Below are 72,089 nucleotides of genomic sequence, written 5' to 3' on the forward strand. Positions count from 1 at the left end.
TTTTACTGTTTTGCCTTAGGAGGAGGGGAGACTTTTTTACTCTTTTTTTTTTCTTTTTTTTAGATATTTTCAGAATACATCTACTCCTTCAGTAAGCTGGGTTTGATTTTATAGTAGTAGATTGGATATAGAGGAAGGGAGGCAGCAGTGAAATAAATCTAACTCAATGAGGCCACAAAGTGATTTCATAGCTAAACTCAAAAGCATTATGAATGCTTTTGGCTCAAGTCATGATATATCTTCAATGTATATAAAATAGTTTCCTACCCATATCAAAGCACATCCAGAAACACCTGGATTTCAGTGCCATTCAGATGGAGAATGCTGAGCTTCTATATCTAGATCTCCTTGTGTAGTAAATTACCCTGGCTTTTGTCAGCCTAACTAAAGTTTCAGTAAAGCAAAACATCAGCTGAAGATTTGATGTGTATTCCTTACCCTCCTTTTTGTTGTTTTCTTAATAGACTCTTGCTTAAAAATAGAATGAATTACAACAGGGATAAACAATATAGAAGCACTTTTAAATAGAGTTAGTTACATGTTTAAGATCACTTAGAGTGGGAGCAAAGTTGAGTGAAAAAATACATACAAATCACCAAAGGGTTTCTAATCTCTTCCAAGTCTCTTTCAGTTTAAAAGCATTTCAGTATTTGCCCTCACACATGCTGCAGGGAATAAATACATATCACAAGCTAGGCTACAGCTAAACTTTGAAGTCATGGTGTTTGATATCTAAAAGCCTGTGAAAAGGTACAGCCAGCCAGATGAGGAAATGCATATATTTATTTGTACATCAGTTTTGACTGAAGAACGCAGAATCACGGAATTGTCCGTGTTGGAAGGAGCCTCAAGGATCATCTAGTTCCAACCCCCCTGCTATGAGCAGGGACAATTTCCACTAGATCAGGTTGCCCAGAGCCACATCTAGCCTGGCCTTCTAAACTTCCATGAATGTACATGAAAGCAGAAGAGATTGTGTATGCTGGGAATGCAGAGACAGGGAGCTGTATGCTTTAAGGTAGCTCTATGTTATGAGGTTTTTAAAAATGAATGAGAAGAAGCCTTTCCACATTTTTCCTTTTTGCCCCCTCCTACAAAATAGAAGAGACCATGTTTGTAAAACTGAAGGTGTTCTTTATTGAAGAAACCAACTGCATCTGTCTTTTTTGTCCTCTGTACATGTTCTTATTCCTTGGCAGTCTCCAGACTCCTTTTCTTTGCAAGGTGTGTTCACATTTCACATTCCATACAGAATGTTACTCCGTTTCCCTTGCTTTATGCCTTTTATCCCACCATCTGTAAGGGACAGAGTTTTCTTCATAGAGTAAGTGAATGAATATAAACCACTTCTGTAGAGCTGGGTGCAGCAAAGCAGAACTTTGTGCAAGTAGAGAAACATATCAAAAGAATCCTTGAGCCGAGGACAGTCAAAGAAAACTACCTTTTCAAAGATTAAAAACTGCAAGCAAGCATGATTTTTGCAGATAATTCTAATGGAAAAGGAAAGACTGATAGTGTCAGACAGTCATTATTGAAGCAAACAGGAAAGTTTTACATAAGAACTAGCCCAGTGGCCTGGTGTGGGAAGGTGAGAAGGTGTTTTGCAGGTAAGTGGAAAAAAACAAGATGAAAGCAAGCAATAGTCAGTAACTATAACAGCCTTGTAAAGGCAAAGAAATTGTAAGTCAACATTAACATGTAGTCTTGAAGTGACAAAAAGCTGGAAAGGAGATGTAGACATAGTTCACTATGAGTTGAAAATCAGAGACAATTCTAATGTGTTGTAGGATATAAGCAAACTATGGATAAACTGGCATTACCTTGAAGTATATTAGCTGTTCAAGATTAAATCTTCATATGAATGTTCTCACAAGGTATTTGTTACCTATCCCATTAGAGGGAGAGCTGTGAAGCTCAGGCCAGTTAAATAAGCCTTTGGGTTAGAAGAACTGGAGCAGTGCAAGTTTCCTGTAGGGCTGTTTGGGGGGAATTTGCACATTCCCTGTCTGCTTCATGCCTTGCTCAACTGGTGTGTCTCTGTCAGTTTGTCTCTCTGTCAGAAGCAATGCCTTCATACAGAGTACAGAACATAGAAGAAAAAAAGCCAGCCCTTACCTGCATTGAAAGCCTGATGCTGTAACGATGCAAGCAATCCCACTGCAGATTGCAATTTAAATTAGTTTCAGAAGTACCCGATTGTTCCGTTCTTTTATACCTTTTTCCTCCACCCCCATCTGCAGGGACACATTCTAACAAAGGCGCAAGAAGAAAGATGAGACTGAACTTAAACTGGACATCTTCTGCACTCAGATATCTGTGTCATTTGTTCATGATTTACTTGCAGCCCTTCCCCAGCACTAATCTGTACTTTTCATTCTCAGCAAATCACCCAGCCAGATGCTCCTTTTGACATGTGGAGACAAGTCACAGATTTGGAGGCTTTCTCAATTTGTGTTAGCTAATGTAACAGTTATTATAGCTACATTCTCAATATTGGAGAAACATGCTTCACTGACTTGCTTTGATGTCTTGTCAAGGTAGCGTACAGAAAAAACACAAGTAGCTATTACTTGTTTTACTCTCCCTTAAGTTTATTTTAAAAGGGCATGAAATTAATTTTTTCACTTTGAGTTATTTCTTTTTTCATTAGTTTTCAGTGTGAAATGCTTGAATTTGAATTATTATTTTTTTCCTCTCTCTCTGAAAATCAGTACGTGATAACAGTGAACATACTGCTGGGATAGAATGTTGATGCATAAACAGTTTTGGAGGTCAGTGGTTATTTTTAGGACCATAGTGCAGGTACACTTTCTGCAGTACGTTGTAGCTGCAGACACAGGGGAGGGCCACAGTGTACTTCGTGTACCGTACAGACAAGAAGCAGGAATAGCCAGTGATGAGATAACCTTTATTAGAATAAACTTTATTAGAATAAACCAAACCAGGTTGGAAGAGACCTTCAAGATCATCGTGTCCAACCCATCAACCAATCCAACCCACCCAAACAGCTAACCCATGGCACCAAGCACCCCATCAAGTCTCCTTCTGAACACCTTCAATGACGGCGACTCCACCACCTCCCCGGGCAACCCATTCCATAGCGCAATCACTCTTTCAGTATAGAACTTCTTCCTAACATCCAACCTGAACCTCCCCTGGCGCAGCCTGAGACTCTGTCCTCTTGTTCTGGTACTGGGTGCCTGGGAGAAGAGACCATCATCAGCCTGTCTACAACCTCCCTTCAGGTAGTTGTAGAGAGTGATAAGGTCACCCCTGAGTCTCCTCTTCTCCAGGCTAAGCAGCCCCAGCTCCCTCAGCCTCTCCTCATAGGGCTTGTGTTCCAAACCCCTCACCAACTTTGTTGCTCTTCTCTGGACTCGTTCCAGCAAGTCAACATCCTTCCTAAACTGAGGGGCCCAGAACTGGACACAGTACCTTCAGTAATAAGAGACTTGTTTAGACTCCATGTTTGGCCAGTGTGCAAGCTCACCTTGACACGCAGAGTCAGCACAAAGCTGTTGAACAAATGCTGTCTGGGTGCTTTCAGTCAAGGTATTCTCCCTGAACATGGCAGTTCGTGAAAATTTAAATGTGTGTGTTTGGATGAACTTTACATGAAACTCCCTGTTATCATGTCAACTTCATCTGAATCTGTGAGATGGTTCTTGTGACACAGAGCTCCGTGCATATTAATTAATTCTAATACTTGACTTGAACATTATACTGTTACTCAGTGCTAGTAAAGAGGTAAGAGAAGAAGAGAAGCTCATATTATATTGGGGCAGGGGAGAATTATCAGTGCTGTAAATATCTATTCACACATAATGTACAGAACTAGTGTTTAGCACCAATATTAACAGTGTCTCTCATTTTTCAGTGAAAAGCGCTCATACATATTGTAATATATATTACAGATTGATCTGTAGCATGTATCTGCATATATTTTATCTGTTTCTATTGTATTTTATCAGCTGGATGTAGATAAATACACATCTGCATTGTGCAGGTTGCTACATAATGCTAAAGGGTGTGAAAATGTGAGCAGACACCGCCAATTGTTTGAAATCCTTGCAGAACAAATAAGGCTTCATTTTTAAAGCTCTCAGTCGAAGGACCAGATATGGTACCTGTATGGCACTTAATTTTTCTTCCCTGGAACAGTGAAGGGCTGAAATGACCTTGTAGTTTCAAGCAGTCTACAGCAGTGATTTCAAACCTGACACTTAGATCAATCACTAAATCATTCCTCTTAGCTGAACTGACTCATTGCCTATTTGCCCACCATGGGAAAAAAAAAAAAAAAAGGCCCTTTAATGCCTCTCTTGTATTTCAAAGGCACTCCTGAGTGAATCCTGTCCTACACTATATGCTATCCAGGCATATACTAGCCAGCCTTTCTAGTAAAGAAGCTGCCTGCAATTTAATATATTATTCCAGAAGCAGCAGGATTAATTAACCTATCTCTCTTCTGCTCAGTAAGCCAGCCCATAATGGTTCTGTCTACAATAACTGTAGGTCTCCCTCATAAACCTAGTACCCCATTTCCTCCCCCTCTCCCCAAGATGCTCATGATTTCCTCCTCATTTCCTTAATCCTTGTCTGTACTCCTCCATCTCATATTCCTAGAGTCACCCCTATTGGAATATCACACGTTTTTCCTTTGCTTCCTGCAGTTCTGTGACCTCTCCCACCCTTTCCCTGCCCTCTCTCTACATTTTGGCTTTCTGCTGTGACAAGTCTGAAGTACATATACCTGTGCTGACTGGCAAGCTGTGCTGATGAGGCAGTACACACACACATGCAACTCACCAGCTAGCAGCTGCCAACTGAATAAAGAAAGGCGCCTTTCTCCATGTCTCTTCCTCAGAGAAAGAATTAATACGGTCATTTTCTCTCTTCTACCAACTCCTAATTTTCATTAAACTCCTTGGAGAGGAAGATTTTTGAGACCTCTATCCTGAAGGCATTGTCAGATGTCGTTAAAATTGTCTGGCAGGTTCAAGATCATTAGGGTCAGGACTGGCAGGCAGGCTGGTAGCACAATTGCATTATTTTTTTCCGTAGCAACCTGACTTTAAAAAGTGGATTTGACAGTGTAATTGATACAGGGGGTTGTGAGCAAAATAAGTGATACTGACAAAGGTAACTTTAATTCAATACTAACTTGTCTGCAGTAAGACTTTTGTCAGTATTTCTTAAATCTCTTGAAGGATCATGCCTTCAATACCAACAAAAATGCACTCCTGGTCTAATCTTGATTAGAGGACAAATATTTTCCCAGTACCAACAGATCACACTGTAGAGAAAAAAATACAATTAATTAAAAATTCTGTAACAGTAAACTTAGTTGTATTATTTCCAGTCCAATCCATAACACAATGCATTCAGTGTTCCTTGAAATTTCCTGTTTCCATAACACTCATCAGGAAATACTAGATATATGGTATATAGACTTCTACGCCAAGCATGCTCAATGACATTCCTCTGCTTATCATGGACAGTGCATTTGCCCAGAGGTGGATGTGGGCAGAAGAGGAGAATAGGAAAGAGTAGTGAAGAATTCAGGTTCATCATGCGGGGGGTAGGGGGAGGAAAGAAAGAGGGGAAAAAAAGGGTTAAAACTTGTAACTGCAGAAATGCAGTGCTGTGTAGACAGACCAAATGACTTCCTGAGTAACTTCAATCCCAGGTCTGGCAACAATTTACAGTTTTCCCTTGGAAGCACTTTTCAACTCAGTATACCTCAGTTATCCTCTCATGTGTTCATAGACTTTACCTGCTTCACCTGGGTGTTGAGAAGTTTTATTAGTTAATACTTGAAGATTATAAACCAAGAAAGTACCATGTAACTGCAACATATACCTTTTATTAATTCCCATAAGCTATTTTGATCAGTCTCTTCAGCTGCAGAGCCATCAGGAGATCTCACAGCTGACAACTATAGTAGTAATATGTGCTTTACTGATTTTAGCCCCTAGGAGTTAATGATTGGCTGCTAATAGGTTTATTCAAATAAATAAGGAGAGAAGGAAGGTCTTGCCTGATGTGCAGCAGTCAAAGAAGGAAAATATCCAAAGCAAAGTGAGCTCCACTAAAAGTAAGTGACCATCTTATGGCATGTTTTGGAACTAGATCCTAGGAATGGGAAAAGATTTACAATATTTCATGCAGTCTGAAAGTTTACAATGAATTTTGGCCTAAGCTTAGTTCACTATTTAAGAAAGAAAACTCTGTAAGAATAAGCAATGAGATCTATCTTATTGCTAGCAGAGAAGTTTTGCAAAGTAAATGTTTATAAACCTTTCATATGAAGTTAATGATGCTTATTAAAATGTTAAAAGCAGTCATTCACAATGACTCTTATTTTTTAGAATGATTTTATTATCGGTCTTCGCTCTCTGAATTGATGAGCGGCTTAGTTACTTACTTGATTTATAATAAGTGCTGGCCAGATTATACAATTTACTTCGTGAAATATTTATGGGGTTTTGAAGTTGTAATCCTTTATAAGGTCTTCAGTGTCTACAATATCTGTGATACTATGACTTTAGCCCTTGAAGTCAATTCCTGACATTGGATCCCTGTCTGTACTCTCAAGATCTCAACTTTCCTTAGAGAATTATATTTGTATTACTTTTTTTTTTCTGAAATACAGCCCCTTCTAGGTTTGTGGAATTTGACATATTGTCATTTTATGGCAACTCACACAGGAGCTCAGGGCTGGAAGCAGGGGCATGCCATTCATAACTTCAGGGGTTATGTGGCCAGACACACTTTATACTTGCACAGACTTGATTTGGACTAGGACAACAAGCTGTTACTTGACTGGAATTACCATCTAAGTAGGTGAGGAATTAGATCTTTACGTTCTGCATATTTATGGCTGTGGAAAATGATGATGGTTAATGTTAATACCAAATGCTAACAGTTTCTGGTTACTCTGAAAAAGCTCCACTAATTAAAAACCTTTAGAAAAATATTGTGTATGTAATATGACTACAATTTCAGAAAAAAGAGCTCATTGATAGCACTAGGCTTTACATATGGGCATGAATTTAAACATATGTTTTTTACTGTATAAGAAGAAATTGTTGAATGCATTGCATTTGTGGTTGTTGGTTGGGGTTTTTTTGTGTTTTGTTTTGTTTCATTTTTTTTGAGAGGAAAAAGAGTACCATTTTCTTTCTTTTCATTCCACACAAGGCAGAGAGCATCAGTCCATCCTCTCGTCATCTCTACCTTTCCTCTTCCTTCTCCTCCACTTTATAGAAATCTCTTTGTACAAGATAGTCCACTCATTATTTACTCAGACTTGTACTCTATTTATTGGGCAGACAAATTCTGAGACTTCAGCTGTTTTTTGAAATAAAAGGACATTGTAATACTTAGAAACACTTTAACATTCAGAGCAGACTCTCAGTTATCAAGTTTATGTGTCCAGGAGAAAAAGCATGAAGAAATGAAAATAATTTTCCTTTAACTGAAAGACCAGAAAGTTTCATGGGAATAGTGCAAGAAATCCTGTTCTTCCAGGTTTTAATGATGTTTCCAGTTTGCTGTTTAAAAAGACTCTCCTTACAATTGTTGCATGACAGACTTTCCACCCTTTTTACCTCTATGTTCAGTCAGTTAGTATACTCTCTGTCATCCAGAGTGGGGAGAGGGAAAGCATAGAGGACAAAAATATTTTAAAATAGAGAATCAACTGGATTTAACTCCATTCACTTCCATGCTCTGAACCTGGCCCTCCAGCCAGTGTTTGGTTCAGCTGAATACCCTCCTGTCCAGGACTAGAGCAGCCAACTCTTTCATGAGGATGCTATGGGGAACATTATCAAAGTCTACTGAAATCTAGGTCAACAACATCCACAGCTTTCCCTCATCCACCAAGTGAGGGTGACCTTGTCATAGAAGGAGATCAGGTTCATTAAGCAGGACCTGCCCTTCATGAGACCGTGCTGACTGGGCCTGGTTACCCAGTGTTATGACACTTAAGATGATTTGTTCCATGACCCTCCCTGGAACTGAGGTCAGTCTGACAGGTGTGTAGTTCCTTGGATCCTTCCTCTGGGCCTTCTTGTAGATGGGCATCACTTTCACCAATCTCCAGCCTTCTGGCACCTCCCCAATTAGCCAGAACTGCTGATAAATAATGAAAAGTGGCTCAGTAAGCACATCCACAAACTTCTTCAGCACTTGCAGTTGTAACCCATATGGCCCTATAAACCAGATGTGTTCTGCATGTCTAGGTGGTTCAGCAGGCCACTCAGCACTTCCTCTTGAACTATGGAGACCTCCATCCTGTCTTCCAGTTTAAGGGGCAGGCTACCCAGCACATGATTAGCCCTGCTATTAAAGACTGACAAAGGCAGCATTAAGTACCTCAGGCTTTTCCTTATCCTTAGTCATTGTTTCACCCCTGCATCCAGTAAAGGATGAAAATTCCCCCTAGTCCTCCTTGTGTTGCTAATGTATTTATAGAAGCATTTTATTGTCTTTTACAGCAATAGCTAGATTGAGTTCTACTACATTCTGAGTAGCGTTTCAAACTTGTGGAAGACTGGTAAAGAATGAAAACAGAACCTCCCTTTCAAAACTAAAAAGGGGGGAAATGAAGGAATGAGTAATAATAGACCCTTCAATCTCCACAAATATTCTAAACAAGGAACTATTTCCTTCATGGCAGACAGTACTACGATTAAAATGTAGGTGGATATGTAAAGTTGTATTAAGACAATCCAATTCTCTTCTTTGTCAGACTGTGGCAAGTGATTCAAAGGAAAGTTGTAGATGGGTGTGGTAGTTTTAGGCAGATGCCTGGAAAAGTTTTCCACAGACTGAGTAGGAAAGTGGTAGAATATAAATAAGCTACACTGGATATAAAAGGGAAAATAATTATAAGGTCTAAATAATCCCATTGATCTGATTGCTAACATAAAGTTAGTTGTATGAATCATAGAATCAACAAGGTTGGAAAAGACCTCAGAGATCATCAAGTCCAACCTCTACCTAATACCCAATACCTCATGACTACCTAAACCATGGTTTCAAGTGCCATGTCCAACCCTTTTTTGAACACCTCTAGGGGATGGTGACTCCACCACCTCCCTGGGCAACACATTCCAATGGCAAATTACTCATCTCTCACTGTGGTGCGTTTCTGGCTTTAAGTTGGCAGTTATTTGATAGCAATAGCATTTAAGATGGAAATGTATATTCATCTTCACAAAAAATGTAACTTGAAACATCCAGATATTCTGATGCAGTGAAATGAATCAGTAACTCTGTGTTACTAAAATGTAAATGCAATATACTCAGCATGGTGAGACGGTTCCTTAAGCAGTCATTCAGTCATTTGAAAATCCTTGCTGGTGGGCCAAGCACTAAAACTCAGGACACATTGCTGAAGATGTCTGTCTCTTTTTTGTTTCTTCACATTAGCAGATACTAGCTGGTGGTTTTGCTTAGTTGTTGCATTTGGCCATGTTTCTTGTTGTGGCTAAGTTCTAGCAAGCTACTCTCTGCTCTTTTCTCTTTGGGTTGAGGGGAAGGAAGCAGAGAGGGGGAGGCTGTTGGTAGGCCCTTGGTTTTGTCCATGGGGGTTCTTGTGTTGTTTATAAGTTGTATGTATATGTGAATATGGTATATTTTGTACATATTCATTGCATTCCATATTTCTGTATTTTAGTGTGCTTGTAAATCTAGCTTCATTTGCTTCATCTGAGCAAGTTTGGCAATTTTATTTTGGGGAGTAATTTCAACCCTCTACAGTGGGATATATCTTTCATAAAGAATCTGTTACTTCCTTGTACTGCTTTTTTGAAGGGTATTGGAAAAGTAGAGTCTTGATATGATGGCTGTAATGAGAATGTGTAGCTCATTAAAAGAGTCTTTCAAATACTAGGGAATTTCTACTGGATCTCTTCAGGGACCTGTTCTGCGCTTAGCTCTTTTGCTGTTTTCACTGTTATCTTGAACAACAAAATATGCAATGTATTTGCAACACTTGTGGGTGACACCAAAACACAAGGGTTTGGCTGCAAGAAATTTGAGAGACTGAACCGCAATTCAAACCCATTTTGATAAATTGGAGAAATGATTTGGTGTCAATGAGTCTAAAATCAGCAGGTGCAGACAAAACCAGAGCAGTTACAACGTTCCAAATACATGATAGGACTTAATGGATCATATTCTAAGTTATAAGCAAGGAATAGAATGTAGTTGTGAAAAAAAAGACAGCTTTTGTTTTGGGCTATACTAGGAGATGTGTCAGATCAGAAATAAGGGGCATCTGTATTGCTCTGATGAGCATGGATGGGCTTTAGCTGCCATATAGTTACGGACACCACACTCTACAAAAGATATATGCATTTATAATATTTTTACAGGAAGCAGCAACAATGATAAGAGGTTTAGGATGTGTAGTGTCTGAAGAAAGCTTGAGTAAATACTGATTAATTATCACACAAACTAGAAGACTTAGAAGAAATGCAGCTCTCTCAAACATTATGCAGATATATTGATGTGGGGCATAATTATGCTCACTGCCGTGCCATGGTGGCAAAAATAAATTTGCGTAACTTCTGAATTCTGACTCTTCAGAAATTGCAGTGTTTTACATAGCAACATTCCGGTGAAGTCCTTAAGCAGCAATTTTAAAAAGAGTTTCATGCAGAGCATTTGACTAAGTGCTCTCTTGAGCTCCCTTCTAGTCCTCTGTTTCTGTGATTTTACTTTACATGGAGTTCTAAAATAATTTGGGTCATCCTATTTTATTATGCAATAAATGAAAGTCTTAGACATGAATAACTGTGTAAAAGAGGATATGAAGTAAAAAGAAACAGTATTTTCAAGATGTATTTTATACTTCAATTGCAAAGAAACAAGGAAGATACCTAAATACTCACTGTTATTTCTTAAAGTCCAGGAGATAAGAATTGTATTTAATTTGGATGCTGGGAAATAATAAGTTATCTCTTCCTTTTTACTTCCTCAGAATGCTGGTAGTTGTCTGTTGTCTCTTTTTGCAAATAATGTTTGCCCAGTAATGATGGTTGAGTTCAAGTTTACTCTAGGTTCTGTAGATCATATTTGCTCTAAATAAGAAGAGTGATCTATCAAGAAAAGACAGCTCTACTTTATCCTTATACATTTTACACTTCAGTGTGAAAGTCTCTTGAGTCCTTAGAGGAAGCTGACTTGACCTGGTTTTTGAGGATTTCCTATAGTCAGAAACACTTACCCTGCTCCTTCTTGTTACCCACACGAGTAGCACTCAGGTCTGCTACTTTCTGGATAATTACTGGCACTGGAGTCATTTCTGTTTGTCCAAAACAGCAGCATTGTAAGGACATTTAATGTGGTCTTTAGAGTGGACACAGATGGAAAAATCTCATACACAGGTTGAAATTATCCAGTTTGGGTGAATGTTCTTGGAAACTGTGCAAATGAATGAGCCTGTCCATTGGCCTTTGTCTTTTTAAAATTATAGGAAAGACTGTACTGTTTAATACTTGCATCCAGTCTTTCTGTTGGTAGAATTCAGCCTGGGTTTCACAGGAGGAAAGACAATTTATATTTAATTGAGTCCAAGATCCTCAGGAAAATGCTGTTTGCTTTTATAGGTGGATAAATCAGAGGAAGAATATCTGAATTTGAATCTTTAAAACCATTCACTGAAACAGTTTAATCTGTATGTGGCCTTTAGATTTCAGTTTAGAAATTACTGCTTAGACTGATTAAAATACACTAAAAAGCAGCCACTACTAGGTTATTTCAAGTCTGTGTGCTTATTAAAACCAGAGAGCATGTGAAACAATGATATAGTCCCTTAACTAACAGTTTATCTTGCATGAAGGAAAATACCATTATATCAGTCCTGATGAAACCTAATTGCTATTTGACTGTGATCACATTAACTGCTTTGTGCTCCTAGAGTTATACTTTAAAGGTGAATTCCTGAGTGCATTGATAAGCTTCATTTATATCAGAGTCTTTTTGAGAAGTATTTTGTGAGTTGTGTTGATCAAATATCATTTTGATCCCTTACACTTGGTATTAGACTTGATTAAATTCTACAGAAGTCATCTTCCTGACAGCAACCTTTTTTCTGCTCACACTCACAAAATCTCTGGATCCCAACTGTGCCTGTAATGAAGGTGAATTGTGTTTAATGACTTAGAGTGCCATTTCGTGCTTAACAGTTTATGTATTGCAAATTACCCTGTAAATACTCTGTTTCTAGATCAAATTAATTGTATAACAAGTTGTGCTGAGAAGCAGTGAATTTACTTTGCTACTTTAGCTCCCAAAGTCTGGCAGCTTTAAATAGTTTTCTTACAATTCTACTCAAAAGCTTTCTGTTACTTCCATGTGAGCACTTGAACAGAGGCATGGAATCAATGATGGATGTTGTCACTCGATAATTAAAACAATAAGCTGTTATGACATTTAGTGGACTTTGACTTGGTTGGTTTTTTAAATAAATCAGTGCGCTGGAAATGGTATGACTTCACATTTTATGCCCAAAACTCATTAAATTAAACATAACTGGCTGAGTTAAGCTCACCTGTAATTACTGTGGGCTTACATGGAGTTATCCCTGATTATACCTTGTCTAAATGCAATTTGCTCTACAAGTGCGGGATTCAAAACGTTTTCAGCTACATCGTAGTCCATCATCAGCTGACTTTCTAATGAACATTCAGACTTAGGGACAAACAAGAGATGTGACAGGAAGCAGCAAAGACAGAGAAGTGATCTGCTCATAGCTGAGAAGTGAGTGACAAGATAGAAGTTTTGCTTCCTGAACCCATAGTCTTTTGCTTCATCTGCTTACCATTCCTTCTGCCTTAGTAGTATGCTTGTGCATTATACTTATTCTCATTTCTCTGTTGCCTCATTGAAAAATAAATAAACAAAATGTATCACGATCAAGATGGTGCCTAGGTAAGCATGCAAACTCAAAAGACAAAGCAACTTTTGGTTCCAAAGTATTGGGTAAGATACTCTATTTATCATTAACAATGAAACTGTACTAACTCTGAGATTCAACAAGGTTAAGTGCCAGGTTCTGCACTTGTGTCACAACAACCCCATGCGACATTACAGGCTTAGGGGAGAGTGGCTGCCCAGGGAAGTGGAGTCATTATTCCTGAGGGTGTTTCAAAGACATAGATGTGGTACTTAGGGACATGGTTTAGAGGCATACCTGGCAGTCTTAGGTTTACACTTGTACTTGAAGATCTTAAAGTCCTTTTCCAGCCTAAATTATTCTGTGATTCTGTCACTAATAACAGAGGATATTTCCACTTTTCCTCAAAGATGTTGCCATCTGTCTGAGAAGAATCAAGGCTGATGGCAAAGATGAAAACAATGTTGTGGTACTTAAGTGATCTTCAAGGAAAAGCTCCAGGTCTCTGATTTTTGGATCAACACAAAATCACGTAAGTCATTTTTTCACTAAAGTCAGTCTCCATGTTTAGCAACAGGGAGGTGAGCCAGGTTCTTAGAGGGCATGAAAATATTTCATTTGGAAAATATCCCCAGAAACCTCTGTGATCTCCTACTTTACCAGCATGTTTTTTGTGTTCAGCTGGTGTTCCGATTTTCACTGTACTGTTTCTGGCAGCCACCCATTTGTCAAAGGCTGTGTCAAATGCAAGTCTTAAACTCTGTGGCTGAACTGACATGTACTAGTCTGCAGGCATGTAATTCAATGCTGACCTTCCCATGAGACTGGAGCATCCAATGACATCTACTTCATATGCACTTTGGAACATCAACACTGTGATTGATATATTTGCAGCAGTTTCATATCAGAAACTGACTTTAAGAAGGGAATAAAGAAACTGCAGGCTCAGGTAGATTTCAGAAAGGGAATCTGGTAACTGATCTAAGTGGAAACTTCTGAAAGTAAACAGTCTTGCAGGGCATGCAGAGAGTCATATCAATCTAGCTCAGTTATGCAACATTTTTTAAAATGGGGTTTGGTTGTGAAAATCCTTACAGCAATTTGAACTTTCCTTACAGTAGTTTGAAATAAATGTTGAGATACGAATGCAAAGAACATTATATTGGCTATATTTACTGAAGGGCACCTTACCGCTGCAGTGATGTCCACAAAGCAATTCGTAGTAGTATATATCAACTGGCATTAAACATGACTGACTTTCTTTGCAAAATGAGAGTAATGCAACCACCACATTTGGCTCATTTGAAACTTCGCTTTCGATATTCACGTGGTTAAAGGGGCTTCTATGTTCACCACCTTCTGGTTTAATCTTTGCAAACAGTCACCAAGAAAATGGAATAAAATCAATAAAATAAAATATACACATCTGGAACCAGAAAGCAAAAAGGATGAGGTATTTTATACTTTATAAATTCTTGTCCCACTTGTCATTCCCATACCAGGAACATGCTATAAAATTTAAATCCTGTTTGCCAGTGGGACACCTGGATGCCAGTGTAATAAGATAGAATAGTCTAGGAGAAAATCAATCGATAATTCTGTCCTTGCAACAGGGCTATTCTATTATGCTGTGTACAAGGGATGGGCCAGATACTGAGTAATATTAAAAAATCAAAAGCCTGAATAGCTTCTTAAGTGAACATTGTCTGTTTTATCCAGTGAAAGCCCAGGAGAAACAATGGTATGTGATCATGTAATGAAAGAATTTATCGTACCATATATCCACAATATGACCCCCCCAAAGCCAAGCAAATTTATTTTGTAACTTTTAAAGTACTCAGCTTTACAACCAAACTTTAGGATGCCTTTCTAATACACAGCTTGATTATGTAATTTTAATTTTTCAGCCTCTCTGCTGATTTCACATGTTTCCATAGCTATCTTCTCAAAATATAGCTGTACTGATTGATTTTAAAAATGTCTGTTTACACCATACCAATAATACCCACACAAAGAATACAAACAAGAATGTGTGAGCTCGGCTACAGCAGCACTGAGGTAAAACAGGTTGGCTTAATTACAAGAGCTTTGCACGATGAGGTTCTGGTGGGAGAATACCTCATTGCTTAGCCAAGTGTTGTGAATTAGCATGTGAAAAAGAGAACGCAGTTCATTTGTTCCTCGGAGCCCTGCAGTGTGAGGTAGGGAGTTTAAATTCTTTAGTTACCACAACCTTAAAGGTAGGAATTAATCTTAAAGAGATTTCTTTGCCTTTTTTTGGTTGGTTAGTTGTGGTGTTTTGCTGTTGTTAGACTTTAACTTAGGTAACTTCAACTGGAAACTACTCTGCTGCAGAAGATGATGAAAGACTGCTGAAACTGTAAGTAATCCAATCTATCTTATCAAAGTCTTTGTATCCGTTGGTTTTTTATTTGGTGTCTTTCCAGAAGGAGCAGTGATATATTTGGCTGTGATACCTATTGTGGAATACCTTGTTATTTTTTTTTTTTTTTCTTTTTTTTCTAAAGAGAAAAGTCAAGCTCCATAAACTCAAAGGTGGGAGGAAATCAAAGACTCTTCAATTCCTGTCTTGAACTATTGCTTATCCATGAACAGTTGCTTGTTGAACACTTGGTGTTTATGCCCTGTGAGGTGGATTCATTTTGTTTGGAATAGTTGTAAACCTTTTCTGCTATAAGCAAAGGCCTGATATATGGACTTCTCTTGTGTACGTTTGTTTTGCCTTCCATTGAGGTTCTTCAACCTTACACTTGCTGTAATTCAGATACATAGCTCTTCTGAGCAAGAACTCATTATTAAATTTATCTTCTGCAGTGCTCATGAAGCAGTTCTCCTGTGCCTAAGCACATTGGGGTGTGGATGTTAATGCAGACTCTGCCCACCAGTTCAAATAGCTATGCTATGAATCAAGACAGATTTCACTTATGGAAACTGCAATTTACAGAGACATTAGTGCTGCATACAAGAGTAAAACTAATCTTGTGTGCATTTAGGAAATCAGTTATTTGTCCCTTTACTTCCTCGTAACTACAATTATTCTTTCTAAACTCATAAAGCTAGTGTGTTTATACTTGGTGTTCTTATGGGTTGGAAACTATGGAACATCAGACCTTTAACTTGGAGCTCTGAATTAGGGGAGCAGAGCTTTCTATAAATTCTGTGATATTATCCAAAGAAGTGGTTGATGGGCTGTCCCTTTGTTTTGGGGAGCTGGTAATAGAGATGTGGAACTGACCAGATAATGGGAAAAGATAATTGCTAACAACTCACACTGGGGATAACTTTGTGTAAGCAAGCCTCACCCCCACTAAGTGACCCAAGGGGTGGGCAGTGGATTCATTTTAGAAGGCTCACTGGAAACTCCAAAGGAGAACTTCTATGGTGAGCCAGATTTTCTTGGCATTGAAAACTGTCTGAATATGTATGCCTGGGTAGCCACTGATGCCCATGGCAAGAAACACAGAATCATGCTCATTGGATTTTTAAAACTAGTCCAGAAAGGGGCTGAGTTCTCATTCTTCTCCTTGCAGGAAAAGGAGATCAACATTTGCTAGTCAAGACTTGCATTATTCATTGTGAAATGTAACTTTATTATTTGTTCAATATGATAGTGATGTTTAACTTTCTCATTTATTCAACAATTAAGTTTTGGGTTATTGTCTTATTGGCTGTGTACATGTAATTGTGTTAACTGCTGATTTGCAGGACCCTTCTTGCCCTTGTTGCAGGTGGCAGGAAAGATGAGACACTAGACCTTGCCCTAGCAAATGATTAAGGGTTTTTTATGTCACCTGTAAATTTGCCATTTACCTATGTTAGGGTTGGCTCAGGATGCTGGGTCCTGACAGAGTTTCATCATGATAAAGTTCTGGGTCCTGCACTTTGCTCACAACAATACCATATAGCTGGAAAGCTGCCTGGTGGAAAAGGTCCTGGGTGTGTTGGCTGACAGCTGGTGGAACATGAACCAACAGTGTGCCCAGGTGACCAAGAAAGCTAACAGCATCTTGGCCTGTATCAGAAATAGTCTGGCCATCAGCCGCAAAGAAATTATACTGTGTTCAGATTTGTGGCCCTCACTACAAAAAAAGGCAGTGAGGTGTTGGAGTGTGTCCAGAGAAGGGCAACAAAGCTGGTAAAGGGTCTAGAGAAAAATTCCTATGAGAAGCAGCAGAGATAACTGAGGTTATGCAGTCTGCAGAAGAGGAGGCTGAGGGGAGACCCTATTGCTTCCTATAATTACCTAAAAGGAGGCTGTAATGAGGTGGGAGTTGATCTCTTCTCCCATGTAACAAGAGGAAACAGCTGCAATTTGCACCAGAGGAGGTTTAGTTTGCATCACAGGAAAAATTTCTTTAGCAAAAGGGTTGTAAAGAACTGGAACAGGAAGCCTAGAGAAATGGTGTCATCACCATCCCTGGAGGCATTTAAAATGTACATGTGGTCCTTCGGGAATGGTTTAGTGGTGACTTGGCAGTACTAGTTTAAAGTTGGACTTGATCTTTCTCTTCCAGTCAATACAATTCTGTAGCTTTATGGTCTCTGTGTGCAGCACAGGAACAAACTGTGAGGATGCTTGGATCAGCTGCTTTGAGTTAAGAGGCTTCTCTGCTCTCATCACAGGGTAATTGGCCAGGACTTGGACCTAGAGTGCCTTTGGGATAAAATGCAGGCTGCTAAGGGTCACCTGTGATGGGGAGGGTTCCTTCCCCCACCCCCTCACTCCACTTATGCTAGATGTCTAGAAGGGAGTTTTCTGGCTGAATAAGATCCCTGAACCCAGACACAGAAGATTTAGCAAATGTTCTTTATTTAAAAAAAAAAAAACAAAACACAACACCGAACTACGTCCTTTTCTGAAGTCAGTCATGCTGCATCCTGTGTTTGCTGTGTGTGGCTTCACAATTTCATAATATGGGTCTTCTCTATTTTATAGTGGAGCCTCACCCTCCACCTCTCACCCTGCATGATAATAAAACACTGTGTCATTATTGTCCTTGTACTCGAGTGAAGAAATGAAAGTGCAGGGCTAGTTGAGGCCATGAAGCTGTTGATCTTTTTCAAGATCTTGCAGTTCTGGGTGCTCAGGTTTTGAGGTGAACTTTCCTGAGATCTGGCAGATCTGAATACATGGTTTCCTTGTGGTTCTGCTTCCCAGTAATACTGGATAAGAGAAAATCAGCTGAATCCTTTCTGTGCCAGCAGCAAATTTCTAGACTATCCTCAGCAGTAATAAAATATTTTCCTCCAAAGTCTTCTGCGTCTGAATTGCCAGGTCTTTGACTATATCCTGAACTCTCGTATTATGAAAACACTCAATTCTTTCTTTTTTTTTTTCCCCTCCCCTCTGAAGATTTTCAGTGTCTTTTTTATAAAACAAAGAATGTAATCAAAAGCAAGGGATGTATTTCTAATTCTGGAACTTTATTTTGCAGGATCATGCTAAAATAATTGGTGGTTTGGTGGTGGGAGGTAAAATGGTGAGTTTAGAGTTTGTTTTTTGTTTGGAGGTTTGCTTTTTTGCTGTTTGTTTCTTGGGTTGGGTTTTTGTTTCAAGCAGCCATTGCTAGCTGCTGTTAGTCAATTTACACCCAAAACCAGAAGGACAATTGGATAAATTGAACTTTTGACTAGTAATTAACTACAGCCTTACTGCACATTAATGCTTTAGTAATCCATGATTTTTACCCTTTGTCCCATTTAAAATGTAATCTTTTTTATCTTCACTTACTGCATAATCATTTGTTAGATTCACATTTTCCTTGTTTTGTGTGATTATGTTCTGCAACTGTGAGATTGTTGCCTCATGGCGACATACATTTATAATTAAAAAGATGTATCCATCTCAAGCATTTTCTGCTATGATTGTCCTTCAGTAAGAGCACAAAATAAGAGAAAGCAAGCAGATAATTACGGAATCTTCCTTCTGTGTAACTATGATCTGTGAGCAAGTTTAGTGTCCCATCTTCCTTCTTATTCTGTGGCCTCTAAATTTCTTTCAGATTAGCTGTGTCAAAAGAAGATAGAAATTCTCCTGTATTGAATCTGCTTTTAATAAAATGAAAATATTTTTTTAAAAAGACACACAAACAACAAAACATTCCCAGCCATTTACTATACTAAAAATGACCTACTCTTGCAGCTGTTAGTCTCCAAGCTGTATTCTGTTTGTTCTAGCTATTACAACTTTGTTCACATACAAGATGCATTGTGTTTCTGAAGTGATCCAGGTTTTACATTTCAGTGTAGCAAAGAGGAAGGAATGTTACTAACTCTGCAAGGCAAAAGACCTTATGAACATAATATTTCACAGCTAGTGGAGTTTTCTCAGAGCACCAGAAATTAATTTTTCTTCTAAAGAATAAATTAAATACTTGTAGAATACAACCATTAGTCGGGGTGTGTCCTGACTAGTTCTAACTGTTCATTCAGCTGGGCTTTTCATTGCTTCCCTAGTTTTAAATACCTAGTTTAGTCTCCTCAATGCTTATGTCTTGCTCTTTTCTTTCATGGCTTCTCTGGGCCATGATTCATATTCCAAACCCTGGTTCAGAAAGCACAAATGAAGATTTTCTTGCATTGCTTGACTGTTTAGCAAGAGCAGACTGAAGTAATAAAGCTGGCTGTGAAAACAAAAAAGCTATGGAGGTTTCATTGTCAGGTGTTGGCACAAGACAGACTGAGGCAGACATGATTTAGAAAATGTTCCTGATTTACAAGGGAGGAAAGGGAATAAGTGAAATAGTACCATAGGTTGGAAATATCTGAGGAGACAGAATAATTCATAGGAAGCAGTTACACAAATGAAAATAAGAGCAGAAAAAGAAGTACAGTTGACTCCTAGCTCTTGGGGAGGGTGGGGGTGGGAGCAAAATCAAGATAGTAGGGGTGGAGAATAGCTTAAGGGTATAAATTGGAGGAATGGTTGTTGCTCTTCACTGACAGCCACAAAGTGTTAGTAAACTCTAGCACAGTTCAATCATCCTAGTGATGCAAGTTCTATCATCAAATATAAGAATTGCTAAGAGCCTCTGACTGTACCTATAGGATGCTCTAACAGTTTCCAGCATGTGCCTACCTGTGATGGCAATGATTTGTTCTGATAGATCTTTGATGGCTACTGTTATGGTGCAGTTTCAGTGACTACACAGACCTTGACTCAGTTGGTTTTTGTATGCCTGAGGAAAACTGTTGTTACTCCTAATCACCATTTATTATTGTATTACTGATAGGCACTGACTAACAAGTGAAGTAAGGTTTCTGGCCACACCAGCTTTCAACTGAAATTAATGAATCAAAACATTATATAAAGAGAGGCAGAGGATGGTGTGGCATCTTTGCCTTTTGATCAGCATGGATAATATCAATAGGGAAAACCCTTCAGTTATCATTTCAAGTCCTTTGGAAACAATGCATATTTAAATTAAGAAAGGCTTATGAGTCTCATAGCCTGGCATGAGAAGAGATTGTTTTTTTTTTAAAGCAATAGCCCTGCACATATATCTATAGGTCTTGTGACCACTGCAGCCGTTCATCCCTAGCTGCATTCTTGAAGCTTTTCATATTTGTGTAAGGGACTGCAAAAACACAGCATGTGGGGCAAATCTTTCATTTCCAAGACTTGTTTATTAACAAGTCATTAATTAAACACTGATAAAAAGCCTGTTGAGTGTGACTTAATGTTCTTCGAGTACGGACTGAGAGCATCTTCGGATATGGATTTCATACACAGTGAGGCGAGAGTCGCAGAGACTTCCCACAGCAAGAGAGTGTAGATCTTGGAGAAAATTAGATGATCTGTGTATTGGGGTGGTGTAGACTGCTATGGCCAAAGCAGGGAGAATAACAAGAATTTGTTCTGCCTTCTTGCTACCCCATTCTGAACTTACTGCCCAAGAGTAACAAAATTAAGGAAATCACTAAAATTCTTGAGGAGGGGATTCTGTGTCCTTCCTCTGGCTGCTTATGACTTTCCACTCGGTTCACTCTTTTTCCCTTATACAGATGATGGTGGCTCAGCTCCCAGGAGAAAGAGCTGATGCTAGTTATCATTCTATCATTGAACACAGCTGCTCTGAATTTTAATAGGTAGGTCTTCTGCATCTGCAAGTAACATATGGTCAGTACAGAGCTACAACTTCAAGAGTCTCTTCCTGCTTACATCTCTATCATGTAGCTGTGGAAAGGAGACCTGCCACTTCAGCAAAGGCATTTAAAGCAGGCAAGCTGTGGGAAGATAAAATGCATAGGCATGCTGTAGTTAATGTCAGGTATCCTAATGTGTGCTTAATATAATCTTTCTGACTTTGCAATTGTGTACAGTAATATCCTCTAACACTCTGCTGTTAATAGATGAAGTGCTTCCAGGGTGGTGCAATTGATTACACATATGTAGATCTTTTGTTAGCAGGAAAGGTCTTCAGTCAAGCGGGAAAGCTCATCTAAGCCTGCAGCTTCCCCTTCCCCTGAAATGAAGTGCTGTATTTTAGCTGCAGCAGCTAGAGCTGTAGCAACTTCATAATCTCAGAGGCAGCTAAAAATGATACATCTGAAAATGTTATACATGGTTTTACCACTCATACCCTTACTACCCAAGGCTGCTACACACTGCTCTCCTACGAAGTGGTTGTCATTTTTAGAGCATATTTGCCACTTCACTTCTGCTATTGCATGAAAACAGGTATTGAATTTTTTTTGCTGTCTTGGAACAGGAATTGCAACTTCCTATGCAGCTGAAAGCAGTACTTGAATATTGGAGAACAGCTACCTGTTAACTTTAGCAGCATGTGCACAGAGCTTCAAGAGTCAGTCACAGGAGATGAACGCACAGAGGGAAAGATGATTGCTGTTTGTGGGAGGGAGTGAGGAGTTATTCCTCTAAACTTTGACCAGTTACAGTAAATGTTCCTTACCTCATTTATTACAAATTGCAGATGTGAGACTTGTCTAGGTAAGCAAAATCTGCATGGATGTACTCCATGTAGGTAGAATAGGATAATACTGAGGCTGACACACTGCATTGCACTGGCATAATGACATATGGTTATAGCTGGTGTAGATCTCTCTCAGTTGTATGTGCTCTGAGGCATAAAGAGGATAAGTGACTTGTACAAGGCCATTCTGCAGATCAGTCATGGAGCAAAAAATGCAGGGGCCTTAAAAGCTAATTATCAGTCAGAAGATTAAATCATTACTCTGAGAACTCAGGGTTTTTTGATTTTTAAACAAACAAAACCAAAACAACCTTGTTGTGCTTTTGTTCTAGTCTGGAATGATGAGCTGTGTCTTTCAAAGACTATGGTATATTGTTGGGGTTTTTTTATTGCCATGCCCCATCTTGAATAAATATTTACTGTTCCTGGTGGGGGGAAAAAAAATATTTTCACTTAAGTTAAAGAACAGCTACACATAGTAACTCTCTGCTACAGAACATTTTGCTAACAAGACCAATGCCAAACTGGATTTTTAAAATCCAGGTAAACAGAATATCACTTAGTGGGAAGCTACTTCTTGAAAAAACTAACTTTTCAAAGTGTGTCATTTACCATGGCTACCTGAGAGTGTTACAGCTTTTCACCACAACAGCAGGGCCAGGGCATGTTACCTTGTGGTGTAGGTCCACAAAGTCCTTGCGCACTACAGCAATATTAAATGCACTGTTGACCAGGTATGAATATGATTTTTTCTGAACTGCAATTAAGTGACATGGTTTTGCAGTTAATGTTCTTCTGACACCCTCTGTTTCTCTGTATTTTCTTAATGTGCTTTGGTGCTTAATAACTGAGTAGTAGGAGTGGCATGTTGTAGGTGTTTTGAAAGGCACATGTGCAGGTTTCTTTTCCAATATTGTAGAAATTGTGAACTGTCAACAGGGAGCTGTAAAGTATTTAAACCAATGACCACAATTTACAAGAGAGACTAGAGGAAAACAAACAAACCCCACACAAACAAAAAAGCTCAAGCTTTTGCTATCCTAAACCAGTTAGAAATCAAAATATAAGTGTATGGAGTAAAACTACAGGAACTGTGGCCTTCTGGATTCTGTAGAAAAAGCTGCACCAACCAAATGCATACAAAATGAACAAACAGGCAAGAATGGTAGAGTATGTTAAAGCCCTATAGATACTTGAAGTAATGGCACACACAGTACCAGAACAATCAAAGCATATTGTATTCCCCAAGAGATTATGTCCTGTGCTGCTTGGCATGTGTACAGTGTGCTGCATATGCATTTTGGAAATGGGGAAGGTGGAGCTGATAAGAAGTTGTGCCTCCCAAGGAGAAGGGCCAGCAGACCTCTGACAAGAGTAGGGTCTACTTCTATGTATTCCTTTCCTTTGAAGAGGTGCAGTGCATTTTTCTCTACAATAGCTGTAGAAATCTGTTGTCACTCTACCCTGTACCGCTTACTCTACCAGTAAAAATGAGCTCTAGAAGGCGTTTTGCTGTCTCAGGAGCTATATCTTTGCTGTAGTTCCTGGGCATGCATTTTTATAGTCCTTCCAAGAAGCAATCACATACTAGACTTGCCTGTGTGACTTTTCTTCTGAAAAATTCTTAAGACTAAAGTATTGGTTTAACCAGTGAGTTCTTGCAACATATTTTTCAATTCCAGAGACTTAGCCTTGTTCCCTGTGCATTTGGAAATGTTTGTGGTTTTCTCTCCCCTCCTCCCACTTAAGTGCTGCTTCATCCCTTGACTGTAAGGGAGGTTCCTTATGGGAATAAGCTGTCTCTTTAAACAGCATGAATCTCGACTCATAGTTGGCATAAATCACCACTGCTCTCTTCACTTTGAAGCTGTGTTGATTTGCTATTCCTGAATTTCTGCCCTGATGTCTATTCAGGACACAAACAGCAGTGAGCTCATCAGTTAGGAGTGGCCAGTTTTCAAGAATACAAAAAGCTACTGTAGTTCACACAAAAGTTGTCAGGGTGGAAAAGAGAGACTGCATAGGCAAAGGATTTTCCCCCTTATCGTTTTGTTTTGTTTGTTTGTTTTCTGTCTCCTCCCCCCACCCCACCCCACCCACCTCCTTTCTCTTTCATGGGGAGAAAGACAAGCTCTGAGTTTTAGCACTGCTACCATGCCAGAATTCAAAGATTAATACAGTGGTTTGCTGAAAGCTGTGTTTGTGTCCATGTTATTTGTAGGCACTAGCACAAGACACCAGTCAGAAACAAAACACAAGTTACTAACCAGTCCCACTGATCACATTTTCCTCTAGAAATGGTGGCAGCTGGTTAGCACAAGCTTCTTGCTTCCAAAAAAAAATTTAAATGAGAGCCTTAACTTTCCTTGGATGGCAAGTGGAGAAAGCAGTGACTTTGGATGCCCTCTGCTGTAGTATGACATCCTCTTCATGAAAGATCGGATCCTGCATCTGGAGCCTTTACTGCTTACAGCCTAGGGAATGTGCAGGGTTATAAGAAATGGGATCAGTTTCCCTGACACCAGCATTGCAATTAGCCCACAGAGAGCTCCTGACCTAAGCATGCTTGTTAAACAGAGAAGGGGAGGATTCTGTGTGCACACTGGGTATGTATCCCTCACGTGGCTCTGGTTTTTGACTAAAACTAAAAGCAGTGTCTTGGGCCCCAAAGGGATACTCTTGTGCCTTTAGCTTTCAAGTTCATATTCTCAGCCAGTTTTAAGCTGCAGAGCTCTCTCTCCCTGCCCTTCCCTGGAGTCACACTTTTGGCTATTGTTTTCTCCACATCTGTGTTTTCTTTTGTTTCTGTCAAACACCCGCAGGAGCATCAGTACAATCGTAAAAACTCCATGTTTGAAAGCTTTCCAAAATGCCCTTGCCATAGCATCTTGTATGAGCATCTCTCCTATTTCTACCCCTCTTACTTAAAGGGTCTTGGTTTTCCCTTCTGCTTAGGGAGTACAGAGCTCATCTGCCGACTTTAGTGTCCTCTGTAGTTGAAATAGGTTGTGGCAGCTTTTTCTGTTGGAAGCCTTGCTTAAGAGCACCACCTGATGTTGGTCAAGGCTGTTTGTCCATCCCCTCATCAAGGCTTTGCCAGGCTATGAAAAATATCAGTCTCAACGTGATGCTGTTTGGAACTTTAACCAAGCTGATCCAATGACAAATGTTACAAAAATGACTGAACTAATGATTACTCCTTGCCCCTTGGCTGTCTGCCTCAGCACCAACACAGCACTGAAGTGGTCAAGGGAGTAAATTTGGAAGAAACTTGGTTAAGTTTCTGTTTGTTCATTTTGTAGGATGAGTTTTCTGCCATTGTACTCTCTGAGCAAGTTCAGTGTGGGGTTAGAGAGGTGCAAGGTTTGGCTTAAGCTGAAATGACAGAGCTATGTGCCAAGGGTGGGGAGCAGGGTGAGGCACATCATTAGTCTGGCTTAATTGCTTGGCATACTATGCTGCCCTGCCACTACCCAAGGCAGGAGCTCCAGTGACCCCTGGAGCCAAGGCCATGCAGCATCTGCCTTGTCCAACCCAGCCAAGACAGAATGGCTGACAGAATCATGGCAGTTTGGGCCTCCACCTGCACCTGATGCAGCTGCACTGTTGTCTGATATGCTGGTGATTCAGACACACGCAAGCCTGGAGGCTGGCCCCAGGTCTTGTGGCTATGTTTTAACAATGCACAGTACTTTTATGCCAATAGAAAAGCATTTTCTTCCTAATGCAAGGGGTTTAAGGCAGTCTTACCCAGGAGGGAATTCCTGTTTCATCAGGTTCTGGAAGGCTGCTAGCAAAAGTGTGAGCATGCCTGTCTCTGGTGTGGGATCACAGCACTTGCTACAATCAGTATACACATACATATAAACCCAAGGTAAATACACTGGAAAGCCAGTCTCTGACTCACAATGTGTGGTGCCTTTGAACTCAATGGCTTTGTAATTTCTGGCAAATGGAGTAAAGATGGCTGGACAAAACAAGTCAAGGGAGAAATATGTCTTTGCTTTCCACTATCCCATTTCTCCCTCATCATCTGCCAAGAGTGAACTTTAATTTTCAATAGAAAAATAAATCTAGCTAGACTGTACATACAAAGAATTGTTTTTAAAGTGAATTTTAATTGAAGGAATTTTAGTTACAGTCATGCTTTTAAGTTCTATTAGCAGGATAAATTAGATTTGTAGAGTCAAGGGGTGAAACAAAGGCAAAGAGCAGAAAGGGTTTATTCTGCTCTTGAAGCCCCCTTGTACCCTGTCTCCCAAAGATGAGGATGAATGCATAGCTCAATGTAGCATATTGCTTTAGCTAATGCTCTCCTAATGAGCTAGCAACACTAGCATTTGAAGTCATCATTTTATTGTGTTTCACTGCTTAGTTGGCCCTTCTTCAACTTGAGAAATATCATGCAGGTAGATTGAAGTTAAAATCAATATAGGATAAAAATTTTCCTTTCTTTATATTGATCCAGGCTCAGATATAGCACAAACTGGGATGTCCCATCACACTCTGCATGTCATGACACCACCAGCTCTGATCTGCATGTTGCAGACTCTGTCACCAGTCAGCTTGTAACCAGTCTCATAACCATTGCCCCTTCAGATGAGCTTTTTCCCAAAACAGAAAGCCTTGGCTGCCTTTTGAAGGTAGTAGTGTTTCAGGAGCCAGTGACTGCAAGTTGGCTACTATTTTGATTTTGAAGTGTTCCCGGTGGGAGAATATTAGAAAGGCTTTTCTTTTTATTTGCAGTTAGGCAGAATTTAGGCATTCACAGTAGCATTACACATTCTATTTATGCTTTTTCAGTTTCTTTCTTTGCTTCCTCTGCTCTGGCAGGTCTCTTCCAACCCCTGACAGTCTGTGTTTCTGTGATATGCAAAATAAACAAGTTCAGGAAACCCCTTCATCTGAAAGAGAATAAACCCAAACCATAACACAGGGCAGAAATGAACAGTTAAAGGCAGAAATTATATAAATCAGTGCAACAATCAAAACACTACTGACTAAATAAAAACCAATGCTTCAAATGGAGCAGGATGGAAAACTGATCAAAGGAGATACCCAAAAAGTAAGGCTCACTCAGTTCAACTATGCCATAAGCATAAAGATAATATGGATTGAGGCATCAGGCTCCCAATTCTTCTGCTACCCTCAAAACAAAACAACAACAAACACAAAAAAAGATTCCTTTGATACTTTCTAATTCAGAGTTGATGGTAGCAAGTTCCTGGCTGCCGCTTGTGTATCAGGCTCCAACACCACCAGGATCCTAGTCAGACCATGAGGTGTAACTTTGCCTCTCCTGTGAGCAGATGTGCTTCCCTGGAAATCTGAAACTTTGGTCTCATAAGGAAGGCTAGGCTTGTGACACAGTTATGGAATACATATTCACATTGTAAAAGAGAAAGTCTGTCCTGGGGGTTATCTAATAAGCAAAAGTTATACTGTAGATAAAAGAGAACAATTTGTTTCAAACCATCTTCAGTCTAACAGATGATGTATTAGACAGCTATTCCTTTAATATAAAGATTTAACTATACATTATGATGATGCTCTGTCTTGTCTTCTTTTTTTAAAGCTGCTTTCAAAGCTTGTACTCTTTATTGGTATTCAAGGAGATAATCATCTTTTCTGATATTTTCCTTACTTCATCCAGATAAGCAGCCTTTATTGTTTCACAGCTAATTACCTGCTAAGGAGTTATATACTTCTGAGTAAAATACATGTGAATGATAGGTAGATTTGGGGTATTTTTTTTTTTCTTTTTAATCTGAAAGACAGAAGATTATGATAAAATAAATATAGAATAAAAGCCCAACTAGTGACCATATTGATATTGGCTTCACTGTGGTAATTAAATACTCTATATGCAACAAAGTTTATCCACAGATTACTTATAGACAATGCTTGTGCTGCTTTCAAAGTAGAATGTCTTATCTTTTCTGTGTGCTTGAGGAGAGGTTAACTGCCTGTGTAAAACAATGTGACCAACTTTTGCAGAGAGTGTATCTGGTTTTCTCACAAAGGCTTTGTTCATGTTTTTGTTGCCAAACTGTTCAGAGTTGCATTGAGGACTCATACTTCAAGCTTAACTTAGAGTATTTGAGCCTGCCCCTCAAAACTTTCTCAGGAGTATCTTGTAGGGCACCACTTCATTATGGGTTAGGGTAGCAAAGGGGTGCTTTTTCTGTTTGTTTAATTTAATGCTGCTTGAGAAGGACTCCATTTTTAAAACCTTCTGAAACACAGGGCCATCTCTAAGTTTCTTTGCCTGTTCTGTTAATCTTAATTTGTGTATCAACTGCAGAACTTCAGAAGTTATTTTGTCACTGTCATATCTCTTAAAATCTGGTTTTGGTTGCACCACTTTGCACCAAAATTAACAATTTTATGTGCCCATCCTGTACATGCTGTGATACTGCCAACATAGTGAATGTTTACTTTTCCTATTCTGTTTAAACTAGTTACTCTCATTTTCAGAACTGTGCAGGGTAAATGTAAAGGAAGATTGCCATTTCTATCAATTATAACAAAGAGTTATGAGACAGAAATGGAGCTGGGCTTCAAGGTTCTCTTGTAGATTCAGGGACTTGACCCTGAATCTTTTAACAATTTCATTAAGATACATGTGTTACAAAAGCTATTTCTGAGTCAAGGTCTGATAGAAATTATTGTAAAAGGTCTGAATAAGTCTGTTTTGACTAAAGGCTTTCCTTATGTACTGAACCAGCTTTCCTCTTCTGAGAAACATAGTAGCACTTCTGCACTACAGAATATTACAATGGCAAGATTTTTTCAGGTATGTCTGAAAAGCACTGTAGTTGACTATATTGATTTCTAATATAAAATTTTATTTGGAGGCTCATATCTGTAAAGGAAATGTGAGATCTGAATTGCAAAACTTCTTTTTTTAACCATACTAATAGAATTAAATAATGGGTTGTGTCTAATTACTCTACCTGGAACATGCACTATGAACTGAACACAAATACTTCAGCTCCAGCTTTCCCAAAGTGCATACACTGGGTTTTGCAGGGCAGTTGACTACATCAGTAAACAAGCATGATGACTACATTTTTTTTCCCAGTAAGATTGCATTATTAACTTTTTTTCTGTTCAGAATCTCCTCTAACCCACATACTCCCTCTAACTGTTCCTCAGAGAAACCAAACAAAAAAGAACTAAAGACCCTTTGGACAGACTCTCTAGAAGTTATGAACTGAAGGGTTTGAGAGGCTTAGAGGAAATCTCTTTTCTTTGACAAACATTTTCCTGGATAAGCAAAATTCAGCGGTCCTTTGTGGTCAAATTTACTTCGGATCTTTAAATTCCTGAATTTTATGTTACTAGGTCTAGACTACTACATGTTTTTATTATGCAGTATGGATTCCGGTGGAGGCAAACTATCCCTAGCCCTGACCTGCAGCACTCTGTTGGCAGTTCTTTGCCTCTTCTATGCAAATAATTCAATTAAAACATCGTACTTGTATAATGTGTTTACCAGGCAAGGTATTAATTTTATGGTTGCTAAACCTATTCCATGTAGCCATTTCTGAACTTTTCTCTTTTGGGAGGAAATGTTAGTTGATAACTTCAGATGTTATGTAAGTAAATTAATCTGCTAGGACAGTGATAATTGAGCAGCTTGGTGTGAACTGACTGTGAAGGGAAGAGCAGAGCTATTACAATTGTGACATTGATAAACAAGTACAGCAACATATCTGGGATACTGGGAAACTACTGAAACTAACCTAGCTCATTGTAATAATACTTCCAAACCTCAAAATCTGTGCACAACTGGAACTACACATCTAAGTGGTTAGCTACTAGATACTAGTACTAGCTATAATTAGTATAAGAACAAGAGGCCAGTAATAGTGGGTTCAAAATTCAGCTTGCACCTTAGCAAAGCTAAATTCAGTTGCTTGACCTTTCTTTAACTTATTTGTGCTTCAGTTCATCCACCTCCCTGTTAGCAGCATGAAAGAAATAATTCCTTTTCCCGTAGTTTTGCCTGACTGCCCTACTTAGATTGTAAAGTCTTTGGATCAACTGCTGTCTGATCTAATGTGCATGTACAGAGCAGAGCACAATGAAGTCCTGATCTCAGCAGGAGCCCCATCTGCTACTGCTGAGATAAATGATCTTTTCAGTATTGGTTGTTTTTTAATCTCTTTAAATTACCATAAATACATTTTTAAAGCCATATGCTTTCATTCTATATCCCACTCCACTGAAGAAATCTGTGTTTCTGTGGAAATATAATTATGTAACCATATAATTAAAGACTGCTTCATACCCTGTACATGCAAGGGGGCTGAGATGGGGTCGAGTGCCAGATTGATCTGCCACTTCCTAGGTTTCAAGTGTGTAAACTTATGTTAAGTTATTCTAAATATATTTTTGTGTATGCAATTTAATACTCTTTCAAGGAAAGCATATTCTATTGAATTGCAATTAGTTCAATTAAATGGGAATTGGTTTGCAGCAGAAGGAACTGTGATTCTGAGCAGACCCATTCATTTCTGGGATTGGGTGTCTAGTGTTGAATGCTCATCACGGAAATCCACAGGAAGCTTCTCATGTTCAGAGAGAACTTACACCATAGTAGGACTGTAGCCCACAGGATCAGATGGGTCAGAGTGGACACAGGTTAGCAGGAGCTTTGGGGGCAAGATCATTTTTCCCTTTCTACCCCTTCCTGCTCCATCAGCATCCAGGTGTTCCCAGTTCAGGATGTAGCGCTGCTGTTACTTTGGCAGTGGAATGAGCGTAATGTTACAATGTTTGTTAGGGTTTTGGCTGAATGCCCCAAAATTCTAGTGTATTACAAATGTTTAAAAAGAAGTGACAAAGTTCAGAAGTTACTTATACAGACTGGAAGAGGAATGTATAGGCTGAGCAAAGACCATGTCTCTAAATATAGGCATTTTGTCACTGTCAATTTTTAGCATTTTTGCCTTAAGTGATGGAAGTGCTCCAGCCTTCTAAAAACACCTCAGATTTCTTTAAGAACAGAGATTACTATTCAACCAGGACTACCACCATTTTCTGTGTAACAGCATCTAAGGATAAGGGTCATTATCTCTTGACAAGCCTTTCTCTTGCATGCTTTGAAGAATAAGTGTAACCCTTGCATTACCTGAGCACTGAAACTCATAAAATGCTGCAGGGGACATGTGTAGAAAAGTGGGTGAGAATGATAATTTCTTTTTTTTGAGCCATTTCCCTGCAGTACATTTGCATAAACCTGAGACTCAGAATAATAATATTGGTTTGGATTTTTTTTTGTCTTTCTGAACAGAGAAGCAGTCTACACCTAGAGCTCCTCTACATTCATGCAGTTTAAATTACCACAGGATTTATTTTGTTGCAGTGACATTTTAAGAGTTGTTTGTGGTTTCTTGTGATTCTTCTGCTCAGTTTTTGTTGTTGCTTTAGTTTGCTGGGTTTTTTTTACCTCAAGAGGGATAAGAGATTTACACACAGAAAAACTTCCCTTCCTCAAGAAATACAGCTAACAATGGAACCTTGTAAGCACCAGTTGCAAAAAAACCAAGGTAATTGTCTGTAATTGTGAGATTCTTGCTAACACAATACTTTGCTCAGTTGGATATGTACACAGCATCCATTTCTGCCAATGGAAATTACATACACAAATTGAGGGTACAATAGGACCATTTATGTTTAGCTTCCAATACAAAAAATGTATTACTGATATTTTTCCCCTCTCTGGTTGCAGACTGTGTTTTAAACAAAATCAAACATTTACATGTATAAAATGCAACATTCAGTATCTTTTGAAGTTCTGCAATTTGTACTTTCTTGGTAGTAAGATAATTTGTCATTATTGAAGTAAAATACATTGGATGTGTTTCATATGTAAATTAATTTACTGGATAAGAAAAAAACCCTTGAGCTGTTGATGCTATTGCTAACATCAACATTTGTTTATCTTTGAATGGGTCTTCATAGTAACAGACTCTTTGGCACTCCCTTTTGGCCTTCCACCCAGTCTCAAGGTACCTGACAGATAAATTGCGTGCTGGCTTCAGTTTCTAGCAATGGTTTGTGTTTTGAAACACTGTCAACTTCACAAGAAGCTTTGCCTCCCTCTTGTCTAGCTGCTCACACTTTCTAACAATAGGCAAGTTTGGCCAGCACATGCAGGGTGCTCTCGTGCTTGTGGTGACACCTCAGCTGCTGACTGTTCAGCCCTCCCATGAAGCTTCACCACCCATGCAAACAAGATGCCAGTGGTGTGATGAGTGAAAGCAACCTGTAGCCAAGCAGGATTTCTTATGCCTTGAGCAGTCAGGCCAAAGCAAACTACCTGTTCCTCTGCGAAAACAGGTTATTCTTTCATGTTCACTGTTAGTTCCTCTTTGGAGGACTAAAATCCTTCTTTTTTTTTTCCCTAAGCATACTTTAAGAATAGGGGAGAAGAGATTTTGATGATGGGTGATGAACCCTTTAAATTTGATCTCATTGGTGTGGACAGCATGTTTAAATTTAGCCTGATAAAGCAGATACAACATTTAATGAAGAATAAATAAGCTTGATTTAGAACTGCCTTTTACTCTGGATCAGGTTCCTTTCCAAATATTACTTCCAGATGAAAAATATTGGATTGGTTTTTTGATGTCTTTTATCTTGTAAAAGGGCAAATTATTTTGTTTGATGTGGCCAAAATCTCTCTTGCAGTATTTTGTAGCTATAACTATGAAAAAAAATTAGCATTCACTTCTCTTATATGATATTTCCTAGATGATACACAGAGCAGAAACATGAGATGCAGTTATTGAGCTGACAAACGATATCAAAACACTGAAATTAAAAGAAAAAGTATTCTTGTTTTGTTGTTAAAAAAAAATGAAAGTCACCCAAGTATTTCTCAAGATTAGCACACAATTATTGCATCACCTTGTTGAAATTTAGTTATGTGCTTTCAAGTGGTTTTAATCATAGTCCTGTTCACATGTCCTGATTGATAGCAATGATTGAATATCAGCGTGTTAAGTAGTGCTTATCCTAAGTTAAAGATATTTGTTTCCCATATTCTGCCAGAGAGTAGGTGCACAAGAAGGTGGGAGGGAGCAGAACCAGGACAGCTGACCTGAACTGGCCAAAGAGATACTCAATACTATATGGTGTCATGCTCAATATATAAACTGGGTGAAACTGGCCAGAATGGGGGATCACTGCTTGAGCATCAGTCAGTAGCTGGTGAGCAATTGATGTTCTTGGGGTTTATTTCTCCATTTTGTTGTATTCCTTTTAATTAGCATTATTTTTACTATTCTTATTCTTATTTCTTATTTTAGTTATTAAACTGTTCTTATCTCACCCCATGAGTTTTACTTTTTTTTCTGATTCTTCCCTCTTCCCACCTGGTGGCAGGGAGGAGTGAGTGAGTGGCTGTGTGGTGCTTACCTGCTGGCTGGGGTTGAACCATGACAAAGAGATAAGAATTTGTATCTCAAATTGATGTAGTAGTCTTACTGACAATATAAAATTAGTTTACCAAAGTGGTTCTTTTAAGACTAATTGAAGTTAGTAGTTCTTGAAGACTAACTAAAACTTTGCCTATTTCAACCAGTAACCAACTTGCATTGTCCTTCATTGGTGACTACTGTCTCTGTTTCTTTCGTTAGGTTATTTGGTATGGTCAATTCATTTTGACATATTCTATCATAGAGAAAAAGCTTTTTCCTATTCTGACATATGGGATAGTTGCTGGAAGTTACCCAGAGGTTTGAGGATGTGGGGGGTGGGAGCAAGAAACTATACCCCATATACCTCATATGGGATAAAACAGAATAGTAGAGCAGAAACCTTGACAGGTGCTTTCTAGGGTTTGTCAGTTTATCTCACTGTCTCAAAGGAATGTATTCACAGTATGAAGTGATGGTGGAGGTGAGAAATGGAACAATCAGAGAGGGAAAAAAAAATTGTCTGAGGCTGTATTACCTCAGGCTGTGATCTTCTGAAGCCCATGTACTATATCAGGTCAGGAAATCCATAGGTGGACTGAAGAGCTTCATCATCCACATATGAACTGGTGGGCACTGGAGAATGTAGTAGTTGTCTTTCCTCTGCATCTGTGTTAAATCTACGTCATAATACATTTCTCTGTACGTGTGTATGTGGTGGTGCTAAAGCAGACTAAGGATGCAGAAAGGCCTCATCACAAACTGATCTGTCAAGAACATCATCTGAAACTCAGAGCTAAACTGTTGTTAGGAAATGACCCCAGGCTGTGGGACTGCACTGTAGAGCAGTCCAGCCCAGTAATGAATATGGCCCCACACATGGGAGCTCTCACTGCTTTTGTGGCTCACTCCTGTTTTCTCAGGACAGCAGAGATAGAGCGCCTTGTTGTCTTAAATGGTGGCTATTTCAGTGTTCTGTATGGCAAATTGTAGTGCAGAGCAGATGTGGTTGTCCATTGGTGGGAAGTTTGGCCCTGTAGTGTTAAAGAAAAGGCTTCTTTGAACACCATCTGCCGTATCAGTCACAATTCTCCAGCTGAGGGCAGAAACCTCAATGCAATGCCCTTGTTTGTTAAAGCCTCTTCCAACCAGACAAAACCTGGCATGCTTTCTGTTTTCCTTCTGGCAGACTGTTCCAGCTTGTCAGCTTTTTCAGTGTATGGCTGCATAAGGGTTATTTTCTCTAGGAGGTGGCTGTGTGTGGATAGGTACACATGCACACACACAGAGAAGGTTCTGTTTTCCTAAAGAAGAAAAAATTGTTAGCCAAAATAAGATTAGATAATTTTCTATCATAATCTCCTTCAAGCCTCAACAAAACACCTATACATGTTTGGTCAAGTCACTATTAAAGAGGAAGATTGCGCTATTCTTGCCAACTGGACCACCTATCACTATTATTGTTAATGTTGTTGTTACAAGGAGGCACGAAGTGTGCAGATCTCTCTTTAATATAAGAGCAGCCAATTTAATGGAACATTGCTGATTAACACAGCCTGAACAGAGTATGCTAGCATATCTTTGACAAAACTTTGTTACAGCTGAGTGGATTACAGAACACTTCTTGAATGCCTAGTGACTGGCATTGTGCCAGAGCCTTTAAAAAATTTTGGAAATGCAGCTCACTTTCTCCTTTTCATAAAAAAATCCAAAAGCAGAAGCACTGGCCTTGGCAAGCTTCTCACACTAAGTTTTCCAGTAGGCAGAAGCCACTGCAAATCAAACCAGAATAATCCTGTGTCTGTTTTTGGTTTTGCACAGGCTGCTAGGATTGCACTTAAGGACTTGATTTTCATTACTAAAGGAATGTTTTTAAAGTATCAAGACCTAGAGCATGTTGTGAGCTTAGTCCAAATTTCATCATCATCTTTTGCAATTTGCCTAACACCCTGGCTCTGTGCTCCCATGGAAATACAATTTATTTCTGTTGTAAAAGTCATTACAATCTATGAGCACAAAGAAAGAAACCTACAGAACTGAAAATGAGCAATAAAATCATGACAAAATCTGCTACCTAGATTCATTCCCCTGGAGCAGAAAAATAAGATAAACAGTGCTTCTCTTTCTCTCTGAGTTGTTATTAGTTCAGTATTATTTATCATGCAGCTTGGAAATCTTAAAAGGTTACAGTTTATTCTTTATACATGGCTTTGGGGAGCCTTTTGACTCTGATGAGGATTGTAACATGACATTGTTTTGGAAATGAAAACTCTGAACAGATTATTTTCCACATTATCTAGATAATAGAGGTGATAGATGGGAGTGAGTCTAGCTGGAGTAAGCAGTTGTTACTCATTTGAATTATGGAAATTTGCACCAGCAAGAAACCTGCCCCTATGGAAGGAAATCTGAAGAAATTGTTCTAATTCAAATTTGTGCTGTGCTTTTTTCAAGTTCCAATCCCTCCCACCACCACCACCCCCTTTTTTTTTTTTTTTTTTTAAGGACATAGCTTGTGTTTAGATTTTTAATAAAATAATATTAAAACTGAATAGCAATTTCATTCCATCTCCATGTGTTCTTCCCTGCTAGCCATTAATAGGTATATTCCCTGAGCTTGTTTACAAGGTTTGTCTTTCTGTACATCCAGGTCAGCTAAACACATACTTAGATCAGAAGGGATTGACAGTCTGTATTAATATCAGTGGGAATTACTATGTGTTACAGTAAGCTTTCCTGACTGTGGGCTTCCAAGCCCTCCTAAAATGTTGTACCTTCAACTTGGACTAAGTATCTCTTCATGTACCTATTATTATGGTGTTTTATTAATAATTAACAGATAACAGAATTACTAAACTGTATAAAATCCATATGTGCAAGCAAGTATAGGATACTGCTATCGTTTTCCTTCCTCTTCCTTCTTTTTCTCTATTTTTTCAATCCAGATTTTTTTATACATTATTTCTGAGGTCCAGCACTGCTTGGCATGGTCAAGTCCTCAAACGCACCACAGCTGCATCTGTCAAAGTGTTGGATCAATAGGGCCCTGTAGCACACAACTGAACCACAAGATACAATTCTGTAAGGAATGGTCTTTTCCCTTGCAAATTTTCTGAATGTACTGTTGGAGCACTTGCAAAGTTAACTAATAATTATAAGCTTATTAAGTGGACTTGGTTTACAATGGGCATGGTTTACAATTGCCATTTTTCTTTCTTTTCATGCTGTAAATAAAGTTTCCTTGTTTCTACAAGTTGCTGAACAAGCATAGGCTTAAATGTACTGGGTGCAGTTACACAACTTAATCCTTTGCTTACCTTTTTTCCTGACATTCTTTTTTTCCCCTTGTGAATCGTCTTCAGCTGACTTCTTTCCTTTTGTTTCCCACTACCAGAATAAAAGTTTCTACCTCCATATGTATTGTGGGGCAAGAATTACACTGTGAGAAACCACCTGAACCAACACTAAAAATAATGAAAATAACTTCACTAAGAACTCTTGTCTGCTTCTTCATCTTCTGCATTTTACATTTTTCTGTGTAATAGGTTCAACAGATGTAAATCCCCTAGATTGTACTGTAGAAGTAGTGTATTTTACTTTAGCCAAAACCAATGCTTAAGGTATTTGGCTTAAAATAAAAGTATCCATATGTACTTTTACTATTCAACTCTTCTGGTTTCATAATCTAGTTTTACTTACTTTTCTCTAGAGAAACAAGCTGTACTAATTTAAGACCTAGCATGTAGCTTAAGAGTATGTGTAATGGGAGGGAAAGGAAGGAGTAATAGTCTGCCCTTAAATTGTCATATATCAAACTGAAAAAGCATTAAAAGCCAAGAACATCATCTTAGCCAGGCACATTTTCTAGTTTTTATTTACAAACATAGCAGTATGTGAGGGTTCTCTTGGGGCAAGGCAGGCAGGAAAAATATTCTGATCCATAGGGAAACACCAGTGCCAGGTCAAGCCTGGCTAATTTTGGTCAGTTTGAGGCTAACAGGCACCCTGTAACTTCAAAGAGAGATGCCAGTATAGCTGGGGGCAGAGGAGTTCCCCCAGTTACACAGCTTTCCTCATCTCTTTGGGGGCAGCATTGGGGAGGGAGCTGTGCCAATTCATGTTGCTAGATGAATTTGCATTTTCCTGTGAGTGTTCCATTTTGGTCAGGAAAATTGTTGCTTATACAGAATATCTATGAAGTGTCTTGCCCAAAGATACACATAAAGCAAAAAAGCTTTTGCAGCCTCTGTAAATAACAGTGGTCCACAGATACTTAAATGCTGCTGGTGTATCAAGGTGATAGATGTCTTATAAATACTTAAGCTGGGTAGAAATAGTGCTGGTTAGATCACTGCTTTCCATATGCAGATTTGATAAGCTTTTTAGCACCTCTTTCTGCAGTGCACACTAATAACTAGAGGGATGCTGTCTATCGTAAATACATTTTGGTGGGTTGGAGCATCAGAATGCAGTCTTTACTGGTAAAATATTGCTTAAGGGCTTTATTTAGTGGCAGTTTTTGGAGACTGTAAGAGTAGCATCAAATCTGTCTTGAATACCTGCATGTGGTTATCATCTAGCAGGAAACAAGTGTTCTGGTTTGGTATACAACAGCAGCTCAGTTGACAGAACTCTTATACCCTAAAGGTGCTGAGTTCAATTTCTATTCCCAGCACACCCACTGAAGTGCCATTGATGGTATTACAGTGGCAGCCCTGAAACATTGAGTTGCTTTCCTGTACATTATTTAATGTTTCACTGTGTTTACATCTGTCCAGGGCAATTCATTAAATTTACCATAATGACCATGAAGGTATGGGTGATTTGGGGTTTTGGTTGGTTGGGCTGCTTGGATTTTTAACAAACACACAAACTGTGTGGGGAATTTTCAGTAGAGGGCACATTTAATAAACTACACTTGATGCATGATGTGATTGCATGTCATGTCTCACCAGTATATCAATGATATCTTAAGCCTTTCAATGTAGATATTTGTCATGGGTTTAGCCAATTGAATCTTCTGATGTGTATTCAATACCATGCTGCCATCATGCCAGCTTTAAAATGAATGTGGTGGTTGGAGCAAAGTACTATGGGGCTTGCAGTTCAGATCGTAACATGAGAGGCTTCCTGTTTCCAGCTGCTGCTTCCAGCCTAATCTTTTCCAGGAGGCATTGTGCCCTTGCTCTCAGCCATTGAAACAAAAATTTCAGTAATCTTCCATAAGTCAGGAACTCCAGATTTGTTACATCCCTGTAGGTGATTTCCTCATTCAACCCACTGCACCAATAACCATTTAAAGACAATATAAATGGCCTCAGTAATTTGAGAGGCTGCTAACTTAACAAAGGCCAAGTAAAGGCTATCAAGGCAAAAATAGACAATGAACATCCTAAAGGCCAGTCAGGGGCAGAAACTGGAGCTGTATGTGCATGTCATTGACATGCTTACTGTAATAAAAAGATGGTGGAGAAGAGTCTTGCAAAATTGTAACTATTTTTAATATTTTTACACTTTCATATTTTGCCTTTTACTGCACTTATTAAAAAAAAGAGTCATCCTCTATGACTGCATGCAGCCAAATATGAAAACAAGTGAGCTAGGATCTGTGGAAAGAATCCTGTACACATCAGCTAGTTCTCAAACATATGTGAAGTTCTTACCATTGCTAATGCTTTAAAATAAAGCTGAGATTCTCACCAGAAATTCAAGAGAGATTTGGCAACAGGTTGCTTCTAAAGTTGGCTAAGGATTTGCAGTAATACTGGTTTCTTTCTACATTGTAGTCTGGAACACCTGTCACTTCATGAGCCAATCATGCATGCCAGAGTGCACAAATAGAAATTGATAGTATCTGCTAAATATCCTGCATTATGATGCCAACATGGAAGAGGATGGTGACTTTGAAACTTGCAAAGTGACTTCACAATCTATGACTTAATCTTGATGCTGGTTGAATTCTGAACAATTTCTTGCTGGCTACCTCACCTTTTACTAAGGGTTTTTCTTGATGAAATCCATGACAAATTCTTACAAGCCCACCTGTGTGAAGCCCTATGAAAACAAAATTCAGTTAACTTTGTGGACAATCTATTATAAACCCACGAATACAAAGGAACCAAAACCTCAATCAGAGGACTACTTCTGATTCTCCATCCTTAACATGCTGCAGTGTGTCTAGAGATTACAGCACACATGCTCTGTAAAATTACCCACCATTTAAATGTTTGAATTATATAGTAGTACATACAGTCTCACAAGTATACAAATGAAGTAGAAGAACTGATGCTAGTGTTAAAACTACAGAAATGCAGAATTATACACTTGAGACTAAGTATCTGCTCATTCATTCTGACATCACACCCTTCATTCCTTTCTTGAGCATTATGCAGCAAATGTTCTGCACCAGCACTACAGTCAAGGACCATGTGCATGTTAGAGGAAAACTTCAGCAAGAAGGCTCTGAAATGAGTCATACCAATGGCTCTCTCAAATTCTTCCTATTATTAAAAGCCTCTGTAATCTTTACCTTGAAGATCACTTTACGTAGTTGTGTGAGTAGCTTTACAATAGTTTCATGATATATGGCATGCTATTATAACAGCTTAAAACAGTCATCAATATTTCAAGCAGAGAAACATAAGGAGTTTCTCAAAATAGGGACTATTTACTGTACCTACTCAAACACAGATGCCCTTCAATAGAAATTACAGAAGCACAGCAATATAAAAATGCTGTCCTGATGATAATAATACAGATTGCAATCACACTGATGTAAATCTAAGGACACATCCAGTCTGGCTTTTTGCACAACATATTTGACAAAATAGATGATGTTTAATTCCTCCTCAGAGGGAGCTAAAAGAGCCCAGATTTGTCTCAACAGTTCAGGAATACTGATGAAATTGTCTTCACCACCTTGTCTTCAACAACTCCTCACTCATTCCTTAATATAAGTGGGAAAGGAATCCTGTTTGAAGTAGATCGCTCTTGTCAAAGAAATAATAATACAGCTTTCTCATAGTGGAAAGGGGTTCCTAGGTGCTGCAAGGTGTTTTGTTGCTTTTAAAATAAGTCACATCTGTTTGGATAAGCAATGACACCAGTGCCAACTTCTAAACGGTGACAACTAGGGCTGCACAAATTGATGTGCCACTTTGATGCTGCACGATTGATGGAACTTCTTTTTTTTCTGGCCTTTTTTTTTCCGCCTTTTTTCTTTTTTCCTTCCTTCAAGAGAACAGTGTTCTTAGTTTGTGCTCTTTTTTCTCTGCATGTTAAGTGAACAAAAATCATCCTTTGCTGTACTTGTGGGAACAGATATTAATCTTGGACATAGCAATGCAAACCAAAAGTAACTCCTTGGGAGCTGAAGGGACTACTCCTAACATCGGTCTGTGGAACTGAGGTCGGACTCCAGCCACTGACCTCTAAGCTTTACTTCTTGCCTCATGAGCAGCAGTGTATCTAATGCATCAGTGTTGCAAAGAGTGCTGAGCCATTTGGCATAAGTGAAAATTTATTATTTGTTATTATTGATGCTTATAATGCAAACATTGATGCATGTCACAGTCTCAATACATTTTCTTAATGGTTATATCTATGCCAAGTCTATTGATATTTCTGCAACACGTTATGAACAGTAATATCAACATTTAATTTTCATAAGAGCTTTTTTTCTTTTTTTTTTTTAAACACAGCTACCACTTACTGTGCAACAGATGTTTTATGCTCAGTTTGTGTCACTTCAACTCTATTTAGAAAGTGGTAGATATGAATATAGCTAAACTCGGGACAAATCCCTTCAGTCCTTCCTTTAAATCTTTGTTTAGTTTGTGTAATAAACCCAAGGTGCATTAAACCTGAGCTGAAATAAACATCAAAAAGTGTGCACATTTGGAAAAAGAAAATATTGGGATGACAGAAGAAAGACTTAAGGAAATCTTATCAATTAATGTGATGATCTACAGGCAGATGATGATTTACGAAATACTAAAAGCTATTTTCTCTAGAGTTCCAATACAAAAATGCAAGTTCTCATACCAGTCGCTAGTGGCTGCCTTAGTTATGAAAAATTAGAAAGTTCAGCTCTTTCTCAGTGAAACTGCACAGCAGCTAAGTGCCACTGAACTGTTGTATTATGAGTGCACTTTCTGAGAAAGGCTTGAAAAGTATTGCAGAATTTGTAAGCAGATTTACACAGAACCTTTAAGGTGTTGTGCTGACGCCTGCTGTCAAGTTAGGCTTTTTTCTCCCATGAACGGTTCACGTGTAGAAACCAAATATAATGGTTTAGATGAATAGAACGACTACAGAAATACAATCATTAGTGTCATCAATTATCATTAATCTTTTGTAGGCAGTAAAGACATTTATAATAAAACCACACACTGAAGAAAAATAAATATTATTACTAAAATCTGTTTTCTGCAGATTCTTTCACTCATTGGAGGTTTAATATTCATAGAAAGTTGTGTAGGAATGCTTTTGTGGCAGAGCAGTGGGTTCCATTACTAAGATGAAGACAAAAGATCACATCTTGTTAATGCAGGGGCTTTTAGTTTTTCTCTCTTTTTTAATCCCCCCTCCCCCCAGTCTAGCTCCTTTTGATTTTACATTATCTTGCTGATTAGCAGTTTTTATGGCTTATCAATTTTGGTACACCATTAAAAAACTAAGTTGGATGGTACCTCTTGTTCTCTTTGACTGTGACTCAGTTGTTGTATTTTCTTAACTGAAAATGATAACTGTGGATGGGAGAAAATGCTAAATAAATGGTGATCAGCTGGTGTTCGTGGCCATAAAAACTGACTATATGGTTTTGTGGCTAAGTGAGAGCATTCAGAGAGTTAACAGCAGTTCCAGGCAAGAGCTGTGCAAAAACAATGCTATTTGTGAACATAAATTTAGATAAAGACAGAAGGCTATACAAAGTGAACAACCATTCACAGTTCAGTATTTTTTCTCAGACACTGTTAGTACAAGATTTAACAGATTTTGCACTTAAAAAGTAATTCAGTGTTGTTGACTTGCCTCTCAGAGGATGAAGAATATTTTTGCTGTCATTTGCCTGAGATGGTACTGTTTCCTGGTGCTTTAAAGTAAATAATTTATTGTAGCTTCGGGCTTTCACTCTAAGACTTTTTGTATATGATACACTACTTACCTTAGCATTCCTGTTTATATATTTACATTGCTCTCATCTCAGTGGTACCCAGCCTCCTATGTACCAACACGTCTTCCACTCCCTGCAGAGGAAGAGCATAAGTCATTAATGCTTTCTTATCCCTCATGATTTTATTAAATGAAGTTTAATTACTTCCATTGCTTTTGTATAACATAATCTAGTGCTCATTTACTCTATTATTAACATTCAGAGGAATTAAAATAGGGCGCATTTGCATCAGTACACATTAAGCATGATGTAACACGAGGCGTAATTAATTTCTCTCTCTTATAGCTATGGAGATTGTTAATTGAAAAAAATACAAACCAATATGTAGGAACTGCTTTTACTTGTTTTATGGCTAATTTCTCTCACTCTAGAGTTGTAAATTAATATTTTGATTAAAAATGTTTAACAGAGTTCTGTCAGATGGTAAAATGCTGCAAGTGGGAAAAAAATTATACTATGTATTCAAAGTTAAATAACTGAACTACAGGTTTAGCTCCTCTTATGAATGGTAATATCTTCATTGGCTTCAAGGACAGAAGCTGTTTCACTCTGTGATTCCTAACCTTATGGAGAAGATAAATAGTTCTACAAAGGTACCCAGTCAGGTTTAGTCCTCCCCTGCCTCTGCAACACAGCTTTTCCCCTGTTCACAATTCCTATCTCTGTTGGCCTCAAGTCCATCATCTCCCAGCTCTGGATGGAAGATCTGGGAGCTTCAAACCTCACTCCCTGGAAAACACTGCCCCAAACACCAACGTTTGTGGAGCTGCCTGGTTTAGGGAGCTTTTTTCTGCTCTCAGTCTTACAGAAAATGCTGGGAAAATGGTTCTTCTAAAAAAATTTAGTTTCTTGACAAACTTGCTAAAATGGGAACCCTGAAACTGAGGAATCCCCAAATCCTCAAGTATTTTTTAAATGTGTGTTGCTTCTGTGAGATTTGCTAAAAAGATGTTCTGAATTTTTCAAATGAAGCATCCACTTTTGAAATGTATCACTCCAGTATCCTCCTTTAACCGTTTGCGCAGGGTCATCTGCATGATGAGGAATATTTTGATAGAGAAATGTTGTTTTTTTCTTTTCTATTTCTGCGTGGTAGGATGTTAAGAGATTGCTTTTTCTGTCCCCTGTCAATAAGTGACCTGCCTTAACCAGGCACTCAGAAATGAATCATATCACTTGTCAGCTTGTGCACCAGCAATTTAAGGAGCTAACCACGCCAAGGCCATCTGTAGCAGTGCTTGCTGTTCATTTCTCTGTACAAGGGTTGGTGTGATTATGCCTTTGTAAGTGAAGGTTATTCATGGAAAAGTCAGAGATGGAGAAGCCTGTCAGCTGCATCCATTTTGTCTTTTTTCATTCTGGTCATGAAATCAGAATGGGTATAAGAGTGCAGAACTTGGATGTAGCATCTGAGGTGGAGGTAGTCTTACAGGGGCATGGGGCAAAAATTGGTTAACTGTTTCAAAATAGTCTTTAGCAAGTGTTTTGGGAGTGTTGTGTTAGCCCCTGACAAAAATCTAAAGTAGACATTGAGCAAAGACAGTCAAAAGAATCCAGGAACTTCACCACTGATGTAAACCATTGCTATGGAGTTTATTTCTATGTAATTCACACCTGAAAGTTGTGAGGGTCATACAGAATCGTTCATACAGAAAAGACCTCAGAGGTCATCAAGCCCAACCTATCACCTAACACCAATTAAGAAATTGGTAACTGTTTTTCCCTTGACTCTGCTGAACAACTGCAATACCGGTGTCAGTCTCAAAGGCATCACTGTCTAGCGTCATCAATATCTCACAACTGGGATAGGCCAAGATTACTGTGTTGATAGATTTTTCACACATAGTTCTAGAAAGTATCTTGACTAGCTATGTGGTTGTTTCATTTAACTGTGTCTGGCCATAACCTTAATTGTGTTAATTATATAATATGCAATTGAGGTTTCTTCTTGATAGTTCTGCACACTATTGTACCACCTGTATTTTTTATTTATTTTGAAATAAAGCGTGTTTTGATAAATTCATCTTCTTCACACTGTCAGAAATAAACCAGCCTTGATGGGACTTGAGGTGTGGGGAATTTGGGGAAGGGGATGTCATTCATTCACAGGCTTGTTAGAAGGCACCTGTTTTCTAGTTTTGAGATTGTAGCAACAGTTTAGTTTGCTGCATGGCATTGGATCCCTCAATTTTCCTTCCTGTTGTGGTTCTTTTCTATATATACAAATTCTCAAGACCCTCATGAAGTTGTGAATGGTTGTCTGCTGGCATGTCTAAGCATGAGTTTCTGGTAGGTAAATCTCTTGATTTGGGTCTACTGGACTGCATGCAAGAGCTCCACTTTTGGCATTTTATTTTGGAGTTCCCCCACTTCAAGAAGCTATGTTTCTCATCAGTTCTGGCCTTCATAGTTCATTGTGTCTCTGCAAATATCCAGCCGGCATTTTTAGCACTTAAACTTTCTCTTTACAGTGAAAAATCTGACACTCTTGTAACTTTGTGACTCAGAATAAATCCTGATTTCTGGCTTTATTCTGGTTATAAGCCATTTCAGTACACTAAATGGGATAAGTAAAATCAGCAGTGGATCCCCATCTTTCCTGACTCTTGTTCTGCATCTAGAAACTAGGTAGAGATCAGGAGCCACTACAGAGCACCCATGACAAGCCCCTTCCTCTTAGGATGGGAGTATCATATTGGCTCCTTCCATTCTTCCACCATGCTAAGCAAATCCAGCCAAGTGATTTATTCTTACTAGGCTTTTAAAACTAATAGAGATGCCTTAGTCTCGGCTTTGTCCAGACTTGTTCTATGTCTTCTGTAGCAATTAAAAGGCTGTCAGGACATTTGTGTTTATCCAGAAATACCTTTCTGATGCCTTTCCCTTTAGCCTTCAACCTGTATTAGCACCATGTTAAATAAAACTGCCCAGTGTGTTATTTGAAGCTCTACTCTTTAAACTAGAACAATGAAGAGATGAAGTTCTCCAGCTGCTAAATAAATGCTGTTGATTCTGCCCTTCAGGGTCCGAAGAAACATTTGACTATCTGGTTTCTGTGAAGAGGTTTGACATTTTGCTATGGTCATGAAGCAGGGTGAAGAAGACACCAAATGTGTGGCATATATGTAAGTTTATGCAATTTTATATACATGCTAGAGCCACTGCTTGGATATCTATATTTGTCTTTTGAAAGACTCTAGCCCTATGTTACATCTTCAGCATCTTATAGAAGTTCAGACTATTTCCAAGGTCTTGGAGGCCTCAGCTAACTTCTAGCTCTGCTTTTAGCAAAGGTCCCTTCAGTGATCATGACCAATAACAGTTTTTGCAAGGATTTCACAGACATAAACCTACCAGGAGGATGTGTATGCATCTTGTAAAGGGGACCAGTACAAAGTGTCAAAGCAGAAGCTATGCTGACTGTAAAATAAGAAGCAATTCAGCTATTGATTTTGACAGTAAGCTGACTTTGAACATTGGTGGGGTTTTTTTTCAGTGGTTTATTGCACTGTGAAGACATGTTAGCTTGCACATGTCTGTTATTGTGCAAGCTGGATCCATGTTGTACACACACCCTACTCAGAATCATCCAAAAATTCTACTTTCTCTGCCAGCTGACGAGGGAAAGTGAACACGCAATAGATCATTAGGAAATCACTGAAAGCAGAGGCAACTACCTACCTATCACCTCATTGCAGAGCCAAACCCAGCAGAGAAATGCAGTAAGTCAGCAGATGCTGCTCCAGTTGTCCCATGTCATAGAAAACCCAAGTAAACTTTTTTTTTCTTGTAGCCTGCTTAGAGTCCCTGTGCCTAAGATTTGAATTTGCATTGATTTTTACATTAAGATGCTAAAATGAGAGACATCCAGAGGCATTGGAGAACATGCTTCACCTCTAACAAACTCCTATGTGCTGCAGTGTAAGACCTTGTACTTTCCCTTCTTTGCAAGACAGCAAATCAAATTTGATTCTCTGAAATAAAGGAGCAGAAGATAAATTAGTTGATTGTACTGTTAATGCCATTTTAAAAATCTTTGCATTCCTTTAGAATCCCCTGAAAGGCAGAGAACAGCCTGTCACACCTGATACAGAAAACAGCTGATAGGGGGAAAAAGGAGGTAACAGCTTACGAAGAGAATCTAGCTATGCACAGAAAAAAGTGACCCTGAGAGCAAGAATCCCTGGGAGATTTATTACAAGTTATAAAACAACTAATAGTCTAAGAAAGGTATTTTGTATTAGTGATTTATTAAAGACTGAGTATAAGGCAGATATTATTTTTAGACATACCTGTTATTTTAGAATTAAATTATTTTGCTAATAGCAGATATTCAAGACACATCTGCTGTGTTTCATAAAATTGAAAAAAAATAGTAAACCACGTGATCAGAGCATTCAAGATGAAAGTCTTTGACTTACTATAATCCCCTCTTCCATGATCTCAGAGAAGTAATTATTTTCCCTCTCTACTTACATTGAAGAAAGACTGTCTTGCTTATATCTAATACTCATATACTTAAAGATTTCTAGAGATAGGGGATGCAGAAGGGGTTTGGAGGTTTGGGATTCCATTTGAAAGTGCTACCATGTCTACATCACTGATGTGGCAAATGAATCTGTATCTAGTTTGCAGTAAGAGGGAAATGGCAATGATATATTCACAGGATCACAGGATGTTAGGGGTTGGAAGGGACCTCTGAAGATCTTCAAGTCCATCCCCTCCTGCCAGAGTAGGACCATAGAATCTAGCACAGATTCCACAGGAATGCATCCAAATGGGTCTTGAAAGTCTTCAGAGAAGGAGACTCCAAAACCTCTCTGGGGAGCCTGTTCCAATGCTCTGTGACCTTTATAGTAAAGTTTTCCCTCATATTGAGGTTGAACTTTCTGTGCTATAGTTTACATTGATTGCCCCTTGTCCTGTCACAGGACATTGATGTAACATATATTGATTCTAAGAAGACCAGGTAGGACTAATCAGAAAATCCTCTGCATAGATCACTTTGAGCTTTGTTATTTACCTAGACTGCCTGTTTCAATCTTTGCATCTGAATAAGTTTTGTGCTTGTCCATCTTTTAAAATACTTAAGTATTTTTCAATGAAGGCAGTGCATAAAATATTTAGAGCCCAATGTTTCCTCACCTGGTACAACTAGCACCATGGGGATAATGTTCTGGGATGCAGTTTATTTTGTTTGTAACATTAAAATTGTCATTAGCTCATAGTCATCCTTTGGCTCAATCATTAGTATTTATTCTGAAGAGAGAAAAGCCTTTCCTAAATCACATGTTAGTTTCAGTTTACGTTTCTGTCAAGAAAAGTGCTGCTGACTACCGCTCCCTACTCGACAGTTTTGTACCTTACCTAATGTCTCAGTACCAAAGCCAACCATCTCTAGTTAGAATTGAATATCAGATGTTTCTTGAAAATAAAAGTATACAGTGAGCTGTACCTGTTCCATGTTTGCTGTAACAGTTACCACTGCAAAGAAGACCTCTCTCTATATTAGTTATGCAGGTCCTTCCACAGACAATATGATTGGTAAGTAGGTGATGGCTTTCAAGGCATTCTTGTATTCAGTGTTACAAAACTGCCCCCAGTAATTTTCCTATTCTGCTTATCTTGCTTTCCTGTGATGAAGTTGATGTGCTCTTTGTTTTTCTTTCCTTTTTGAGTAGGTGTTTTGTGTTTGCCACTTAAGAGTTCTCTAGGGTCTGTTTTGAAATTATCAAAGTTTATAGCACACATTTTCAAATTAACATTCTTAAATATGCTCACAAAATCTGTTGCTGCTCCCCAAATGTGTATTTCTGCATTAAAATGCACATTAACACATGCAAATATGCATTCACAGAGAATTTTCAAATAGATGATCAACAAATTTTGAAGAGATAGTTTATGAAAAGTTTGACAATAATTATTTGAGGCAAATACTTTCTAATCTAATACCATATGTGTCACCAAAACCAACAGGTTCTTGGTGTACTTTCTGGGTTGTTAGGATGCCAATGACTCTCAAAGTTACCTGCTCAGAGAGGTCCCTCTAAATGCAATGGTAGGACATATTTCCTCCAACTATTTTTAGATTTTGAAGTGTGAATATATGCAGAGACTAAAACCACAGAAAGAACAAGCAGGAAAAGTTCTCAAACAACCCTTAAAATAATAGGTATGAAGGATCTTTTAAATGCATGCTTATATTCAAGTGGCTTTTCAGATCCCACACTTTATCCCAAAATCCAAGCATTATGGGGTTTTTCCCAACATTCTGGCTCCCAAGTCTCCATGAAGTGTCTGGAAAACATTCTGCTTGCTTTCTATGTTAGAAATTAAAAAAAAAAATAAGAAATGGATCACTTCCACTCTCCACTGATAATTCCTTTGATGTGAAAAGCAGAACAGATTCCAGGTTGCAAGTATATAGTTGCAAGTTTTGCAAGGGGCTATCAGTTCTCACTGTAAGACTTCAGTTTTGGGCTATTTTACTGAAAAACACCAAGGAAAAGACTTGCATGTAACAAATGTGTAATTTTAGCATTGTCACTTTTCAACTATTTTTCAATTTCGTGTTCTTTGGCATTCAACATACATTTCTTACCAAATAATCTGTAAGATGCAAGTGTATAATATCTCATGGTACATGTAAAGTATTTTTTTAATACTAAGTATCATTGGTGATGTACAAAAGGGAAAGAATCTGCCGGTCGATACAGTCTTTGAACAGTCACAACATTTTCAGCTCCTGACTGTTTCAGAGTCAATGCTGGTAGCATTGATTTCCCCCTGAAGTAACAAGCACCATATTTCAGAGCTGAGACTGTTGATCACTTCGATAGCAACCTTTTTAAACATTAAATATATATATATATATATATATATATACCCTGCCTGGTAGAAATTCCCATCCCATCTCACTATTCCATAGTAGGAAAAGTAAGTATGTAGATAGAGTGAGAAGGATTGTTGCACAACAGTTCTGGGCTTCTTTCTAAATGGCTCCCTTTTCCCATATTGTGCCTATATTGTAAGATGAAGTTTATTTGCAAAATCCAAAGGTTGACAGGAATCTCTTTCAAAGAAACATTTATGCTTATGTAGAATTTAGTGACTCTTATAAACATTCTTTTATTTTCTCTTTATTTCTGTCAGCTTCCTTATCTTTTAACTTCTGGCTTCCTTTGGACATAGGAGTCAATGAATCGTTGTCAGACAAAGCCTCTGCCTTTTTGAATGTCTGGAAGGTGCCTCATATTTCAAAGTATGCCCACAAAAGAGCATTAAAAAGTGCATAGCTGAATTTATGAGTCCAGTTTTGAACCAGAAATAGGCCTGAATTCCACAAACTGAATGCGCTTCTGGAGTGATCTCTTGCCATTTGGCAAGAGAGCTGCTCGGCACCGGGACCGGCATGCTCGAGCTGAGAGCTGCTCTCTTGGTTTCTTTTTGGGGCAGGAGGACCTTGGCAGACAGTGAAGACAGGCAGGGTCATCTTCTCACGTGACTGCTTGAGAGGGTCACATCAGCCGCAGCAAATTTAAACGCGGGAGAGCAAAGCCACATGATGCCATTTGGCAAGAGAGCCTTCTGGCTGGATTGCGGCTAGCAGTGTGTGACGGGTCAGCCAACAGAATGCAGAAGCCTCTATGGTAGCTTTGGCAAAATATAGTAGTCAGGTGGAATATATATATTTAACAACAAACAATAAAACCACCTAAACTTAATTTCACCTGCCCAAAGAGATCCAGCCATGGTAATGACTCGGCCAAAGGCTACTAGAAGAACAGTAGGTACCCAGACAGAGCCGGTGCACGATCACACAGGTGCCCAGGCTGCTAGCTGCAGAGAGTGCTGGAGCCTGGCACTTGGAATGGAGGGTGAAGGAGACAACACCTGTGCGAGGTGTGACCAAGTGAATTATCTTCTTAATCTGGTGGCCGAGCTAAAGGATGAAGTATCAAGACTCAGGACTATAAGGGAATGCGAAAGGGAACTCCTAGGCTGAGATACTAAATACCTTCTCTACCTCTATTTTTAACAGTAAGGCAGGAGGACTTCAGTATAACTGGCCTCCTGAACTGGTAGATGGGGTCAGGGAGCAGTATAATCTCCCTGAAATCCATGAGGAAGTAATTAGGGACTTGCTGAGCCACTTGGATACTCACAAGTCCATGGGACCAGATGGGATCCATCCTAGGGTGCTGAGAGAGCTGGCAGATGAGCTGGCCAAGCCACCCTCCATCATTTACCTCCAGTCTTGGCTCACCAGAGAGGTCCCAGATGACTGGAAACTGGCCAATGTGATGCCCATCCACCAGAAGGGCTGGATGGATGAAACTGCAAACTACAAGCCTGTTAGCCTGACCTCAATGCCAGGCAAGATTATGGAGCAGATCATCTTGGGAGCAATCACTGAGCACCTGCAGGACAGCCAAGGGATCAGGCCCAGCCAAGATGGATTTAGGAAGGGCAGGTCCTGCATGACCAACCTGATCTCATTCTATGCCCAGGTGACTGCCTGGTGGATGTGGGGCAGGCTGTGGATGTGGTCTACCTGGACTTCAGCAAGGCCTTTGACACTGCCCCCCACAGTAAACTCCTGGCCAAGCAGTCAGCCTGTGGCTTGGACAGCAGCACTCTGTGCTGGGTTAGGAACTGGCTGGAGGGCCAAGCCCCGAGAGTGGTGGTGAATGGTGCCACATCCAGCTGGCGACCAGTCACTAGTGGTGTCCCCCAGGGATAAGTGCTGGGCCCCATCCTATTCAATATCTTTGTTGATGATCTGGATGAGGGGATTGAATCCACTATTAGTAAATTTGCAGATGACACCAACTTGGGAGCAGGTGTTGATCTATTAGAGGGTGGAAGGGCTCTCCAGAGGGACCTTGACAGGCTGGACAGATGGGCAGAGTCCAACAAGATGGCATTTAACAAGTCCAAGTGCTGGCTGCTGCACTTTGGCCACAACAACCCCATGCAGTGCTACCGGCTGAGGTCAGAGCCGTTGGAGAGCAGCCAGGCAGAAAGGGACCTGGCAGCAGTGGTTGACAGCCAGCTGAACATGAGCCAGCAGTGTGCCCAGGTGGCCAAGAAGGCCAATGGCGTCCTGGCCTGCATCAGGAACAGTGTGGCCAGCAGGAGCAGGAAGGTCATTCTCCCCCCATACTCAGCACTGGTTAGGCCACACCTTGAGTCCTGTGTCCAGTTCTGGGCCCATCAATTTAAGAAGGATATTGAGACACTTGAACATGTCCAGAGAAGGGCAACGAGGCTGGTGAGAGGCTTCAAGCACAAGTACTATGAGGAGAGGCTGAGGGAGCTGGGGTTGTTTAGCCTGGAGAAGAGAAGGCTCAGAGGAGACCTTATCACTGTCTATAGCTGCCTGAAAGGTAGTTGTAGCCAGGTGGGGGTTGGTCTCTTCTCACAGGCAACCAGCACCAGAACAAGAGATAGTCTCAAGCTGTGCTAGGGGAGGTTTAGGCTTGAGGTGAGGAGAAAGTTCTTCACAGAAAGACTTATTGGCCATTGGAATGTGCTGCCCAGGGAGGTGGTGGAATCACTGTCCCGGGAGGTGTTCAATAGGGGATAGTTAGTCATGAGGTGTTGGGTGATAGGTAGGACTTGATAATCTCTGAGGTCTTTGATTCCCATTACATAGAGACCAAGCTGTGGAGTTCAAGCTTTAGACTGTGATCTGACTCTGAACACCTGGAAAGTTCAGAGAAGAGTCTGGATCAGATACTTCTGCTGAAGCCACACAATGCATCCTCCTCCTTAAAGGAGGATTCAGTCAAGCAATCCAGACCATATTGACTGAACATACCTGGTAGGGGCACAAAAGTTCATTTGGCTGGTGTCCTTTCTATGTCCCCTTCTCCCCATCTCTCCCCTCTTTCCCCCTGGGTTCTCAAACCTTAGCCTGAACCTTCATAAGGATGGAGTCCAAGTTTCTGGTTTGTCACAAAACTTTGGAACCAGGCAAATTTCCCAAGGCTTGTGGTTTCATTCCAAACATTCACAGAGTTTTAAATTGTATCCAGGAGCTCTCTTCTGTGTTTTACAGAGAACAAAATCCACAAATCTGGCTACTTACTGAAATTGTAACTATTTCATTCACCTATTGAGTACAGTATATTCATCTTTTGCAGGCAGCAAAGGAATACCTTAACAGATAGGAATTTACATTGTTTCCATGGAAACAGTAATAAATACAATGGTGTTCTGCCCAGAGTAGCTCTTGTTTTTCAAAAGGGTCTTTAAATTACTTGCATTTTCCAATGGATTTCAAGCTTGTTTTTTAATGATGATAATGTAGAAGCTGAGGTTTTTTTTTGTTACACTAGACACTACAGTTGTTGCAAGGGAAGGCGCTTTCTTATTACTTTAAAGCATATAATTAGTGGGGTAAGTTAAAGCCGTGTTGCATTCTGAGCTTATTCTAACAATCACTGTCCTGAAACAGAAAAATTTTGAAACTGACAGTAGAAATATTGTAGCACTTTCACCATTTTTATTCATATGTATGGGAATCGTGGAAGTTAATTAGCCCCAAGATCTGGCTGAATACTGAGAACGGAACTGATGAAAAATCAGAAGTAGGCTCATTTGAAGGGAAACCAAAAATGTTGATTTGTAGGATTTTTGAAACAGTAACTGTGTTGTTGCATGCATTTAAACAGCACCTAAAATAACAGGGCACGTGAAATATTGTCTGAAGCGGTGAAGTCATGTGTATTCACAAAGTCATAATTTCAAAATAGATAGGAAAATATCACTGCATAAATTGCACATCAACATTATTCATCAACTCTTTGCATTTTCCATTTTAATGGAAAAAAATTTATTTCAGCATTTCTCTTACTGAAGAGTTTAAAGACTCTCTCTAAAGCAAAGAAAATTTCTTCATGTGTATTTCTTCCTCTTGGAATCAAACGGAGATGCTGTTGACATGGTCAATTTGAGCAGGAATTTTACTTCCTAAAGTAAATAAATACTGTATCCAGCTGAAATGAGAACAGACAGCTTTGGAAGGGAGAATTTCGTGAGCTGCACTGAAATATGGCAGGTGAGGAAAGGCACCACTACTCCTGGGAACTGGTGCTTTTAATGACCGGAAGCAGTCAGCAGGTATGCTGAGCAAAGCTCATACATCCTACTCATTTTTTATTGTGTCAAACTGAATCCCAGGTTTGTAAATTCTGACTTTTCATCTCTCTTTCATTGTCTGTGAAAAGACATTTGAAAAACTAGCTATATTTGGAGGCTGGGGGAAGGAGGGGCAGAGAGTGTGAGCTAATGCTAGATGTTGATTTTACTGAGGCAACCTAGCCCAATGCATCACTTATGAAAGACTCAGTAATTATTCTATTGGGTTCCTTCCTCAGGCTCAGGATTCAAATTATGCAGGCTGAATATGTGGCAAAACAGATTAAAAAATGCATTTAAGGCAAGACACTGTCTGGGCTGAATACAGACCCACTGCAACTTGCCAGAAAAACAGTCAGCCAAAGAAGAGAATTCAAGAGGGAGTCTGTCTGGATTTCAATGTTGACCAGGCGTTGGGCTCATATATCAGCTGAAGGGCTGCAGAGAGAAGCTGCACATCTCAGGGATCCTTTTTGGTTTGTAAAGATTAGTAACTCCCTAGTGTTCTCTTTAGTGTAAAGATAACCATCCTTAAGAAATTACTTGGCTACATTTGTTTTCCTAGCCTGCCTTCCACATTGATTTGGAGTAATCTTTTCAAACAAGACATGAAATTCAGAGGGACTATATCTTAAGCACCAGCTACTTGAAGGAATAATGTGCTCGCGGGTGATCTGAAGCAGCAACAAGGCAGAGCAGTGCTCCAGGAGAGAGCAGTAGGTGCTGCTGCAGTCACCTTTTGGCATGTCCCTCCAGAGACACAGCCCAGCCCAGCTGAGGTTTGACTGGGTGTAGGGGCACTAGGATCCCACTGCAGGGATTTACTCAGAGTGGTTGGTGTCTCCCTGCTATAGACCTTCACCAAGTTTTGTCAACTGTTAGGTGTGAATGATGCCCAAAAGTACAGAAACTACAGTAAAGAATTTGGTAATACTGAGTGTGAAGGCAGGGAAAATTCTTAGTTCTTTAGACACATGAAAGCTGTCTATCAATATTATTGATACTAACATCAGGAATTAGTGTTGTTTTCAAGCAGAGATCAAAGAATCAGTATCATTTAATACACAAGGTACAAATGCTATAACAGAAAAAATAACTGTAGTTGCTCACCTGCCAATGTTTTCCTAAGCCTTTGTGTCCAGGGCAAAGAGTTTTACTCATCCTTCTGAGAATCTGTTGTTTTACCAAGAGTTATGATGCTCAGTTCCTCAGAACTGGATTCCTTTCTGAATCTTCTTCTTCAAGATGTACCATTTATTCTTGAGAAGCCATAGCCTTTGAGGTAACTTGCACAATTCAGCCTGCTCAGAGTCTGCCCTTGTAGTGCAGGGGAGAAGTAACCAAATCTAAGTGACTACTTCTGACAAACAGCTCTGTACTTGCTTGGCTTGGTTTGGATTTAACGTAAAAGTGTCATCAAAAAGAAGCTCTGAGGTCATAAGGAATTACTGAAGAAACCAAAATAGTTGCTTATTAGCTGGAGAGTTAACCCTGCGTAATAAGGTGATTTTTAGGAAGTCTATGCAAGATCTGACTTCTGAATGATTGTGTTCTTGATTAGCAGAATACCTCATAATCACAGGGATGTTAGTCAGACCCATGACTTTAACCTTTCTCCTGGAGTCTATTTTTAAGTACCTTTTACTATTCTCTGAAAGCATGCAAGATAATAATTTATTTTTTTTTTTAAATTACGTGGAAACCATTTTAAATCTCTGACAGGATCGCTGCCACCTTTCTAATATTGATTTCAGAAAGGTCATTATCATTTGGGGATGGAGGAGTTCAGGAGCAGGGAGGTAATTTTACTGGAAAATCAGCTGGTTTGTTCTGTCTTTCGAAGGTAACCAGTGCCAGTTAGCATCCATCATTTTTGTAATAATATTCTGCAGTACAAGTGTGAATGGGCGTTATGAAGTTCAGTGAATTCAAAAGTCTGTTTAGTTGGTACATAGTTTTACATCCTTGACTACTAGAACTAATAAGGTCCGGGTTTCAGATCTGATCTCAAATACATTTTGTAGCATACAATTTGGAAAACATCAATATAAGCCTTCTGCTTTTGCACATTTACATCTTACTTTCATGCTATTTTTTCTGTTTTATTATCAGTTTTATTATTATTTATATGTAGCCTATTTAAACTGTCCGTGTTTTCCTAATGGTGAACTTGGGTTCAGAAGAAAGAGAGTCAGGAGAACTAGGCAACTTTTCTAAAGTAGGTTTTTACATAGCTCAATAAAAATCCAGTTTTCAGTAGGGCTGAAGGTTTGTACCATGCTCACAGCACAGCCATCACAAGGGCTCAACAATCAGTCTGTTTAGAGGCTTTGAGGGGCAAACATCAAGTCTGGTGTGACTGATCTTTATGTTGCCTACATGTGGAAAGAAAACCACTGAAAATGTATAAAAAATATCCTAGCTTTACCATATGATGGGCTCATGTCCTTTTTTCCACTGAACGTGGTCCAAGCATAAATTATATGGCTCTTGATTTAATTTTCTCCCTAACTTTTCTAATGTCTCTTTGGCTGCCTAAAATACTAAATCTTCTTGACCTCAGTTGTATGCACCGGTGGAGGGTGATGAAGTGGAGAGTAGACTTCTGTGCTGAGGAACATGAAGGATACTGTTACTTCACTTAGAGATCTTTCCTGAACTGTTGCTGTTTTCCAGTATATGGTGTCAACATCTGTAAAATATTACTTGCTGATAATTGATGGGTGGGACAAGTGCTGATGAGCTAGTCCCAAGCTGCAAATCAAGAGCCTGTTTCCTATAGCAAGAATCCAATACAGGAAAACAGTGCTCCATTCAGCTTTGACATTAATGCTTTCATTTCCAGCACCATCCAAATAACATCCTTATTTGGTAAACTCTGGGTATAAAGTCTCAGTCCAGAATAATACAAAGTAGTTCTCCTCATGTTTCTATAAAGAATAATATATGCTTTGATGACTTGGAAGAAAAGCTAAATGTTCCCTTGTTTTAAGGTACTTATTTCTAAAATGATAATCCCTCTCCAGTGGATATTTCCACATGATGGTAGACTTTGCTTCTTTGGCACATCTTTTTTCTTGTTTTATGCAGTCTAGATGAGGGGCAGATGGGCATATTTGAAGGTGTTTCACAAGGTAGGGCAGGTTCAGCTACTTCAGTCTGCCTTTACAAGGAAGGGGAAAAAAAGAGTGAAAACAAGAAGCAAAATCCACTAGGAACCTAGGAACTAATGCTTCAATGACAGATTCTTCTCCTTTCCCTCTTACTGTGAATGTAGGTGTGTTACTCTTAGTAGGACACAAAGACTGTGAGATCTAACTATTTTTTTGTGTTCAACTCTGTGCAGTAAGCTGCAGTTTGAAAATAGATGATGTTTGGTGCATGAGGCCAATAGCCAACAGAATATTAACAGCTGTCCTTGGCTCAGCTGGGCTGGAAAGGAAAATCTGAGAGTGGGAAGTAGCTGAGTCTCTGGGTAACTCTGGTCTTATCTTTCTTCCATTCTGCATATTTGCTTTGCAGAAAATATTTTGCTCTACTTAATATTTCCTTCTCAATACACAAGAAAGTTCCCTCACAAAAGGAATATGCCAATAGAGATGCATTGAGCACAGAGATTAGATTCAATGTACTGTGCATTTAGGATAGATGCTGCCCACGAGGGATGGTGGAGTCAACAGTTTCTAGACAGTCTTCTGCATTTTATGTTTGCAAAGTGAGAGCGATTAATTCCCTAGAAATGGAGGAAGCTTTTTGTTTTAACTAAAAGCAGTCCTTTGAGTATAGTCCTATGTATGTTTATGTGAGCGCAGTGGGATGACCCATGGAAAGAGTCACATCTACTGTTTCTTAGCATAAACATTCCTCTTGTTATCTAAATCACCATTATTTGATCTCACTGATGGAATGGAGTAACAGAAGTTCCACATCATGGCTCCTAAGATGGATATATTTTTCTCAGTGATGAAGGCATCTTGGGGTTCACCTAACAGGAACATGCTGTGAAGTTTTGTCAGCACTGATGAGTTACTCCCTTGACTAATTCATCAAGGCAGCAAACTTGGCTAAGTTTTCACATAACTGTTTCTTTAAGGTACCAAAATACACCGAATGTTAAGAACAAATAAGTATATACTTTTTCAGGATATCACTGTTTTTCGTTTTCATAATCAAGTAAATGTAATGGCTGATGAAGCAGCATGCGGAAGTCATTAACGTTTAATTTAGATAGGAGGGGGATGGGGGTAGCTCAGTAAGGCATCTGAGCTTTCTGTGGGCAAGTACACCTTTTTGTTCAAACCCATGATGTTTAACCATACACCCATCAACTTTCCTTTAAAATATTCCAACTGTGCCATTTTGGGCATAGTTGTGAATGTAGGTGGTTGTGACTCTCCCTATTCTGAGTAGAGCCCAGAGCAGTCATATCAGCATTAGGTAATGACACCCTACAGCTGACAGGCTTCCAAAATCTTTTTGTCTCACAACTGGTACAAATCTTTATAATTGATTTGGATTGTGGGGCTGGTAATACAGCACTGAGTAGCAATTAATGCTAATATTTTAGTTTCATTTCATTCTGTCAAATACACTTGACACTCTCTTTATGTGTGAGATTGTCAGGTATAAAGCCATGTGTCTCATTATATGCCTATTTGTCACCTCCCTTCAGATCACTGCCAGAAGTGATGCAGGTAAAGCCTCCCCTACTCTTAATTCTGTGTACATGCTGGTTTTGCAAGAAGATTTTATGAAAGACATGTGCCTATAGATTCCTGTAAATTGGATCAATTGCCCCTATTGCCTCACTAGAAGTAAACATGGGGGGGTGTGGATCTGATTCCATGTAAAATACAAATATTATTTTTAAAAGGCTTATTTTTTTTCCTTTGTTATGATGACATTTGGAAATAAAAATACATTTAATAGTGAATTATGTATACTGCTTCTCAACTGATAAAGCTGTCTGTGCAAATCAAGGCTGGCACTGGTACCTGGAATCCCAATGAAGTCCGGTGAGCTGAGTTTCAATGTAATAAAAACTTATCTCAGAAATTTCTCATCTTTCAGGTGTTCCTTTATTTAGTGAGTGTTTATTCTGCATGAGATTTGGTTTTGGGGGCACAGGATTCACTATAAGTCTTAAGTTTTAGGGATGCTGGATAGGTGCTCTAATAATTTGATTCCTTGAAAATGCTGGCTGTTTGCTTACTGTGAAACTACTGATTCTTAAGCAAGTGTTTCCAATTTGTGGAAACAAAAATTTCATGACCTGTTCAGTGTGTTAATACATTTGTTATCTTTGTTCTTTTTGCTAGTGTTGGGAATTTTTATGAATATGGTAAAAAATACTGCTTTTGCTATCAGTTTGTCTTAATACTTGGGGTTACATCAGTGTCAAGTGGGACATGACAGTTTCAAAATGTACTTAAAAGGTAAACCTGTGACATGACAAATAATATAAGAATGCCTGATCCAAAAGGAATTGCAAAAAGCCTCTAACAGGTGTATGAACCCCTGCCATCCAGATTTCTGTCGCTGCATAATAAGGGTTTGCACACAAGCTGGAAGGCAGCTAACAGGATAAATCACAATTCTGTTGACAGTTCATAGATGTGAGTCTTCTGTGAGGGTGACAGAACACTGGAACAGCCTGCCCACGGGGGTTATGGATTCTACCTTTCTGGAGATATTCAAAACCCACCTGGATGGGTTCTTGTGTGATCTGGTATAGGTGGCAGGGCGGTTGGACTAGATGGTCTTTCAAGGTCCCTTCCAACCCCTAGCATTCTGTGATTCTGTGAATGCTATTGCTGTGATCACTGATGAAAGATCATGAATAATAGTCATTGCCTTAAAGCTTTTTGTATTCTACTTTTGCCAGGGTTTTCTGTGACAAGGTGGTTGGTGTCATGGCATCACTATGACCTCTTAAAGTGTATCATGCAACATGAATAAGTCATTTGTGAATGTACACAGGCTCAAGGGGAATGAATTAATGCATTGTTATATAATTTTTAAGTCTCTCTAATCTCTTTCCCTTTTACGCAAGTTTATCAATTTTTCAAAATCCCATGTGAGCTAAATCATGTTAGAAGGAGCCTAATAAAAGCTTTATTTGTTGGTATTAATACTTGTTGGGGTTTTTTTTGTAAAAGCAAAACATTATTAGATAACATTGTGGTGAAACTGTTTGGAATTCACCATGCTCTTTCTCTATACCATGCAATTGGTACCTGAACTACTGCAATGCAAAACAGATAATAGATGTCCAAAATACCAGTGTGTGTACATATCTGCACGTGTGTATATCTATATCTATAGATGTATATTCACTGATGTCAGAAGCATATATACAACATAATCTTCTTTAAAGAAAGATTCTTTTCCCAGATGATCTCCTCCTAGCATTTATCAGTTTTATTCTTCTAATGATTGATACTTTTTTCTATGATGTGCTATTTGGTACATGCGACTTTATGGATTTAATAGTTTTATTAATTTGAGAGGTTTCCTCTGCACAGTAAAATGGCTTAGTATGACAAAGGAGGTATCATAAATGAATTGATTTGTCACCTATCAGAATGTAATGCAGCAGTGATTTCATTACTGTGGTTATTTCCCTTCAATTATTTGCAAACTTAAAATGCTACTTAACATTGCCATATCAGCTGACAGAGGGAAAATGCAAATGTGCCTGGGTTTCACAAATAACCTTCGGATTATTGATGCCTCACATTAATTTTTATTCCTTAAGGCACAATCTTCCTTGAGATAAGCAAAATATTTGAGTATTTTAAGTGAGCCCAAGCAAACAATAGACAAGATGTCAAAATTTCATTTGAATGTGTAACACTTGTTAAGGAAGGCAGCATACGTCCAACATGATATGGTTTCTCTGCCAGACAGACTTCCTCGTACCTAGCGCTAGTGGAATTACAAAGCAATTGTATAAAATATGAACTGTTCCTATCATTGTGACCATTTAGAAAGACATGGAATGAGTTTTTCAGTATACACAGGAGGGGTTTACAGAGGGGTAAGCAGAAACAATGCAAAATCAAGATGCTAAATTGTCCCAAGTGTCTTCAAAAGTGCCAAACCCAAACGTCATGGCTTTGTTCACGTACTTACTCTTCAAGTATCTGTGGCTGTTTAAAAAGTTACTTGCTTTTCGCCCATTGTGAAAAGGTAATTTAAGCAACCTTACTTTGTGTTGGGATGAACCTGAACATTCCATGTTATTGCCACAACCCATCTACAGGATGGTGATTTTAAACTTTTAAATTCTCTGGGATTCTTATTGCCTGAGAGTCTAGTATGAGAAATGCTACTGGGAATGCTGCAGCTGATGTTTTCAAATAAAAGTAGCTGATTACACCATATTAAATTCAGTTTCTACCTCTGTGCACTGAATGTTGTGCTTCACATAATATTAGTGGCACTCTTCTAGGACTATTCCATTTTCCTGGGATAACAAAACCCAGGATCACCTCTGTTGTATTGCAATCATGCCTGAAGGTTGGGGACTGTTTCTGCTGAGCACCAGCCTGACGATACACAAAGAGTTTGAATATTGCAGTAGGTATTAGGTGGACACAGCCTTAAAGAACTGCATAAATTCATGCCCAGAGGGACATCACAGTGCTGTGTTTTGAGTCCCTTTTGTTAATCTCACTCATTAGTGCATTAAGTTCCATCTGTCCTGTTAGAGTTCTCTTAGCAAGACACCAAATATTGATTTATGGGATTTGAATACTTGAACATCTACTATATTTCCAGGTTAGTCTATCCGTCTGTTAATTATCTTGTACACTTAAAAGCTTTACTTATTGTTAGTCAGATTTAGCCAAATTTCAGTTCCTAAATGCTACCTCTCTCGATGCCTGTAATGCATACTTGTATAATTCAGTCTTTCTAGTATCTCTTTTCCAGTGGTTTTCAATGATTTCCAGCATGCCTTTTCAAATGCAGATGCAGGACCAGCATTCCCAGCAGGCTGCCATACAGAGTACACCAATATTTAGATAGAAGATACATCAAAGTAGGTAGAATTTTTGCAGTAGTAGAGGAAGATTTATTCTGGTCAATTGTAGACTTCTGTCTGTTAAGGGGTTTCTTGAATTCAGAGAATTTGGAATTCAGAGAATTAATTGTCTTCATTATCCACATGATTGATAAAATTAGTGTCTAGCTATAGGAAATTTGTAAGATCATAAGATCATAGCTCAGTATGATTAAACAGACACAGGTATGATACATAAAACAAAATATTAGCTAAACTAACTTCTAAACCACATGGTCCTAAGCCCAAGCACTCAGTACAGAGAGGATATTACTAATGATATCCAGAGCTTTCAATGCTTCAGGGGACCAGGAGAAATGGTCCAGAAATATAACTTTGCTGCCTGTCACCAGTTTCACCACTTTCTGAAACCTAAGAGCAAAGAGTGTCACAGAAAACAGGAAAGAAAAAAATTGTATTCCAGATTATAGTAACAGATAATTGATATCACACATTTTAATCTTTAAAATAGGTGAGAGAAAAAAAAATCCTTTAAAGGAATTTGGTGCATTCTTTGTGGTTAAGAAATTGGATAGAATAATATAGAAGCAAATTGCTTCCAGAGCATTGCACTACAAATATTACATTTTATCAAACCAGTGAAAACATGACATTTGAAGTAAGAAAGACAGAGGTAATAATGTCATATTATTCTTTCTTCCCAGGCTTTGCTTTTGCACACTGTATGTGGTTACACCAAATTATTCATGTGCACTAATTCTAGGTTTCATTAATGGGTTTGCAAGATGAAGACAGAGTCCTAAACATGGGGGAAGTTGCTAAACCTGAAGTAAACTAAAGGTCTTCTGTCTCAACTGTTTTGTTACTACTTTGGCCCATAATCATTGATAAAGGCTTACAATACATCTGTCATTAAAATAGACTAATATATGCAAAGCATATATTTTAGATTATGGCAAGAAACAAGTGTCTCCATTAGCTGTTTGCAGAGAGGAAGGTCACAAACACCTGCAGCAGGCTCAAATATCTGAAAACTTCCAGTTATTGAAAAACTTGGGAAAATATGAAAATGACTGGAATCTTTCTAGTGACCTCAAAATGAGACTCTTACCAAACACAAATGTTTGTAAGAGGTTGACAGTGATCTTCTGCTTAAATATGTCAGGTTTTGCTATAAAGCAGTCTTCTCTCTGGTCACTCTTTTTCCATCTTGTTATGTAATACAATAATATGGATTATCAACAGAGGAAAAGATTAAGATATATGTTGTATCCAAGTGATCATAGCTGATCAGGTTAGAATCACTGAAGAACACACCCCTTCTTTTTATCTTTTCTTTTGTGCATGCTTTTATGTTATATGGCAAAGAATTAAGTGCTTTATGCAGAGAAAGAAATGGGGTATGTTATTTCCATGATCTGATATTACTGAGTTGACTTCATTTTCAAAATAAGATCAAGCCATGTGAATTTCATGAAGGCAAAATTGGGAAAAAAATATTAATTACATGAGTCATGCATCTCAGCTAGAACAGCTGCTCCCCTTCAACATACCTTTGGTATATGTATCTTTGAGAAGAACTATCTGAAAATATCAAAAGGAAGATCTGAAACGTGAAGTCCAAGCCAAATTCCTAACCAAAGATAACTATTGCTCAGAGTGGCTGTTTATATATTCTTTGTTATCAGTCTTTAACCAGTAAAATCCAACCACACATATACACTAAAATCTTTTCCCAATAAGAGGTGCCAGTGTGCCAAGGAGGTGGCTTCTGCAGCATGTTCCAATCAAAGGGTGTCAACGTGAGGATGCTGTTCTTGGCACACACAGAATGTTATTGTTTTTCTCTACACAGGGTGCTAAGAAGGTGGTCAGCTGAAGAATCATGCATCTGCACACATCCAGCAGCTGCCCTCAGAACAGTGGGTGCAACAATTACATTCTAAGTAAGGTAATTTCAAAGTATTTCATCATCATCAATGTGTTTTTCTTTCATTTGTTTAAACAGTCATCTAACATGGTCTTATATGAGTTTTTAAAAGCAGTAAAGATTGTCTTTCCTTTCCTATTTTTAGGACACATGATAGATCATACAAGTGGGTAAAAGCAATAAACAAGAAAATAACAAAGGAAAATATAATTCCCTTTGAGTTTATGTAATAGTTGTGACATTCTTTGGTATTTCAGATGACCAGTTTCTGCCTCTTGGAAACAAAACTGCTCCAAAGAAAACACTGACCAGGCCTTTGATATGAGCTATAAGTGTCAAGAGAGCTGTTTACCTATAAACATGTCATATTTTATTAGTACTTCTCCAGATCTTGGAATTGTGGTTCCTGTAATGGGAAGAGTCCAAGGTAAATTATTAGCTATCTATAGGAAAGTATAGCCTAAGGGGAAAAAAAAATCTGGAGGAAAAAAGCCATCAAACACCACAAACACCACCATTTATTGTGTTTGACTTTCATTGTTTCAATGTGTAGGGGGGTTTTCATTAAGCACTGAATTGTACAACAGAACATTACAACTTGAATTTAGAAACAAAGTATTTTTCAACTGATTAAAACAATTTTAAGGAATGAGGGCAAGCCAAATCTTCTCTGGAAAAATTCTTCCCAAATACTCAGATTTAGTTGTTTTAAATTTCTGGGCATATTTTGTGCAAAACTAGTTTGATTTCAGTACCTTAAGAAACATAATATGCTGCCATTCCAATAAGACACAGCAGTGGGTAATTATTTTTTTTTTTCTTTAAACCATGTTGTATTTGCTGAAACTGATTTCAGCATAATTTATCCCATTTGGAGAATTTACATAACATTTGCCAGAAAAATTTGGCTTTTAAAAAATTCTGTGGATGAGCACCAAAAAACTGAGAAGGAAGGGGATGACAGCGGTATTATTGTCTCCCGTATGATGAATAAGTTACGCAGTGGAGTTCTGTCTCTGTGAGTGGGCATGTATAGGGGAGACCAGCAGTCAGCCAAAGTCTTTATTGCTGGGTGATAAATGTGCTCCTGAGCTGCAAGGCAGCCTGCGTTTTCCTATGATCCTTGTCACAATCTCATGGTAAATTTACCACTGGTAGATTATAGTTTTTGGTGTCCTCCATTGTACAGTGAGCAAGTGTCACTACTGGTTCGCCTGTGAGAAGAAGGAGATAAGTGTCCGTGATTAATGATGTGGACACTATCTAGCAGCAGGAGCCTATCAACCTGTGACAACTTTCTATTCCAGGGGCATTAAACTCCTAAATGCTGTCACAGTCCCACAATAGATTGTAATAGGCAGCAAGGAACAAGGAACAGGAAGAAGTTTCATAAAGCTTTTCTTTTCCATTAAATAGATTAATTTTACTAGTAGTTATTTTTGCTTCAATTATTTTGTTAGAGCCAAAAAAAAAAAAAAATATTTGGAAAAAGGACAATTTCAGCTGTCTCCCAATCTGTTTAGCAAATATTGATTCCCTTCTGGCTGTTCCTGCTAGAGTGTGATCATTACCATGCTTTCTGTTTGCTACTTTATTTGCTCACGAACATGATCTACAAAGGCCAGCAGTGTTCTGGGAGCAGGGCATTTGTTAACATAATTGCTGCAAGAACATATAGCTTGGGTCCTGCCTAGGTTGAATATAAAAAGTAGCTAATTCTTTCCCTTCTAAAGAATCAGAATTGGCAGATATTTTTAAAGGCAGAATTGTTCTTTCTTTCTATGGATGATCTTTTAAAATCAAACATTTTTGGCAAAAATATGAGACTGGAAACCTCTTCCCAAAAAATCTTGAAGAGTTCATCAACTTGGAACAAAATAATCAGAATTTGATCTGTAGTGATTAGCCCCACGACTACACAGCACGAGGAACATTAATTGGAATAACCAAGTGACAATACTAAGAAGAGACATTTTGAACCTTGTTGGAAATCAGAATCTGTGAGGGGGCTGAGGCCTAGAGACCCAATCTCCTTTGCTTGCCTGCTTATGGCAGAGCTGCTGTCTCTACAGAGCTGCTTGTGGTGCCCAGATGTGTTGGGATACAAACATGGGAAAGGTTGGGTGCTGCCAGATGAGCAAAGGTTCCTGTCTCTGAGTATTGCCTGAGGAGGAAAGCATGCTCCAGGGAAGGAAGGAGAGACAAAAAAAAATGAGAGGTTTTAGCATATGGCAGAAGTGGCTGAGTTTGCTTTGCGCAAGGAAAAGGGAGGCTGTGAGGGTTGTGGTTCTCATTTGAGTTCACTAGAGAACTGTATCTATGTCTTGAACACACAAGCAAGCCTCAGTAAAGTGCTAGACAAATGCACCAAAATCTACAACTGCTTCCTTCTGGTTTCCCCTTGTGGTGCTTTCTTTCACATGTGCCATCTTACACATTTCATTTCAAATCACATATTACAATCAGCAGTGCAGTGTTCTATAAAATGAGTTAAAAAACCACAAGAACAATCCTGTGTTTATGTATATTAAAACTGAACCAAGATCCTTAGATTATGAGAATTCAAGGAGTCTTGTTTGTATATTCATCATTATCCAACAAGTCTTTGACAAAACCAGATGCTCTCGGAGGTTTGAACAGAGGGTTGCATTTGCTCCAAGGAAAATCTGCTGTGACTGGACTAATTCTCTCAATGATTCTGGAAGAAGATATCAATCTTGTTGCTATTTGGATGTATCAGAACAATAATAATATTACACAAAGTTTAGATGTGAGTTTAGATCATGCAGCACAGTGCACTGGACCTGTAACCCTACCTGGACCTTCTAGTGTTAGAGCCAGCAATAATATTGCCACAGGTTAGTAAGGATTCACTCAGACTGGACTGTTAGTGGTAACAAGAATCCATAAGGAGAACTGTGCACAGTGCACCTTTATCAGCAAGAAAAGGAGTTATATGTGCTAATTGCACCAGCCAGAGACCTTGTGTGATGGTTTTGTTTGTTACAGGGAGCATAGAGAGATGGGATCTGAAGAATGGTCCTCACAGCAAAGGCAGCCAGTGTAAGAGTGGCGCTAGAAATTTGTGTGAGGATGTTAAGCCAGGAATTCCTTTGATTCTGTCTATCATTGTATTAAAATTTTTCAAAAAGCAGTAGCAACTTGGGTGTTTGGGGAAAGGGGAGGAAGCAAAGTCAAATTCTATTCCTTCTGCAGCAGTGTAATTCCAGCATCCTTTCACAGCTGTAAATCTCCCTCAGAAAGCTTTGAAAGTCTTTTTGAGTGTTAAAAGCTTGGGTGGTCAAGGTCAGGTGAGTTTCTTCCTCCCTCTTTCCCCAGACAATGAGTACTTTTGAGAGACCTACCCTTCTAGTTAGGTTTCATTATCTGCACTTTTTATATCCCTCTCCCTACAGGAAACAAAGAAGCATACAGCCAGCTAGGGGCTCCACTGAAGGACTGTATATTTCCTTAACACAGATTTAAAAGGGAAAAATCCTTTCTTTCTTTGTTTGCATATTCCCAGAAGACATGATCAATGTCTAGTGAACTCATGTAGACATAGATCCATTCACTCCTATATGTTACAATGCTATCTTCTGAGCCATACCTGAGAATATTATGTTGGGCAAAACAACATGCACCGACAAACAGCTTCTAAACAAATAAAATGCTCTGCTCCTAAAACACAGACCATCTTTCCCGGGCCACATTCAGGTCCTGCTTCACTCAGATGCAGAAAATACTGCAGATGAGAATTCTTCCTTTTACTTATATGTGTCCAGTTTTGAATACCTGCTTTGATTTGTGAAAGAATAGCACACACTGCTGCAGATAGTAGGACACATTAGGCATTTTGGCAGAGAGCAGCTTCAAAAATCTGCCTTGTTCCAACAGCCATTTTAAAGGTACAGGGTGAGGTTCTGAAAAGACCTTGCTTTCTCGATGATTACCTTAAAAAATCACTCGTAAGGCTCTGTAAAAATGCTACAGATAGCTGTGTTTCTCAAAGATTAAACTACAGTCTGCATCATATATATCACATTAATTCCTTTGATTTTTAAGATTCTTGTCTCCCTATTAATGTCTTTATATCAATAAAATTTCTATACTTCTGAAAATGGAAATCTGATTATAAAGACCCTTCCAAGTCAGGTCTCGAGATGCTTGCTCATATTATGAAATAGGACCAAAGTTTAATCACGGTTACCAGCCATGCTGCATACGATTTCCTCTGATCTATACTGACAGGCCAGTTATGGTCATCATTATGTCAGGTCCAAATACAACTAAATTTCGTAATGAAAGCAAGGGCACAGATAGTGAGTTTTAAGAAACAGAATGCACCATGTACGTGCAGCTGTGTGTACTGGGTATGTAGAAGGAGATAGTAATAGCTGTGACTGTTCAAACCATTTCTGTGATTCACAGTTAAATCTGCATTTAAGACAGGCATTTTTATCAGCAGATTTTGTAAGAGGTACTGTTCTTTTAGTGAGGTCTGAGAAGCAGGTGTATTTGTGACTAGAGTAGGTATCTTCAAAAGGTTGAACTTCCAGAAATTGCATGGACCTCTCAGAAAAGACATCACTGTTTTTACAAGAGCTGGAACAGTGTCAGAACTACCTGTCTGCAGGATTAATTCTCAACTCTTCAGAGTCCTATGTTGTAAATCTGAACTGAATTAAGGAGTGACTCCTAAATTCCTTTGGTTTGAGCAAGCCTTTGGATCTTAATAGCCCTATATGTCAGGATTTTGGTACTAATAATCTAACTTGTTGAAGAATCTTGTCATTTATGCCTGTAACTGATTAAAGCAAAACCTTTATCTTCCTACACGTATCTACAGAAGAGGCTTTTTTTTTCCCTCCCTTTTTTACCTTCCAGAAAAGCATCCAGAATATTTACAAAATAGATAGTGGTGTTCTTCCCAGCTCTTTCTCTCATTTTTCAGATACCAAGATAGTTTTAACTGGGCCTTGATTTTCCTTTTCTTTAAATTTGTGAAGCCTTCCCTTTCTTACTAAGAGCTCTGTTTCTGCACGGGTTGTGATAGAACAAACACCTGTTTCTTAAAGAACATTATAGTCCAGATTTATCATTTTGGAAGACTAAATCTGGATTTTCTAATGTAAGATGCTGCTGTTCACATGCACCTGCTGATGACAAAACTCCTGCTTATGGTTTGTATTTGAACTGGTCTGTGTAATGAAAGTTATAAGAATAAGGTCACCATTTCCATAGCTGAAGTGCCACATTGTACGGATGCCTGGCACAAGACAAATTTCAATCAATTACATTCAGCACCTCCTGAAAATTAAGTGCTTCCAGTGTAGAACAAAAAAAATCAACAACACCCAAAATGACATCTTGGGATGGGAGCAAGATGCTATGTGAGACAAAAGCATGGCATATATAGGCAAATAATCTAGAAAATCTTCTTGTATATTGTCTATATTTGTGTTTGCTCCTGCCTAAATTTAGATCTTTCTTTATAAGCCAGCTACATGAACTGATCTGGTCAGGCACAATTCCTGCTGTTCTGGCAGATCTCATTACCAGTATCTATTAACAGCCATGTATATTACTATATACTGGTCACTATATAACTATAAACTACTGGTCACTATATAACTATAAACTGGTCACTATTCTGTGTCCTAAACAGTATTTTACTTGGATTCAGTCCCAGATTAAAGTTTAGCATGTATTTCAGTGTGTGAGTGGCTTGGACAAAATCTATCATCTTCCTAATTCAAGGACACCATAATATGAACTACTCTGACTTGATTAAACCTTAACCAGACTCTTAGGTTTGCTTAGTTTGACTCTGTGGCTGGTGGTATGTGAAGAAAGAATTTATATGGTCAACATCCACCTTGTTTCCAGCAGGGCCCAATCTCCTGCTTCTGAGCTGGCTGAGAACCACATTTTCCCCTGGTTTGCTCCTCTTCACCCTGCAATTGATGCTTTGCAGGTGCTGTCAACCTGATGTGATCACAGCATTCACCAGCTGGGTCCCCACTGCAAACTCCTCAGTGATTCCCTGATATCACTAGGAAATTGCCAACACTCCACTATATAGTAGTAGTTCATTTCTAATTACTATAGAGTATTTGCAAGGGAATGGAGCCAAATATTTCTTCTCTGGGTGTACAAAAACTATAGAAGGCTTCCCTGGAAGGGAAATCCAGGTGATATTCTGATAGTAGAAGTAAATTCCAAATGTCAGCAAGGCTATTTGGAAGGGAAGAAATAATTACAATGTTTATTTGAGATTTCCCTTTTGTTTCTTGTAACTATATTTTATTTACTCCTTTGAACTATTGAGATGTTGAAGATAAAACCTGAGTAATGCCTTTTTCTGTCACACCCAGCAAGACAGTAGTATAAAGAATAACCACAGCAGCTCTTAAGGGCTGTTGTCAGGCTAATAAGTGAACCACATTAAACACTATGCTGCACTGCCAAACTCTCCCACTTCCTGGTGTGTCTCTGGTGCAAATTCACCACTCACATGTACTGAGAATTGAAAAACAGGCTAGCATTTGCATAGGAAATTTAGCAAATATGGAAATTCTCTATAGGAACTCTCAGAATCAAATGCCTAGTTGCAGTAAAAATGTAGATGGCCTAGATGACCCAGGCCCTAGTGTTGTTAAAACTGTATTTAAACATATCAGGGAATACTTCCAGCATTCTTTTTCCATTCCACATATCTGTCCCTAGGTTCAAGTGGGAAATATCACCAGCACCTCCAACTATAAAAAAACATGTCTGTTTCTACTGCAGGCAGTTTCATTACTCTGCACAGACTAGGTACTTCTCTCTGAAAAACCATGCTGTAAATTGCACAGAAAATCAGCTGTTGTGATTCTGTCCTTGCTGCCTATTTCCCCACTCTCTGTCAGAGAAGATTATAATTTTCTGAAGAAATTCCTCTATTTCTACTAGAATTAAGGAAAAGTGAATTTTTTAGCACTCTTTTATGGTTAACAACCTCCTTTAGACAAAGTTTACTAAATAGTGATGCTGTCCTTGCCATATCCAGTCACTCAAAACACTGGAAAGAGGCTGCCCTGTTGCAGAGGAAGCCTTGTAGTCAACATCCCTTGGAGGAATTATAAACCCAAAAGATGCATGCTTCAGCCCAGAAAATGGCTGTCAGTTGAGAGTTTGCTTATAAACAGCATGTGCACATGCAGACCTGTGTTCTAAGACTCTTTAAGGGCTTAGGTTTCTCCTTTGCAGCTGAACACCTTCTCTACATGGTTTGTGTGTTATTTGTCTCTGTGTGTTGCATAGTGTCTAACAACATGCTGGACTAGTAATGAGGGGCAAAGTGTATGACGGTTCACAAGTGACTAAGGTTTTTAGTGAGGGAAGGAATGATCTGTGGCCACTGGAAGAGACCATGCACCGGAAACACAGCTGGAGGCCACATGGGTAGAGGGAAGACTTACCTTCTCTGTGTCCAAACATACCTGCTTTTTGAGCACACTCCAAAGGAGCTCAGAGGCATCAGGGCACATGCCTGCTCTTTCTGAGTGCAACCTTAGGACTGATGAAGTTTTCAGTTTCACTCCAGACTAGTCCTAGAGGCTTTCCTTCCTACTTCATTCTCTCATTCCAGTCTCTATATTTAGTACAACTAGGTCTCTTCTGTGACCTTTCTATGGCTTATTAAATTTATTATTTTTTTAAAATCTTTCTTTCTTTGCTACATTCCCAGGTTGACAAATAATGGTCTTTTCCAGAGTTATGTTTGAATTATATGTGCGACATTTGATTTTAAATAATGCCTTGTGTGGTTTTGAAGTGAAATTCAATGTCAGGAATAAGTGAATGCTGGAATTTTCTTGTCCTACCATGTGCAATTGGAAAATTGTATGAAACTCCTTCCTTGCTCACACATGGAAGCTCCCAAAAAGACATTTTCATGTCAATGAATTTTAGGAATTATACTTTGACCAAGCATTAAGTAATGGAGATGCTCTGGGTTAAAGTTAGTCAGCTGCTAAAATATTTGTTCCTTTCCATTCCACATGGCAGAAGCTTCAACTGTAACCACAATTTTAGACGGTCAACTTGTAGTCATGGGGGGGGGGGAGGGGGGAGAAGAAGAAGAAACAGAGAAAAAGGCAAAAAAAGCAACAACCATAAAAGTCAGCACAGAGAAAGATCTCCCTGAAGAATCTCCAGTAGGATTAAACAAATGAAGGCCTGATTTATGACTTTTAGCTTTTCTGATAATAGGTGGTTTGAAAGAAGGGATAGGAGTTCCATGTAGAAAATCTGGGTAAAATAGATGTATCTAATAAAGTTACTGAATTAGGATGCTAATAATCCAAGATTCACAACTTACAAGTTTTAAAAGTATTTCTCTGTTGTGGTTGTATTTTCCAGTGCATTGATGTAAAAAAGCACTCTCTTCAATCCTTTTTTAAAACTGCTACGAACATGCTAATCTATAAAGGTCCATTAGTCCTGAAAATTCCTATATTAACTTCTAAAGAC

Source organism: Melanerpes formicivorus, unplaced genomic scaffold (assembly GCF_026170545.1).
Source record: "Melanerpes formicivorus ecotype bairdi unplaced genomic scaffold, bMelFor1.0.p_v2 SCAF_6, whole genome shotgun sequence".
In the NCBI taxonomy this organism is placed as follows: domain Eukaryota; kingdom Metazoa; phylum Chordata; class Aves; order Piciformes; family Picidae; genus Melanerpes; species Melanerpes formicivorus.